This window comes from Lolium perenne, chromosome 5 (assembly GCF_019359855.2).
Source record: "Lolium perenne isolate Kyuss_39 chromosome 5, Kyuss_2.0, whole genome shotgun sequence".
NCBI lineage: Eukaryota > Viridiplantae > Streptophyta > Magnoliopsida > Poales > Poaceae > Lolium > Lolium perenne.
In genome coordinates this window covers 2,734,057-2,798,220 of record NC_067248.2, presented here as the reverse complement: position 1 = coordinate 2,798,220, position 64,164 = coordinate 2,734,057, and the positions used below count along the sequence as shown (strand labels likewise).

General features: G+C 44.8%; 1 protein-coding gene and 2 long non-coding RNA genes across 3 annotated transcripts; 1 reads left to right on the top strand and 2 right to left on the bottom strand.

The window, feature by feature from the left end:
* Nucleotides 1–23,548: 23,548 nt before the first annotated feature.
* On the bottom strand, nucleotides 23,549–40,003 carry LOC127321657 (uncharacterized). Its single transcript, XM_051350668.1, has 17 exons — nucleotides 39,986–40,003; nucleotides 39,791–39,905; nucleotides 39,593–39,651; nucleotides 39,100–39,229; nucleotides 38,536–38,800; nucleotides 38,210–38,438; nucleotides 37,964–38,114; nucleotides 37,665–37,880; nucleotides 36,813–36,968; nucleotides 36,691–36,711; nucleotides 36,545–36,609; nucleotides 27,637–27,691; nucleotides 26,660–27,028; nucleotides 26,449–26,580; nucleotides 26,209–26,366; nucleotides 25,338–25,406; nucleotides 23,549–23,996 (listed from the first exon to the last, which is right to left on the bottom strand). The coding sequence occupies exons 4-17, from the start codon at nucleotides 39,214–39,216 to the stop codon at nucleotides 23,948–23,950; spliced, it is 2,052 nt and encodes a 683-aa protein (XP_051206628.1). The 5' UTR covers nucleotides 39,217–39,229; nucleotides 39,593–39,651; nucleotides 39,791–39,905; nucleotides 39,986–40,003; the 3' UTR covers nucleotides 23,549–23,947.
* A 9,132-nt stretch (nucleotides 40,004–49,135) lies between these two features.
* On the bottom strand, nucleotides 49,136–49,951 carry LOC127321660 (uncharacterized). Its single transcript, XR_011745859.1, has 3 exons — nucleotides 49,831–49,951; nucleotides 49,614–49,682; nucleotides 49,136–49,500 (listed from the first exon to the last, which is right to left on the bottom strand). It is a non-coding gene; the product is annotated as an uncharacterized lncRNA (long non-coding RNA).
* A 2,757-nt stretch (nucleotides 49,952–52,708) lies between these two features.
* Nucleotides 52,709–54,792, top strand: LOC127321661 (uncharacterized). The gene is made up of 3 exons (XR_007864263.2): nucleotides 52,709–52,786; nucleotides 53,044–54,554; nucleotides 54,654–54,792. It is a non-coding gene; the product is annotated as an uncharacterized lncRNA (long non-coding RNA).
* Nucleotides 54,793–64,164: the final 9,372 nt, after the last annotated feature.

Sequence of the window (64,164 nt, the reverse complement as noted above, 5' to 3'; positions counted from 1 at the left end):
TATGAAATGAATTAATACAGTTTTATGACTATCACTCGTTTAGCGATATACCAAATGTGACAGATATGAGTATAATCATTAGTTGTTTGTTCAAACATCCATGTGGTTTTGTTTTGTAAGTGATATTATTATCTCAATACATAGAAATATATTTATTATGTGATGTTAGATTTTTCTGCGAGGGTAATTAATTCATACTGATACATTTTATTCATGAACTAAAAGGAAAATAATCATCCTTGTTGATAGGTAGGACAAATTAAGCCGTTAGAATTGTTACATTGTTCCATATTTGTTCATCACATTATATGAGTAGTTTCAAGAAGTGTGACATTTTAATTATTTATTAGTCTCGACAATAATTTGTGACCATTTATTATATTATCACATTCCATAAACTAATGATAAATAGAGAGATACAAAATAGTAATATTATTTTCTAGAAATACTTTTGTACTTACACGTATTTTTCTTTCCAATATTTCCATTAACGTATTTATACCACAGTAGTCAAAGATAGCGAAGTTGATATGGGGTGGCCCGATCTTCTCAGTAAGCAACAGTGGTGATGATGATCACGGGATGAACACAGCGGAGATATATGATGATGGAGTGGATGATAACTTGTATGACGCAACGAAGTCTCTCGATTGGTCCCTGTTGCCAATGCAACAGCTCTCAACCCTGCAAGATATTCGTAACTCCACACACTTGCGCACGTAGCCGCCGACCACGAAGCGGTAAATTGCAACCGTCTAATTTTCAATGGAACAGCAGATCACACAAGACTTTCAAGGGGTTCACACCAGATCAATGCAATATGGTGTAGAAATTCGATAGAGTTGCAAAGCAATCAACTATGAACTAGGGTTTATCTTAAACGTGGTCTAAACCTAATTTGGGGGCATCCTGTGCACTTATATAGGGGTTCAGGACGACCAGGGGTCGAAAAGATACATAGAAAACCGACCCAGATCGGATCTGGTCGAGACAGACTCGGAGTCGGCCGGTCAGGGGGCCGGTCGACCGGGCCTGGGACCGGGCGGTCCGGTCGAAACCGGGTCTGGCACCGGGTGGTGACCGGAATAAGGGTCCTGAAACTTTGGAAGTGGCCCGGTGTGCACCGGCTGAGGTTCCGGTCGGCGCCGGGCTGACCCGGCGTGGCGCCCGGTTGGACCGGGCCTGGGACCAGGTGCGCCGGCGTGGCGGCCGGTCAGACCGGGACTGGCGCCGGCCTGGACTTCGTCTTCTTCCCTCGCGCATGCCTCCCGCTCCTCTCTCGCGCGTCCATGGGATGTCTTCATGTCCAGCTCCATGTCCAGCTTCACGTCCAGCTGCTCCTCTCCTCCTCGTGCGATGCTTGTTCCTTCTTCATACCTGATCATACATAAGTAATAGGACTTAGGCAGTATAAAGTTCTCATCGATCAAAGTATCACTTAGGAACAAATTCACCTGTTGCTTGAGTAGCTTCGCACGAGCCCTTGTAATAGGTCCAATCCTGACTTCATTGGACTTGAGCTTCACAGCAGCATCGTCTTCATCTTGCAATGACGGAGGTAGTAGTGTAGTAGTAGGGATGTCCTCATCATCTCCCCCCCTTCAATAGGCGTCGACATCGACGCTCCAAGGTCTTCTCCGTCATATGGTGTCAAATCAGTCACATTGAAAGAATTGCTGACACCAAACTCATCAATTGGAAGATCTATAGAGTATGCATTATCATTGATCTTGGCAAGAACTTTGTAAGGACCAGCACCACGAGGAAGCAACTTGGACTTCCGTAGCTTCGGGAACCTATCCTTGCGAAAATGTACCCAGACCATATCACCAGGCTTGAACAACATCTCCTTGCGCTTCTTGTTCACCCTTGCAGCATTGCTCTTGCCTTTCTTCTCTATCAACTCTTTAGTCTTCACATGAATCTTTCGCACAAAATCTGCCCTCTTCGATGTCTCCATATTGACTCTCTCATGTATAGGTAGAGGCAACAAGTCAAGTGGAGTAATGGGTTTGAAACCATACACGACCTCAAAGGGACATAGCTCTGTGGTAGAATGTACCGCCCTGTTGTAAGCAAACTCCACATGCGGCAAACAATCTTCCCACTCCTTCAAGTTCTTCTTGATCATGGATCTCAACAGTTGTGACAATGTTCTATTCACCACCTCAGTTTGACCATCAGTTTGGGGATGACAAGTAGTGCTGAAAAGTAGCTTCGTCCCCAGCTTTCTCCAAAGCGTCTTCCAGAAGTAGCTCATGAACTTCACGTCACGATCAGAAACAATAGTCTTCGGGACTCCATGTAGTCGTACAATCTCCTTGAAAAACAGGTTAGCAATATGCGACGCATCGTCGCTCTAGTGGCAGGCAATAAAGTGTGACATCTTAGAGAATCTATCCACTACCACAAATATAGAATCATGGCCTCTCTTAGTACGCGGTAAACCCAACACAAAATCCATACTAATATCCTCCCAAGGTGTAGTAGGTGCCGGTAAAGGAGTATACAAACCGTGAGGCTTCAGCTTGGACTTGGACTTGTTGCAAGTAATGCATCTCTTCACATACCTGTCCACATCCCGCCTCATCTTTGGACAATAAAAGTGGTCAGCTAGCATGAGTAGCGTCTTCTCATGCCCAAAGTGACCCATCAAACCTCCAGCATGTGATTCCTGCAATAAGAGCAAACGCACAGACGATTCTGGAACACATAGTTTGTTAGCTCTAAACAAGAACCCATCATGTATGTGATATTTCTCCCAAGCTTTACCAATAGCACACAAGCGATATGGTTCAGCAAAATCATGATCAGTAGCATACAAATCACATAGTATCTCTAATACAGGAATTTTAGCATCAAGTTGAGTTAATAACATGTTCTTCCTAGATAGATCATCAGCAACAATATTATCTTTTCCCTTCTTATGCTTAACAATGTATGGAAAAGACTCAATGAACTCAACCCACTTAGCAAGACGCCTATGCAAGTTAGATTGAGCTTTCAGATATTTCAAAGCTTCATGATCAGAACGTATGATAAATTCTTTTGGCCACAAATAATATTGCCAAACCTCAAGAACTCTAATTAAAGCATACAATTCTTTATCATAGATAGGATAGTTCAACTTAGCACCAGAAAGTTTCTCAGAAAAATATGCAATTGGGCGACCCTCTTGCATCAACACACCACCAATTCCAATACCACTAGCATCACATTCAATCTCAAATTGCTTATTAATATCAAGAAGTGCAAGCAACGGTGCAGAAGTTAACAATCGTTTCAGTTCATCAAAAGCATGATCTTGAGCTGCGCCCCACTCAAAAGCAACACCCTTTTTAGTCAATTCATTCAAAGGTGCAGCGATAGTACTAAAATTGGGCACAAATCTTCTATAAAACCTAGCTAGACCATGGAAACTTCTTACTTGACCCACATTCATGGGAGTAGGCCAATTTTGAATTGCTTCAATTTTAGATGAATCTACCTCTACTCCATGCTTAGAGACAACATATCCTAGAAATATGACCTTATCTTTGCAAAATGTGCACTTCTCAAGATTACCATAAAGTTGATTATCACGCAACACTTGCAAAACATGTCGAATATGCATAGTATGATCAGATTCATTGCGGCTGTAAATTAATATGTCATCAAAGTACACAACCACAAACTTGCCAATAAAATCACGCAAAACATGGTTCATCAGTCTCATGAAAGTGCTAGGTGCATTAGTTAAACCAAAAGGCATTACTAACCACTCATATAAACCAAATTTTATTTTAAAGGTTGTTTTCCATTCATCCCCCTCTTTCATCCTAATTTGATGATAACCACTACGCAAATCAATCTCAGAGAAAACAGCAGCACCACTCAATTCATCTAGCATATCTTCTAAACGGGGAATAGGATGACGATATCGAATAGTAATGTTGTTTATCGCTCTACAATCTACACACATGCGCCATGTACCATCTTTTTTAGGAACTAGAATAACAGGAACAGCACAAGGACTAAGGCTTATGCGAATATAACCTTTGTCAAGTAGCGCTTGTACTTGCTTCTGTATCTCCTTCGTCTCTTCGGGGTTCGTCCTGTATGGTGCCCTATTGGGCAGCGAAGCTCCGGGGATCAAGTCAATTTGATGCTCAATACCACGCAAAGGTGGCAATCCCGCTGGCACCTCCTCCGGAAACACATCGCTGAATTCCTGCAAAACACTAGAAACACCAAGAGAAATAGGGGTCATGTCGTTAGAAACCAAAACCTCACCCTTGTACATGAGCACAAGAGGCATGGCTGTAGGATCCTCACTAAATTCTCTCATGTCCTCTTTGGTGGCTAATAAGACTAAGGAATTCACTCTCTCACTTTTCGTTATATCACTCACGGCATTACAATTCTCTCGCCTATCTACTGGAGCATCCTCCAAATTTACTTCAACTTTCTGACGAGATTCATTGACAATTTGCTGTGGTGACATAGGCTGCAAGTTGATTTTCTTGCCCTTGAACTCCAAGTGATATGTATTGGCACGGCCATTGTGTTGCACAGAACGGTCATAGAGCCATGGCCGACCCAATAGTAGGTGGCACACCGTCATAGGAACCACATCAAAATCAATGGAATCCTTATACGGTCCAATCTCAAAATCAACACGCACCATGTGGTTTACCTTCATCTCACCATTGTCGCTCAACCACTGAATATAGTATGGATGCGGGTGCGGTAGATACTTCAACTTCAGCTTGGTACACAACTCTTTGCTTGCTAAATTGCGGCAACTCCTGCCATCAATAATGACCTTGCAAGCCTTGTCAGGACCAACTAAAGCCTTTGTTTGGAACAAATTGCAGCGCTGAGTAGATGCACTTGGCAACACATTAAGAGCACGCTGAGACACAACAATAGTGCGAGCTTCAGACGGATAAGCATCGACACCATCACTGTCATAATCATCATCTTCTGGAGCATATGGATCAGCATCATCTCCAGTCTCATATTCATTGTCCTCATTGATAAACATGACCTTGCGGTTAGGACAATCTCTCTTGAAGTGACCCTTGCCACCACATGTATGACAAGCCATATCACGATTGCGCGCAGTAGACATGCTAGAACCACTTGTACTTGCAGTGGGTTCGGACTTCTTTGTGTTGGACACATTGGAGACCGTCTTGCTAGATGAAGTAGGAAACGGTGCGGAGCGCGAAGATGGCGCCGGCGCCGTAGATGGGGGCGCCCTAGGCGTGTAACGCCCAGCTCCCGTAGCACGACCTTTGATTTGCGCTTCTTCAGCCAACTGTGCTTCAACTTCTCTTGCATGATGTAACAACTCATTCATAGTGGTGTAATTGTGATGTCGAACAATGCCTTTGATATCATATTTCAAACCATGTAGAAAACGCTGCATTGTCATCTGAAGTGACTCACGGACACGGCCACGCTGCATAAGCATCTCCATCTCCATGAAATAAGTATGAACATCCTTCACACCTTGTCTCAAGAGGGTCAACTTATCAAATATAGACCGCAAATAATTAGTGGGAACAAAACGAGCTTGCATAATAGCCTTCATCTCGCGCCATGAAAGAACTGGCAACTCGTTATCTTCCTGACGAGCACGTGTAACTCCATCCCACCAACGCAATGCATAGCCATCAAATTATGATGAAGCAAGCTTAACCTTCCTGTCTTCAGTATAGTCATGTAGACGCCATAATTTCTCAATTTTCAGCTCCCAAGTGAGGTATTCTTCAACATCAGCACCTCCTTCAAACTTGGGTATTGAGAACTTTGGCTTACCCAAACCATCGTCTTGCTATTGTGAAGGGACACGGCGAGCTCCGAGTTCAACAAAGCCACGACCACGGTTACCACGTCCAATACCACGACCAGCACCACGCGTTTCATCTTGAAGCTCAGTATCTTCATCTTCAGGTTGTTGTTGTTGTTGGGTCAAATTCTCAACAGCTAGAGTCAATGCCTGAATATTGCGCTGAATATTTGTCATTTGATCTTGCATTGCATTGACGGTCTCATTAGTAGTATCCAACTTCTTGGCGACCTCCTGAACGGTCTCCTTAAGTTCTTCGTCCTGATCGCGGAATTCACGTCGCATCTCATTACGAAGAGCTTCATACTCCCTCCATGTCATCACATTAGCTGCATCCTTGTTTTTCTGATTAACAATTGTAGCATCACTAGAAGACATGGTTAGTAGGTTAGTGCACTAAAACAAAAATATTTGGTGGTACTCTCACAACTCACTCAAAACTGATAAGAAAAGGAAATCTTACCACTCCAAAGTCAATTAGTGTTGCTTACCAACTTGGATTGACAAACTAGTGCACTGATGTAGCGAAGCGAATATCAAGGGTATAAGAACAAATCACACGACAAAGCAGGATATATGTGGGGCTGTAGGTGGGCTACCTATTTACACCAATAACAAGCTCTAGCGCTGACCGTAGACAACCAATGATACTCACACAAGGCGATAAATGTGGCAATGCAACTATATGGAAGAAAAAGTTGCAATGCACTCGAGAGACACTAGCAAAGCTCAACGAAACAGGCACAAGATTGCTCAACTACGGGTGCAGAAAAGTAAACTAGGCCTTCACTTGATCTTACTAGCACTGCACTTTTTTTTTTTGATTCACTTTTTTCTTTTTCTCTATTTTCCACGGTTACAGTAAATTTTTTTTTTGACTTTTGGACTCTACTCCTTGTAACACGGCCAACAGAAATTGCACAGCACCAAAATCCTAACGAGCAGCCTGTCGAGCGGTAAAACTAGTCTCTTCTGGGAAAGTTCCTAGTCACTTATATCGAAAGGCTGTGTCTATGGTTGGGAACAAGCACACTGTATGCTATGTGGACTCAGAGTAACAAAAACTGAAACAAGATGATAGTGGAAACACAAACCCTAACAATACTAGATGAAAGAAAAAGATACGCAAAAACAACTACGAAAAGCAACTAAAACTCGAAATTAGTGCAAGCTAAGGCTATGGAAAACCCTAACCCAACTTTTTTTGGCTTTTTCTGGATGGGAAACACTCACAACTCAACTATGGGGTGGATTGTGGATGGCTTACCGAGGAAAACTGAAATCTGATACCAAGATGATATGGGTGACCCGATCTTCTCAGTAAGCAACGGTGGTGATGATGATCACGGGATGAACACAGCGGAGATATATGATGATGGAGTGGATGATAACTTGTATGACGCAACGAAGTCTCTCGATTGGTCCCTGTCGCCAATGCAACAGCTCTCAACCCTACAAGATATTCGCAACTCCACACACTTGCGCACGTAGCCGCCGACCACGAAGCAGTAAGTTGCAACCGTCTAATTCCCAATGGAACAGCAGATCACACAAAACTTTCAAGGGGTTCACACCAGATCAATGCAATATGGTGTAGAAATTGGATAGAGTTGCAAAGCAATCAACTATGAAATAGGGTTTATCTTAAACGTGGTCTAAACCTAATTTGGGAGCGTCCTGGGCACTTATATAGGGGTTCAGGACGACCAGGGGTCGAAAAGATACATAGAAAACCGACCCAGATCGGATCTGGTCGAGACAGACTCGGAGTCGGCCGGTCAGGGGGCTGGTCGACCGGGCCTGGGACCAGGCGGTCCGGTCGAAACCGGGCCTGGCACCGGGTGGTGACCAGAATAAGGGTCCTGGAACTCTGGAAGTGGCCCGGTGTGCACCGGCTGAGGTTCCGGTCGGCGCCGGGCTGACCCGGCGTGGCGCCCGGTTGGACCGGGCCTGGGACCGGGTGCGCCGGCGTGGCGGCCGGTCAGACCGGGACTGGGACCGGGTGCGCCGGCGTGGCGGCCGGTCAGACCGGGCCTGGCGCCGGCCTGGACTTCGTCTTCTTCCCTCGCGCATGCCTCCCGCTCCTCCCTCGCGCGCCCATGGGATGTCTTCATGTCCAGCTTCATGTCCAGCTTCATGTCCAGCTTAACGTCCAGCTGCTCCTTTCCTCCTCGTGCGATGCTTGCTCCTTCTTCATACCTGATCATACATAAGTAATAGGACTTAGGCAGTATAAAGTTCTCATCGATCAAAATATCACTTAGGAACAAGTTCACCTGTTGCTTGAGTAGCTTCGCACGAGCCCTTGTAATAGGTCAAATCCTGACTTCATTGGACTTGAGCTTTACATCAGCATCGTCTTCATCTTGCAATGACGGAGGTAGTAGTGTAGTAGTAGGGATATCCTCATCAGAAGTACTACTTCAAGTTTCTTGAACGTCATTTATTTTGGTACATCATTTTTTGATCTGTTTTATTTAAATCTATACATGTTACATCGATCTTTGATGTAGTTGTTCTACAAACTCAATTGCATGCATTTGATATTAACATGACGTGGCTTGTATTGGATAGTCTTAAGCTTTTAATCAATCGTTGATTTAATTATGCGATTGGAACGATGTGTGCTCTTAAGTTGACTGAATCCTAGACATGGATTGTATTTTTGATTCGTTTTCTCGTCATATAGTTTGTCAAGTTGACGATAGAGTGTTTGCACAGTCTATCTTGCCAGGATCATGCCTCTAGAATCACATGCATCCGACTGACTTAGGTCCTACTCTCGGAAGTCATCAATCGTATTTTTAAAAACATCAAGGTTAATAGTATAAAACTCTTACAAATTACGCTTACTCAAGTTTTTTATGTATTCACTGATGTAGATATATACATACTTCATCCGTTCACTATTATAAGATGTTTTAGTTTTTTTCTTAAATTAATGTACCTAGAAGCGCTTCAGTGTGTAGGTTCATTCATTTTGGTATGTATCTATTCTTGAATAAAATGTCTATACGGTCTTATAATAGTGAACGATAGAGTGTTTGGACCATATGTCTTTCCAGGATTGTGCATGTGGAATCATCGTGCATCTGACGACTTAGGTCTACTCTCGGAAGTCCATCGCATTTTCAAAACCAGCAAGATTAATAAAACTCTTACAAATTACGTCTTTTCAATTTTTATATGTATTCGGTGATGCAGATATATACTTACTTCCTCCGTTCACTATTATAAGATGTTTTAGTTTTTTTCTTTCAAAAATGAATGTATCTATAGGCGCTTTAGTGTGTAGGTACATTCATTTTTGGTATGTCTCTTAGTCTAGAATGAAATGTCTACACGATCTTATAATAGTGAACGAAGAGAGCACGTATAAATTCGTCTAATTTTTAAGATTCCCTTATAAAACTTTGTCTCGCCCGTCTGTCAATAAAACTCGTGCTATGTTGTAACACGCATGCATGCATATGCTAATTGTGCCCCTTTGCCGCGGTTGTTTGGGCTGCTGCGTTTCAACACCTCGATTGGCAGCCCACCATGCCAACCCCAGCATCGTCACTCCGTGATTGGTGGCCTAACGCTGAGGGTGCTGCTCCGCATGGCAGCCGCAAGGTCTTCAACTCATTAGTGTTGCTGGTCATTCGTTCGCTCTGGTTGGAGAGGATTTCTCCGTTTATACACTATTATAAGATTTTTTAGTTTTTTTTAAATGAATGTATCTATAGGCGCTTTAGTGTGCAGGTACATTTATTTTTGGTATCTCTCTTAGTCTAGAATGAAATGTCTACACGATCTTATAATAGTGAACGAAGAGAGCATGTATAAATTCATCTAATTTTTAAGATTCCCTTATAAAACTTTGTCTCGCCCGTCTGTCAATAAAACTCGTGCTATGTTGTAACACGAATGCATGTATATGCTAATTGTGCCCCTTTGCCGCGGTTGTTTGGGCTGCTGCGTTTCCGCACCTCGATTGGCAGCCCACCATGCCAACCCCGGCATCGTCACTCCGTGATTGGTGGCCTAACGCTGAGCGAGCTGCTCCGCACGGCAGCCGCAAGGTCTTCAACTCATTAGTGTTGCTAGTCATTCGTTCGCTCTGGTTGGAGAGGAATCGCCGAGTGTTCGACACCCGCGCCAGACCGGTCTTCGAGGTTTCCCGCGGCATTCTGGAGGAATGGACAACTTGGGGAGCTTGTAGGCGTGGGTTAGTGCGAGGATAGTCCTGCTCTTTCTGCTGGTGTTTGTGGGGTGTAGCGGGCACTCTCGCTTCGTCGTGTTCGGCGTAGAGCCCTTACGTTCTTGTTACATAAGAATGATACGTAGAGCTCCTGCAGGTTCTTACAAAAAATACTTTCATCTTGGATCAGTTTTGAGTTAGCTTTTCATATGTATGATTTTATTTTCATTAACCGATATGCTTTTAAGTTAGCTGGCTAATCCACGTACGAAGCTAGCTGATCAATTTTGAGATAGCTAGCTAGCTAGTATGGACTGATCAATCTATACGGTATTTTAGGTGGGAGCTTTTTTAACTTTCTTTATATATCGTGGATGGAGATAGACCAATGCCTCCGCGTGAGACTTTTTGTTAGAATGTTTCCGTGAGTTCCGCAACTTGACCGGTCCTGTCACGTCTAATGTGTGTTACGTAATCTATAATTTTAATTAAATCATAGCCACACGTTATACATCTAACAGTCTAAATAATTTAAATGATGTGGATTAACGTGGTGCCTCTATTTTAGACCTATGTATTGTGCTTTTAGTATATAATAGATTTATCATTTTTAGTTCAAGTTTTAGAGTTAAAATCTACACTAGAAAAAACAAAATACACTAGAAATGAGACTTAGATGAGATCCCACTTTAACACCCAACTGATGTGGCGACCATCCAGAAGAGGGCGACGCAACACCAACCAGAATCGCCATCAGCTCGTTCCAGTCAAACTTGATGCAAGTCGGGTAGTTAGTGGGGCTGTCGTCAACACCATTATCACCGCGCGAGCCACGCTACTTCAGTCTCCGAGATGGGTCTCTTCATAAAGTCCACTCTATATTTTACTTCACCAAATTTACTACTCCCCAAAAGGGTCATTTTACGGTAGTCAAATTAATTTGGGTCGTTAATCTTAGTTGATCCAACGGCCCAAATCCACATTACTACCCAAAAATTAATGTAGTATATTTACCCACCTGGATTGTTTTGGGTAGTTCACTTGTTATAAATCCCCTGTGGAGACTGACGTGTGTATACGGCGAAGCACAGACAAGGGAAAGATACAAGACTTGGGATATGTTGAAATTCATCAAGTCGTCAACTGATTTACCTTGGGTTTGTTTGGGTGATTTCAATGAAGTGTTACATCGATCGGAACGTATAGGTGTGCAAGAGCGGAGTCATGCTCAAATGGCAGGTTTCCGTGAGATGGTGGATGTGTGTGGCCTCAAAGACCTTGGTTTTGAGGGCCGGAGCTGGACTTTTGAGAAGAAAGTGGCAGGGGGTACTTTCTGTCGCGTGCGTCTTGACAGGGCATTAGCGACACCGGAGTGGAGCGACCGTTTTGCGGGGGCTTTTGTTCGCAACCTGACAGCGGTATCATCAGATCATGGTCCGATCCTACTCAATTGGCGTTATGAGGATATTCGTCGAAAGAAGCCATTGGGCTTTAAATATGAGTTGATGTGGGAGGAACACAAAGAATTCTCGCCGATGGTCTCTGATGCATCGAAGGGAGCTGGTGAGGCAAGCGATCTACAAGCCTTGCAGAGTAAACTCGCATCCTTTGCGAGCGATCTCAAAAGCTGGGGGAAATCCACGTTTGGTAATGTGAGGCTTGAGTTGTGTAAGCTCAAGGAGGAGTTGGAGCGGCTGCAGGCTCTGCCCGGTAGGCTAGGTCCAACACATGCTGAAATCAAAGTGTCAGATCGCCTTGTGGAACTGAACCATAGGGAGGAGATTATGTGGCAGCAGAGATCAAGGGTACAGTGGCTAGCAGCGGGAGACAAAAACACTCGCTTCTTCCACATGCGAGCGAGCCAGAGAAAGAAAAAGAACCGCATAACCCAGCTAAAGAAGCCTTGCGGTCAGGTGACGAATGACGAGGTGGAGATGAAGAATATGACTACGACATTCTATAAAAATCTGTACACTTTGGAGGGCACGACAGGCATGGAGGGGGTACTCGATACAGTGCCAGTCAAAGTCACATCGAGGATGAACGATTCATTGTTAGCTCCGTTCACGGAGAGCGAGGTGAAGGAAGCGCTCTTTCAGATGTTCCCAACTAAGGCGCCGGGGCCAGATGGTTTCCCTGCTCATTTCTTCCAGCGCTATTGGGAGTTATGCGGCGCAGAGGTGACCGCAGTAGTGTTGAGGGTGCTGAAGGGTGAGGATGACCCGGCATCCATTAATAAGACTTTGGTAGTGTTGATACCAAAAGTGGCGAGCCCGGAAGAATTGGGCCAGTTTCGACCAATTAGCTTGTGCAATGTCATCTATAAGATTGCGTCGAAAGGTGGCGGCAAATAGACTGAAGGTGATTTTACCGGAGATCATTTCAGAGGAGCAGTGTGCGTTTGTACCTGGCAGACTAATTACGGACATCATCATCACAGCATATGAATGCTTACACTTCATGAAGAAAAAGAGAGCGAAGAGACTCCGATGCTGTGCCTTGAAGTTGGATATGAAGAAAGCCTATGACCGAGTAGAATGGAACTACTTACGTGCTATCATGCTTAAACTGGGTTTTCACAGGCTATGGGTGGATATGATCATGCGTTTGGTCACTTCTGTTTCCTTCTCTGTTCTTTTTAATGGAGGAGCGACAAAGAGTTTTACCCCCTCGAGGGGGATTCGGCAGGGAGATCCGATCTCCCCATGTCTTTTCCTGTTGGCAGCAGAGGGCCTCTCGTGCCTCTTAAAATCAAGAAGTGAGTCATCGATCTTAAGTGGATTTAAAGTGGCCACATCCGCCCCGGTGGTAGGACACTTACTCTTCGCTGATGACAGCCTGCTGTTCTTCAGAGCGGATAGGGAAAATGCGGAGGAAATTAAAGACGCATTGGATGTCTACTATCGCGCTTCAGGCCAACAGGTGAATATGGATAAATCCTCTATTCATTTTGCAAAGGGATGTAGTCAAGGTATCAGAGCTGAGATTATGGATTTATTGGATGTACATAATGAAGCTTTGAGTGAGAAATACCTAGGGATGCCTACAGATGTTGGTACTTCAACTAATGGAGCCTTTAAATACTTAAAGGACAGAGTCTGGAAGAAAATTCAGGGTTGGTTGGGGATGTTACTATCCTTGGGAGGTAAGGAGGTTTTGATAAAATCAGTAGCCCAAGCACTAACAACATACTGCATGTCGTGCTTCAAGCTGCCAAGGGGTTTATGCGAGCATATCAACGGTTTGCTTCGGAACTTCTGGTGGGGTAGCAAAGAAGGAAAGAGGAAGACTTGTTGGGTGTCGTGGGAAGATATGACTAAACCAAAAGGGCTGGGAGGGCTTGGGTTTAGAGATATAGAGCTTTTCAACTTGGCTCTACTCGCAAGGCAAGCATGGCGTGTTTTGCAGGATCCTCAGAGTTTAAGCACTAGGATCCTCAAGGCGGTCTACTTCCCATCGTGTGATCTCTTGGAGGCGGAAGTGGGTTCATCTCCGTCTCGGGTATGGAGGGCAATCAGAGAAGGGAAGGAAATTCTCAAGCAAGGGCTGATTCGCCGCATAGGTAATGGAGTGGGTACTAATATTTGGAACACGAACTGGCTGCCACGTGATTGTATGTTGAGGCCGGTTTGCTGTCCACTTGAGGAACCACCACAGATGGTGAGTGAGCTTGTTGATGGTCACACAAGGACGTGGAATGTAGACAGAGTTCATGAGGTCCTTGTACCCATGGACGCTGAACTAGTGCTGAATATACCGCTTCCGACGCGCCAACAAGATGACTGGTGGGCGTGGCATTATGAGAAGAAGGGAATTTTCACTGTGCGATCGGCGTATAGGATGCTGGTAAATGCAAAGGAGCGGTGGACTGCATGGTTGGAAGACAATGCAGGCAATTCTGATACAAAGAGAGAGGAGAAGGACTAGACATCACTGCGGAACGTCAAAGTACCTTCAAAACTGCGAGTATTCCTTTGGAGACTTGCTAAACAAACTCTCCCCTCGATGGATCTCCTCCACCACAGACACATGGCGCCTAATGATTCATGTCGATTGTGTGGAGTACAAGATTCATGGCGGCATGCACTTCTGGAGTGTAATATGTCAAGAAGCGTTTGGGCCTTGCTACCAGAAGTTATGGTTGAGGTGGTTGTCAACATACAGGAGCTTGATGCTCGAGGGTGGTTGGCAGCGGCTATTGAGGCGTTATCGCATGAGGAGTTTACTCTGACGGCGGTGAGCTTATGGGCGATCTGGTATGCGAGACGGAAGGCGGTGTATGAGGAGGTGTTTCAAAGCCCCTTGTCCATGCTCAGTTTTATCAATCGGTTTTGTGCGGACCTGGAGACGCAGAAGACGGTTGACAAGCCAGAGAAGGGAGCAGTGTCGGCTGCTCCGAGGTGGCTTCCCCCACCATCGGGTATCACAAAAGTGAATGTCGACCCAGCTCTGTCGAAGAACAGCAAGCGAGCGGCCCTGGCTGCTATTGCGAGGGACGAGGCGGGAGCTTTCCTGGGAGCATCAACCATGGTGATGGAAGGTGTTGATGACCTAGAGGTTTTGGAGGCTATGGCATGTAGGGAAGGTATGTCATTGGCTGCCGATTTGTACCGGCGGCATGTCAAACTAGCAAGTGACTGCGCCAATGTGATCAAGAGCATCAACGGCAACAATGTTCTCTCATCGTATGGCCAGGTGGTCAGAGAGATCAGAACAACTCGGGAGGAGTTTGAGTTTTTTGAATTTGCTCATGAGGGTAGAAGATCTAATGGAGATGCACATGATCTAGCGAGAGGATCTCTGTACTCCCATGTCGGGAGGCACATTTGGCTTCACGCCCCACCTGATGGTGTTTGTAATAACATTTTGATTGAATAAAGCAATAAAGGGGTGGTGTTCTCAAAAAAAAAACTTGTTATAAATCCCCTATCTAGTTTTTTGTGAAAAAGCAATACCGAAGCGGTACCGTCGAAAATTTCAGTCCTCTCGTACCTCATGCACCCAGCCTAGATAGAACCCCAAAGCATTTCTAGCGGGGGACCCAAATCGACGATCCAAACGGTCTGTATCGATCCGTTTGGATCGACCCGCGAACAGATTCGTGGTGCATTTCCGGCCTGCCAGGATAGCCCACATAGCGGTGCGAGCCATTCGGTCTGCACTGGTTTTGGCCAGGCCTGGCCAGTTGGCCAAAGCATTTCAAATTCCAACATAAAGGCATAGCAATTTGCAACTAAATTATGTGACAAACATGTGCAACTGCTCTCCAGGCAGCGCCAACTAGTGGCAAGGTTCTCTGAGATGTGCAAAATGAGACAATATCTTACAATTTGTCCAAAAAGTGGCAAGTTTCACTAAAAAGTAGCTACTTTCACCCAAATGACATTCATCTATGCCAATGCCCTTCAAACATCGCGAGCTAGGATAATCTTTTGCTTCTTCTCAATCCAAGCCCTTCACACGTGGTCGGAGATGGTGGACAAGTCGGTGAGCATGATCCGGTTCTCCTCGGCCATGATCTTGGCTTCTCACATGGGTATACCATATTGGGTACTCGACGTTACCATCTCTGGTGCGAATCCGGGAAGGAATAGAAGAAGCCCATGAATAGTACCTCATGGATCCGAAACCCAATAGCTATGTAAAATAGATAGACTAGGCCAATATCAGATAAACCGACCTAGGCAATGTTACCGACCCGAAGGTGGACTCTGAGACCCAGGCCACTATATAAGGGCTAGGAGGAGCCACCAAGGGGGATCCAGATTCACAACCCGTAACACCCCTATAACCCTAGTTTCATAACACAATCTCGACGATTTTTACCCTTGATCATACTTTTCGCTGGCTACCTAGTTTGGCTGATCGGTCTTTGAATTCACCAGTCCTCTCCTTTCCTAAAAACTCAAGTCCATCATCAATGGGCATTGATAAGGTTACACCTTGTCAATTGACGCCGTCTGTGGGAAGCTTGAGTGCTGGAGGCATGAGTTCGACGACCTCTTCATCAAGCAACAACTCGACGAGATCAGATGATCAGGTGCGTTTTGGCTCGATAAATTTTTGTCCGCACCCGCCCACCCTTCTCCCGGCATTTGATAACTTTGCCCGGGGGGGGGGGTGGATCTAGCAATTGGAAGCTTCGCCTTCCACGCCGGGACACAAGGAACGCTTCGCCCTGCTTGGATTCGACGACAGAAGCATCGACACCAACAACCACAACGTCGACATCATCCGTCGGCTCCATGAGCGAGGAGCGCTCGGCTCCGATGACAAGAAGCAACATCAGCTCCGCCGCAAGCCTGGGAGATCTTGCCGAACTATTCGACTGCATCTCTTTTGGCTCCAGCAACGACGCATCATCTACTCGGGTGCTCCAACACTCTAACTCGAGGAACATCATCGACAACGAGCGCGGCGACGACAACGCAGACTCTGGAATCGGGAAAGTCGACTCATACCCTGATTTTTGTACAAACGAGATCTACCTAGCACATCATGAGGTGTGTATGGTCGATATAATGCGCGGAGAGGACGACTACATTGAAGAATCCGATGATGAAGAGGTTGGTAGCAATGGAAATCCAAGAATAGATCCCACTCGCTATGGTAGGGATGGCTAGAATCAGCCACCCGAGCGTCGTGAACAACACGTGGGTACCGGTGCCGACAACGCCGACGGCGGAAACAATGGCAACACTGGTAACGAGAAACCCGGCAACGGTGGCATCAAAGGGGGTGGCAACAACGGTACCCCACATGCTGGTGGTTCACACATGCATTAGCGGCCCCTATTGCAGCTTCCGCAAGCTACCTGGGACAAAGTAAAAGATGCCTTTGCAGGAAGAAGTTTCCTTGGGGTTGACGCCACCCGAGAAGAGCTCATGACATATCAATATTTGCTGCATATGCGGAAGAAAGAACTAAGGAAGATGAGGCGGGAACTCGACGCTTGCAAGGAACGAGCCGACTCCTCAAGTCTTCGGCGAGCGTAGTTAAGTTCCACAGGAGCCACAAGCGTAGGAGCAGGGAATAACAACCGAAGGACCGCGTCACTACTGAATGGGATACCAGAAGGCGAACATCGATACATGACTAGAGACCTCAACTTGCCATTTATGTTCGTGGAATCGAGAGGAAATATAGAGCCAAAAACACCACAAGCAACAATTGTGGTGTGCCAGACCTATTTGATGACAACTCAACAGGCACCCCGATGATCCATGCGCAGCTATGCACCAAACCGCCCTCGCTGGTTTGGGCATCGTGGGTCAACATCTCGATAATACTCCACACCGTCACAATAGTCCTCGGCAGGAAGTGGCACCCAGACGATCCATGTCTCCACGCCGTCACAACAGTCCTTGGCAGGAAGTAGTGCCCGGACGTTCTAGATCTCCATGTCATCCGCGAGTAAGCACCCGAAATCGGGGTGACACAAGAAACGACATTACTCAGCAAAGAGTCGATAGGGCTCGCGCCGAGCAAGGAAGCCAAAGGAGCGTTGAAGATGATGATTTTGAAGACGAGGAAGACCACAATAATGAGCTCAGTGGGGCAACTTGCTTTTCCCGTCGGATTCGTGAAACACCCGTCCCAAAGGGATTCAAGATCCATACGGATAAAACAAAGTACGAAGGCCTCCAAAAACGTGAAGCTTGGCTAGATGACTATCTACAAACCATAAAGGTTCACAGTGGTACCAAGGCCACTGCAATGCAGAGCTTGCATCTTTTTCTGAGCGGACCCGCAAGGTCTTAACTTCAAACGTTACTAGAAGGTGTTAGGAAACGTGATCGTATGTGACACGTTTAGATATATTGACCTAGTCCTAGTCTAATACGATGTATGCCTAGCACCGCCTGTACCTCCTATATATATGAATCAATAGGGAGCTCGTGTGTATCCGAGTAGTCCCAAGAATCTACCTGATCAGATTATCAATTTTACATAGTATCAGGCCGCCTCTTCCGCCTGTAACTCTAGATCGCGACTCCATCCATTGTCGCCGCCGAAGGTTCGTCACCTGCCATGGCGTCATCTTCTACGACGCCGTCGCTGAGCCTTGGCCTCCCTCCGCGTGAGCTACTCACGCGTGAGAACTATCCTACCTGGCGCTCTCAAGTTCTGCCCGCCATACGGGGCGCGATGCAGATGGGTCTTCTCGACGGAACCGACTCTGCGCCGCCTTCTGAGATCGTTGATGTTCCTGCTGATCCAGCGACAGGAACCCCTGCCCAGATGAAGGTGAATCCTGCTTATGCATCTTGGATCTCCCGCGACCAGCTTGTTCTCTCCTATCTGCTTCAAGCCCTCCACCCCAAAGAGGTTCTCCCTCATGTCCATCGGATTGAGACATCCGCCGGGGTTTGGCGTGCACTCCAACAGATGTTTTCCGCCCAAAGCGAGGCTCGGGTTGATAATCTGTTGGTTGCCCTCGCTAACACAAAAAAATTGCAGTCCACGACGTCTGAGTACCTTGCCAAGATGCAGGGTTTTGCTGATGAACTCGTCGCCGCCGGACATCCGCTTCAAGACCGTCAGCTTGTCTCCTATATCTTGGCCGGCCTTGGCAAAGACTACAATTCCCTTGTTGCAGCACTCGGCGTGGCGACCACACCCATCACCTTGAGCACGCTCTATTCTCAGCTGCACGCCTACGATCAACGACAACTCCTTCTGGATGGCCCTGCTCCGCCCGATTTTGAGTCTTCAGCTAACGCCGCTTCCAAACAGGGGCGCCCTCGCTCCGACTACTACAACACCACCTACGGCAACAATTACAATGGACGGCCCCGTGATCGTGGTGATCGTCGAGATGAGAGACGTGATGATCGTGGCAATCGTCGTGACAATCGCCCTTACAATCAAGGACGGGGCGGTGGCCGTGGACCTCCCGGAGGGGGACGTGGTCGTGGCCGAGGACGTCGCCGCACAACCCCATGGGTGGATGTTACTTGTCAGATATGCAGCAAAGAAGGTCATTATGCAAAAGATTGCTGGTCAAGGTACTCACATGAAGAGGACTATGGTGACAAGGAAATACATGCCGCATACGGCGTGGATACAAACTGGTACCAGGACTCAGGTGCCACACACCACATTACCAGCGAGCTCAACAACTTGACTCTCCGGGACAACTATAGAGGATATGACAAGGTCACCTCCGCCAATGGACAAGGTATGAGTATTTCACATGTTGGTCATTCAATAATTCATAACCCTACTCAAAATTTTCGTCTCCGCAATATTCTTCATGTTCCACATGCCTCCAAAAATCTTCTCTCTGTCCATAGATTCACTCTTGATAATGGTGTTTTTATCGAGTTTCACCCCTTCTTCTTTTTAATTAAGGATCAGGTCACCCGGAGAATCATTCATAGAGGACGGTGTGTTGGAGGCCTTTACCCGTTGATTTCGTCCTTGGTGTCTCCCGGCTCTTCCAAGCATGCCTTTGCCGTCTCCAAGCCGTCCCAGTCCCAGTGGCACAGTCGTTTAGGGCACCCTTCATTAGCTATTGTTATGCAAATTCTAGGCAAACATAATCTTCCTTGTGTTCGTGATACTACTAGTATGTCAGTTTGTGATTCATGTCAGAAAGCTAAGAGCCATCAGCTCCCTTATCCTATATCATCTAGTGTTTCTACTGTTCCTCTACAGCTAGTCTTTTCTGATGTATGGGGACCTGCACCCACTTCTGTTGGCCGCCATAACTATTATATTAGTTTCATTGATGATTATAGCAAATTCACTTGGATCTACTTACTCAAACACAAGTCTGATGCCTTAGCTGCTTTTATAACCTTTCAAAAGCTTGTTGAGCGCAAATTCAACAGGAAAATTTTAACTGTTCAATCTGATGGGGGGGTGAATACATCAAAATAACCTCCTTCCTTCAAACACAAGGGATTGCTCATCTTATGTCCTGTCCCCATGCTCACCAACAAAACAGTGCTGCTGAGAGAAAACATCGCCACATTGTTGAAGTTGGTCTATCCCTTTTAGCACATGCCGCTATGCCACTAAAATTTTGGGATGAAGCTTTTCTCACTGCCACATATCTTATAAATATGCTTCCTAGCAAAGTTCTCAATAATGACACTCCTATGCATCGTCTTCTTGGAACACATCCCAACTATTCATCTCTTCGTGTCTTTGGCTGTGCATGTTGGCCCAACCTTCGTCCCTATAACAAGCGTAAACTTGCTTTCCGCTCCACACAATGTGTCTTCCTTGGCTACAGTCCTCGTCACAAAGGGGTGAAATGTCTTGAGGTCTCCACTGGGCGAGTCTATATATCCCGTGATGTCGTTTTTGATGAGGCAGTTTTCCCGTTTAAATCCCTACATCCTAATGCTGGTGCCCTTCTACGCAAACAAATTCTACTTCTTGACCCTTCACTTCATAATTTTGAGGAGGGGGATGCTATTATTGATGATTATTGTGTGCCAAATACTTATGCTTCTAATCCTTCCTCTAGTCGTGTTTCTCCAGTGCAGGGTGATGCAGCAATTCCAGCTCGAGCAGCGGGTGAAAATTCTGCTCCAAATGATGCTCATAGCAGATCATATGACTCCTTTGAAGATTCAGGAGAAACGGACGAAAATTCACTTTCTGGAGAAGATTCCCTGCCAAGATCTTCATTGGGATCGCCGCTGATCGCCTCGGATCAGGCGCTGTCGGAGCCGTCTCGTGCGTCAGACGGCCGTGCGCGGGCGCGTGCGCTGTCGCCGGCCCTGCGGTCCCCCTCCAGATCCTCTGCGCGTGAAGATCCGTCTCCACCATCTCGCTCCACGCAATCGGCCACACCGTCGGCCGCACATCGCAGCGGATCACCTGCAGCGTCACCAGCGACACCGTCCGTATCTGGCAGTCCTGCCGATGACCCCAGCTCGGCAGCAGGATCTTCTGCGCCTCGCGCGCCTGCCCCTGCTCCTCGTGTGTCTACTCGTCCCGCCACACGGGCTTCTCGAGGGATTGTTCAACCTAAAGAGTACACTGACGGCACGGTACGCTGGTTGCTCTCATGTACTACAGATGAACCAGCCAATCTTTCAAATGCATTGGAGGATCCAAATTGGCGTGGCGCTATGGATGAAGAGTTCAATGCACTTCAGCAAAACAAAACCTGGAGGTTAGTTCCTCCCCGTCAAAGCAAGAATATCATTGACTGTCGGTGGGTCTATAAGGTCAAAAGAAAGGTTGATGGTACCATTGATCGATATAAGGCACGTTTGGTTGCCAAAGGTTTCAAACAGAGATACGGGATTGACTATGAAGATACTTTTAGTCCAGTTGTCAAAATTGCCACTGTTCGTTTAGTCTTGGCATTAGCCGTGTCCAGAGGATGGAGTCTGCGACAGTTGGATGTTAAGAACGCGTTTCTTCATGGCGTTCTGGAAGAGGAAGTCTATATGCGACAGCCGCCTGGGTATGAAGACAGGTTGAGACCAGATTATATCTGCAAACTGGACAAAGCTTTGTATGGTCTCAAACAAGCACCACGAGCATGGTATGCTCGGTTAAGTACCAAGTTGGTTGCTCTTGGTTTTGTTGCCTCCAAATCTGACATGTCCCTGTTTGTTTATCGCAAGCGTCATGTCACTATTTATATGCTGATTTATGTTGACGATATAATTGTTGCAAGTTCGTCACAAGCTGCGACAGATGCTCTCTTGAAGGATCTCAATCATGAGTTTGCTCTTAAGGATCTTGGTGATCTGAATTTCTTTTTGGGCATTGAGGTGAAGAAGGTTGATAATGGCATTGTACTCAGCCAAGCAAAATATGCTCAAGATATCCTTACACGTGTTGGCATGGTTGGCTGTTCTGGTGTTGCTACACCATTGTCCTCCTCAGAGAAAATTACTGCTAGGCAGGGTACGTTACTTGGTCCAGAAGATAGTACCAAATACCGTAGTATAGTTGGTGCATTACAGTATCTCACTCTCACTCGTCCGGATATATCATATGCAGTTAATAAAGTCTGCCAATACCTACATGCTCCCACTACAGTACACTTGACTGCCGCTAAACGTATTCTCAGATACGTCAAGCATACTTTCACGGTCGGCCTTACCTTTCAGCAGTCCTCCTCCATGTTAGTCAGTGCTTTCTCCGATGCAGATTGGGCAGGAGATGTTGATGATCGTCGGTCCACGGGGGGATTTGCAGTCTTTTTTGGACCGAATCTGATTTCCTGGAGTGCTAAAAAGCAGTCTACAGTCTCCAGGTCTAGCACTGAAGCAGAATATAAATCTGTAGCAAATGCAACAGCTGAGATGATCTGGGTGCAGTCATTACTTAATGAACTAGGCGTTAAGTTGACACAGAAGCCGTGTTTATGGTGTGACAATTTGGGAGCTACTTACTTGTCAGCCAATCCAGTTTTTCATGCTAGAGCAAAGCACATTGAGATCGATTTTCACTTTGTTCGAGAACGAGTGTTAAAGAGACAGCTAGAGGTGAGATTTATTTCTTCTAGAGATCAAGTAGCAGATGGGTTCACAAAGCCATTGTCAGTAAGAGCATTTGAAGACTTCAAGCATAATCTCAACTTGTCTAAGTTGTGATTAAGGGAGGGTGTTAGGAAACGTGATCGTATGTGACACGTTTAGATATATTGACCTAGTCCTAGTCTAATACGATGTATGCCTAGCACCGCCTGTACCTCCTATATATATGAATCAATAGGGAGCTCGTGTGTATCCGAGTAGTCCCAAGAATCTACCTGATCAGATTATCAATTTTACAGAAGGGTCTGTCGGTTATTGGGAAGATCTGCGCGACATCCCTTGCAGAACGTGGCGCAGCCGAAGGGGGTTGCCACATCCTTCACGCGGACAAGGATCTCACCGTCCACATGGCAGAAGACCGCCATAATGGTCGGCGTCATATCTTCCTTTGATCTGCGTGTGCGTTTATAGTTCGAACGTGCATGTGATCAATCAGGTGACGTTTGGGTCAAGGTGGGTGGATTTTCATTAGTGGGACATGAACGAACTGGTTGGAGGTATCCAGTCAAAAAGAAAGAAAAAAATTGATTGGCCGATCCAATTCTAGCAAGGGAACTAAGGACTAGACACATTCTAAAGTTGGTTCAAACTTGGTCAGCTTTAGATCACCCTTCAATTTTTTTTATCTCTTTTGAAGCTGCCCTGGTGCTCCATCATTGCTCCACTAACTTGTTAATATTTTTCGACCAAAAGCAAAAATTATCAAGAAAAAATTAAGAAACAAGTTATCCGATGGTCGGCTCCTATATGCACAGCAAAAGATATACAAAGCATTGATGATACAAGAATCATAAAAAGCTTCCATATAAAGCCGCAAAGAAACTGATGCCTTTGTTCATGGGTCGGCAGGGTTCTTCCGTATTCGAAACTGTTCCTTATTTGGCTTGCGCTACAGATCCTGATCTAGACTACATATAGACGGTTTTGACATGGACTGCAAAACAACAGGTTTGGTTCACCCGTTTTCAGAAGCTTAGATTGCCCTACAGGAGGACACCATCTACAATACAACCGTTTTGTCAGGCAATGGTGATCAAAGCTAGTAGCTCATATGGTTCCCAATAGTAAGGTATCACCATAGTATATCTTAGCACTACTTTCCCTATGAAAAATTACAATGCAGACATCACAAGGTAAAGTAGTAGAATACAACTAGACATCGCAATTGGGACAAAAAACAACATAGATCGAGCAACTGCTGTTAAATCTCAGTACCAAACGGCAGATGCAGGAGGATAGCATCATACTGCACTATAGTACAATGTACTAAGTTAACACAAAAGTACATAAAAGTTCACCGCACAGGAAATTCTCCATCAGGCATCCTTCAAACTGCCAATTTCTCCGCGTACAATTCATGATCTGTATTCCTCCAATTTGTTCCTCTCCGCAAGGTGGATTGTGGAGGTAAAGTTAATTGATTTCCATAAGTGCAATTCCATGTTGACCTGCGACGACGAGGCTGCATACATACGATGCTACGGTAAGAAGTTTTTAACTGTCGAAAATAGCTTTCAAATATATATATATATAGAAGGGCGACTACGAAACAAAACTTTTCAGCTCTTAGTTGTCTTCCCTTAGTTCCAGAATAAGATGTATATATAATGCATGTGCAAATATATATATTCTGCCACTTCACTTTACACTTTAGGAATATACACTATAGTAACTGCCAAATATATCTTATCTTGGCTATAATTGGAATGTTGGTTTTCTCTCAGTTAACCAAATCTAGACCACCGCACACATACGGATTCTTGGCCAATTATCCTGGAGATCTGGATTCTCAGCCTATTTTGTTGGAGAGTTCTGGATTTTCAGCCAATTCAAATCCACAAAATCGAGAACTCTCTAGGACCGTGACCTTCGGTTTCCTCCCCATATTTAGCATCTAACTTTGACTAGGTGGTCGTCGAATAAGGTTGTAGTACTACGTCTTCCATCAGCATGCTATTTTAAGTTGGTACATAGTACCCCATGGTTGAGCATAGGGACGAGCATGTGGTGCCGGATCCTGACTCACACTAAATAATCATGAATATCAAACTTGTGGAAAAACTACACATTTTCGTGCAAAAACATGCATTCTTACGTGTTCTTTCAAGTGTAAAGAGAGAATTCCATTAATCAGGAAAATAGGGATTGCATTCCTAGTTTATGATTTCAAGAACATCCGGAGGGCCATGAAGAATCCACTCCGCCGATGCTCTCGATCTCATTCCCAGGCTCCCAGCTAGGCTAACCGATGAGCTACCCTATTTGCTCCTCTCTTTATCTTGTGCCATTCCACCTTAACCATCTGAGAACATACACTCACAGTTTCGTCGATCACTTGCATCCATGGAGATCGGAAGTCCCTTGGAGATGCCATATTTTTATTAGTTCCGCACAGTCTGATTTGATAATCACAGGCATGTGAATTTTCTCTGTCCCTACTTTAGCTGCAGCTAAACAACCAAGGGGATATCCTGAATACCCTAAACCCTAAACAACCAAGGGGATATCAGGCCTTGGCAGTTGGCAGTCCCTTCTTACTTGTAAATTTAATGCACATGAAGCTACTTTTTTGCATATCTTTCTCGAGAATATTTGTAGGTACATGGCATATTAGCCGAAGGTAGATGTATGATTTGCTCAATATTTATGAAAACTGTTAAACAGGCAGCTTGATTTTTTCATGCTGATGAGCTTCAGAGCACAAAATTCAGTCCAGGCAGTCCTCACATGTTGAGAAGAAAAGCTAGAAAAGAAACAGATACAGGGTAAACTACAACTGTGCGAGTATTTTTATTTTTGTTACCTTCTTGTGTCCTTGATGTACGCAAAATCCATAATAAGTCCCAGTTCAAAGTCAACCATGTTCTGGTATCTGCAAAGTTAACCATGTTCATGTGAGTACAGTTGCGGTGCTATTTGCAGGACAAAATGCTGGCTGGTACAAAGGAAGAGATGGCAAATGACAGACTTTCTCAAATATACCTCACGAAGGCATAAGGTGGGATGGTGGAAGGCGAAACTTAAGGTGGGATGGTGTCAAAGAGCAGTGCTCAGTGCGGTATCATGGCGGTGGCATAGCAATGACGTGAAAGCAGCCATTCAAACATGCTTGGTACTGGCGATCTACGAAATGTCATATTGAAATGATGCTAACAGTGTGGCATTATAAGGATAACAAGATACTTTACCACATCAGAAAACGTGGCCTGAGTGGTTATGGACAGGTCTGCTTACATGAGGTGCAATATTACCAGATATCCAGCAAGAATTCATCCAAAACCAGGAAAGCGTGCATTTCATTTCAATATGAAATTTTACGACACAGTTGATCGATATTGTGTTAACGTTGTAAAAACAACTTACAATTTTCTTGATCATTTGTACACCATTTTTGACAATGACATTGTGGCATCGTCTAACTGTCATTATTCTTGGGTACACTGCAGTTGATCTTGATGTATGCTTAATCTAATGTAGGGAGGGAAGCGGCAACAGAAATAAAATTAGTTAACCTTCGAGGACATTCCGTCATGAAGTCAATAGAAACTAGATATACGGGTTCAGGGGTTCAGTGAAGCCGCAAGTTAGGAGAAATTGATGGGATGTGACCAAGGACAGAGGAGGGGGGAGCTAAGTGCCTTAGCCGCAGTGACATCAGACAAGAGGTAGATTACCTGTGGGTAGTGGAGTTGCAGAAAGAAACAATACGGTCTTCCGAAACTGTAACCAAAATCGGATGTCCTGGAAGGCAATCAACAACAGCAACAGCGGACCATTTTTCCTGGAGTCCTTTGATGTTTTGAATACATGTCTTCCTCTCCAAATCCCAGATCTGGTGATTAAAAAAGGATTAAGGGGATCGATGCATTTTTTAGATCGGTGTGTCATGCTGTTGAATAATGAAGATGGCTTACGCTTGCTGTCCCACAGCTAGAACCTGTAACAATATGCCTGTGAGAACCAGGAACGAATAAATAATGGACTGATGTCAGTTCAGCCCCGCATTCCAACGTAGTGATAGGAGTGTCCAAAGATATGCTCCAGATCTGTGAGTTTCAAGCATTAGTTACGAAATGTGGAACTGAAAAACCTTTAGATACAAAATTGATAGCTCCACTAATCAACCTTTATTGTGCCGTCCCTGGAAGCACTAGCAAAAGTGTTGCTCGTAGTCAGCGGGTCAAACTTCACTGACTCAACCTCTTTGGAGTGTGCTTGGAATGTCCTAATGCACTCCTCGTTCTCCCAGTTCCAAAGTTTGATCAGGTGGTCGTCCGATGATGACAGGACAAAAGGGTCAATTGGGTGAACTGCCAATGAATTGATGTAGCTCGCATGAGCTTGGAATTTCTTAACATTGTACGTTGTCGTAATATAGACGTGGATGTACCCATTAGAATCACCAGCAACAAACCACTGCTTTTGCGTGATGAATCTAACTGCAGATATTGTACGCTTCTCCATGTTCAGGATGCCAAATGCCATCAATCTTTCCTGCTCGTAAATGAAAAATAATGATGACAGCCTTGCAGTAAAATTTGTGGTGTATCAGTGTGTTGTGGTATTTTATTGATTTGGCTAGGCTTTGTATCTACTTTTGCACTACTTAAGACATTGGGTTAGAACTCCATCATATTTTTTTTTTAATATGCAACTATCTATGAATAATTGGAAGGATCATGGCCCAATGGGAGCAGAATTTTTTTAAGAAAAATCAGAAATACATTTCAGCGTTTAAAAATTCTACCTACTTTAAAAAAGTGCTTATACGTCGTAGCTACTTACATATAAACATTCATGAAGAAATATGGAAATCTGCCGGTGCTATTACGAGTACTATAGATCCACACATTTATTAGCACACAAAAATAATAATTTATAAATAAAATTTTATAGTTAGGAAATTAAAAATATTTTCCCCTTTTAAATATACCGAGCTCCAAGGCACTCGAAGCAAAACCACCGCTCTCGTAAAAACAATCCCTTAAAAGAATGCATACATCATTCTACTTTATATTGCATATTTTTCTTGTTACACACTGCGTCGTGCGGGCTCCATGCTCTATGCTCTGGAACCACGCCGGAGGGATGAGACTACATACCTGTGTCTGATGGTTCCAAACAGATACATGCCCACTGTAGTGACCAACCAAAATCCTGTATGACACAAAAGGATGGTGAGATGTGAAAAATATAAATACTACCCTATTTTTCAAAATCTCATTTAATATTGTAAATATTAGTTACCATTACAACTAAGTTTGAGTTGTACTTTATGGCCATAAGAATACCACAGACCATTCAAAGACATCACATCTTTACGATACTGTATAAAATTAATCATCGTGCGCTACCTACTCATCAAGTTGAAAGAGGATACATGAAAAAATTCACCCAAGACACTTAATAAAAGACGGAAGGTTAAATGATCGTCCGTGTAGGATATGGCTGATTTTAGACTATTCATGAGGAAATAGGCATCTTAGGAACTCTCGATCAAGGTAGTGGAAATCCCCCTCCCCCGCAGGCTCCCGCTCCCGCGTGGGCGACCCAAACCCTAACTTAGCCCCTCCTCACCACGCTCTCTCTGCCCCACTGTCGCCGCGGGTGGCCGCCGGCCAGCCAGCGGCGGTGGGGCTCCATGAACCCTCCCTCTCCAACCCTGCCTCTCGTCTCACCTCCTTTGAACCCATGCCGCTGCATCTCTCCCCGACGGCGACGACTCCGAGGCGTTCTCCAGAAGCTGGTGTGGCCGGTAGGTAGATCCTGCTATGGGAAAGCTCTAGCATGGCTAGGGTGTCTGTGTGTGGTGCTCTCTGGCGGTACCCCCTGCGCCTAGATCCAGATCAAGTGTCCCGTCCCTGAGACGGCAGACACTGAGGGTTTGCACCCTTTTTTGTTCGGCTAGAGGGCACTAAGCGCTGCAAACAAGATCAAACACAACACAAAGACACATGTTTTTTACCTAGGTTCAGGGCGCAAGATGTGAAACCCCTTGATCTTGTTTTTTTACATAGGGAGCTGAGACTCCCTCTTCCAACGCCTCTGATACAACTTTTTTCTCCTCCTTCCTCCAAGCCTAACCTTCTCTCCAGCTCGCGGCCCTCCTTTTATATCACAAGGGGTAGTACAGGGATTGAGAGCATGGCGAACACGTGTTGTCATCGAGCTGCACTATGGACGAGGGCCCCGCGGTGGGACGCCATCACTCCGTCTTGTCCTCCCGCGAGTAGACTGCGCCTGGCCGCCCTGGTAGCCTGGTTGGGCTGCCAAAGATCTTGCAGAGTTGCGCCGACAGGTGGCCATCATGCAATCCGTGGACGCGCCGAGCCACCCCCGCCGGGGTCACCTGCCCCAGCAGGGGCCCCCGGGGCGCTCTCCTGGTGAGACGGGCGGCGCACCGCGCGCAGGCCACCTCGGTGACTCCCTGAAGATGTAGATCTTGTATGTCTCGACACTCCTCTTGGCCTTCTTCTTCCGGTGGTCCTGCTTGAGTACCTTCAAGATGTATATCTTGAAGGTCTCCAAGCCTTTCCGGGTCTTCGTCGCAAAAAAGTGTTCCTCGTCGGTAATTCGTCCTTGCCCCCGTCGCACGACCCGACGGGGACCCTGGTTCCCGCGACGTCGACACTAGCCCCGGGGCGTGCCCCGGTGGCCACTGGGAAGTCTTCTAGCAGGCGGCAGTGGGCCTAAGGCTACGATTGGGCTGCCGGGCTACGCCCTTACTCCCGACAACGGGGGCGAGGTGAACCACGTGCCCCGCTGCCAAGAGAGGCGAACGGACACGCGTCATTCTCCAGCGGTTGACACTGGATCCAAAGGGCCAGGAGCGCAGGGTCATGACTCCCTTGACTTCTGCGACCCCATCGAATTCCGCACCAGCCACTGAGGGAGGAACCGTCGCGTAGTCCCAGAGCGGCGGCAAGTGGGAAACGAAGCGGAACCGCCTCGCCTCCCACCATGCCTCGCCTACAAGAACCGCCTCCCCCCGAGGGGTGGCAGTTTCCCCCACTGCACACCGCTCAAGTCCTCCCAGCCAGATCTGCGTTCTCTCCCCGCAGATCCAAGCACTCCTCGCTTTCCCTCTCCTCCAGTGTCTCCTCCCAAGGGCTCCTCCGGCTGGAGCAAGCCCAATGGTGGCTCATAGGCGGCGCGCGAAAAGGACTAGGCCAAGTGGCGCACGTCGCAAGCTTTCTTCGCGCCGGGCAAGGACAAGACGTCCTACCATCACCTGGCGGATGTGGTGGCCTCCGCGTCCAACAAGCACGGGGCAACCAAGACCCTGCAACCGGACACCCCCGACTCGACTGAGGGGTACGTGCGGGTGTACTCTTCCTCACTACGGGCTGATACGTTGCAAACGTATCTATAATTTTTGATGATCCATGCTTGTTTTACACCAATCGCTATATGTTTTGCTTACACTTCGTGGCAATTTTATGCATTTTCTGGACTAACCTATTAACAAGATTCCATAGTGCCAGTTCCTGTTTTCTGCTGTTTTTGTATTTCAGAAAAGTTGTACAGGAAATATTCTCGGACTTGGACGAAACAAAAGCCAAACCTCCTATTTTTCCCGACACGAAGACGGAGTCCAAAGCAGAGACAGAGGGGGCACCGAGGCGGCCACACCATGCCTAGGCGCGCCCCCCCGGCCGTGCCTAGGGGTGGTGTGGGCCCCACGGGCGCCCACCGACCTCGCCCTTCCGCCTATAAATTCCCTCCCGACGCGAAAATCCTAAATCAATCATCCTCAATCCACGAAAAGTTCCATAGCTCCGCCGCCATCGAAGACAAGTTTCGGGGGACAGAAGTCTCTGTTCCGGTACCCTGCCGGGACGGGGAATTGCCCCCGGAGCCATCTCGATCGACTCCACCGCCATCTTCATCGCTATTGCTGACTCCTATGATGAGGAGGGAGTAGTTCTCCCCCGAGGCTGAGGGCTTTACCGGTAGCTATGTGGTTCTCTCTCCCATGGTGTGATCTTTATGTGATCATGAGCTTTGTAATCTAGTTGAATAAGTAGATGTTACTCTTCATCTATTATGCTACTCAAGTGGTTTTATTATGTAATCTCCGGAGACACCTTGTCCATGGTGTGAAGGTGATAGTGTGCGCACCGTGTGTGTCTCTTAGGCTAAATTTTATAGAAATACTTATCATGAGTTATAATTTGAGTTGGATGTCTCTATGAAATTGTGGTGTTTGTTAGTACTATCTTTGGATGCTCAAAGTGACGGAGTGGGGTGTCCCTTGTGTGGAATGCGAACTTTAAGGAGTGCTTTTGTAGCCCTACGCAGTGAATTGATGTTCGTTATCCAACCGGAGAGTAATTCAGAGTAGCATAGTGAAGAGATGATATTTATGTATTCAATTATGATATCATTGCTGAGAGTGTTCACTAGTGAAAGTAAGATCCCTAAGCCTTGTTTTTAAGCATTGAAATACCGTTTACAACCAGTTCCGCTACATGTTTGCTTGCTACCATTTTTATTTCAGATTGCAATTACCACTTATAATCATCCATATACTTGTATTTCACTATCTCTTCGCCGAACTAGTGCACCTATACACCTGACAAGTGTATTAGGTGTGTTGGGGACACAAGAGACTTCTTGTATCTTAATTGCATGGTTGCTTGAGAGGGATATCTTTGACCTCTACCTCCCTGAGTTCGATAAACCTTGGGTGATTCACTTAAGGGAAACTTGGTGTTGTTCTACAAACCTCTGCAATTGGAGGCCCAACACTGTCTACAAGAATAGAAGCGTGCGTAGACATCACGGGCTTAGTCCCGCCACTCTCGGCCTTCATGGTGGCGGTCCTGGTGGAGTATGGCCTCCTCCTGGAACACCTCCACCCCAAAGGTCTTCTTACGCTGCCGGTCTTCTAGCACCTCTATGAAGCCTTCGTGGGGATCTTTCCCAGCGTGGCCCTTTTCGCCACGTTTATTACCCACGCCTGATGAATCGCGACATCGTTGGCGGGGTTACGTTCGTCCTCCGCAACTCCGATTAATGCATCAGGATGGAGAGGATGAACGCAACGGCCGAGTAGCGCCACAAGTGGAGTTGGGTGTTCTTCGATGAGCCCAATGAGTCGCTGGCAGAGCCAACATGTCCTCCTTAGTAGGAGAACTCGATGGCGCTGGGGGAGCGCGACGTGGAGTTCACTTGTGCCTTCGAGCGCATCATGGAGCTAAGAGCGCTTGGGCTGACGGGGCGTCAAGTGACGGCCCACTTCCTGAAGCACCGTCTAGCACCCCTGCAACGCCGTACTGCTCTAGCTTGGTTGCTGAAGCATGTGCACGACCGCGTCCGCCTCTTCACCGGCCAGTATTCCAAGCCAGACCGATCCGAATTGGACTGGCAGGTAAATAATCTCTACGGGGGTGTCGAGGGTGCAGAGCTGCCCTCGACAGATATCCCGGCCCTCTTTAAGGATCGAGACAACTTGGACTCCATCGTTGCCCGGATGCCACAATGAAACAAGCTAGGCATTGTCCACAGATGGGCTCCCTGATACGTTGCAACGTATCTATAATTTTTGATGCTCCATGCTTGTTTTCACCAATTCTTATATGTTTTGTTTACACTTCGTGGCACTTTTATACATTTTCTGGAACTAACCTATTAACAAGATGCCAGAGTGTCAGTTCCCTGTTTTCTGCTGTTTTTGTATTTCAGAAAAGTTGTACATGAAATATTCTCGGAATTGGACGAAACGAAAGCCGAAGTTCCTATTTTACTGAAACGAAGATGGATTCCAGAGGGTAGACGAAGAAGTGCCAGGAGGCGGCCACGCGATGCCTAGGCGCATGCCACCCCTTGGCCGCGCCTAGGGGTGGTGTGGGCCCCTCGGGCGCCCATCGACCTCGCCCTTCCGCGTATATATTCATCTGATCGGGAAAAACCTAAATACCCGAGCCTCCATCCACGAAAAGTTCCATCGCGGCCGCCATCCATCGACCCTAGCTCGGGAGGGTTCCGAAGCTCTTCCCAGCACCCTGCCGGAGAGGGAGATCATCACCGGAGGCCTCTACATCGTCATGCCCGCCTCCGAAGTGATGCGTGAGTAGTTCATCCCTGGACTACGGGTCCATAGCAGTAGCTAGATGGTTGTCTTCTCCAATTTATGCTTGATGTTTAGATCTTGTGAGCTGCCTATCATGATCAAGATCATCTTTATGTAATGCTACATGTTGTGTTTGCTGGGATCCGATGAATATTGAATACTATGGTTGAGATTGATTATATACTTGTCATATGTTATTTGTGATCTTGCATGCTCTCCGTTGCTAGTAGATGCTCTGGGAGTATTTATGCTCGATAGTGGGTTCATGCCTCTAGTAATCTGGGAGAGTGACAATAACTTCTAAGGTTGTAGATGTACTGTTGCTACCAGGGAGAAAACAACAATGATTTATCCAAGGATAATTCTAATGTTTACTTTACACATTTTGCTTAATGCAATAATCTGTTGCTTGCAACTTAATACTGAAAGGGGTGCGGACGCTAACCGAAAGGTGGAGTCATAGACGCAGTTGGATTACGGTCTATGTATCATGTTGTAATGCCCAAATGAATCTCATAGTAATCATCTTGTCATGTATGGTCTTTATTATGTCAATTGCCCAGCTGTAATTTGTTCACCCAGTATGTTATTTATCTTTATGGAGAGACATCTCTAGTGAACTGTGGACCCCGGTCCTTTCTTTTACACTGCAAATACTTGTTCTGTTTTATTGCCAACTCACACGGCAACTGCGAGCTCTTTTTCTAGCATTCACACACTGTTCTTTATTTCACTGCAAACAAACATCTCTTTCCACACTATACGTTTAATCCTTTGTTTTCAGCAAAACCGGTGAGATTGACAACCTCACCTTAAGTTGGGGCAAAGTATTTTGGTTGTGTTATGTGCAGGTTCCACGTTGTTGCTGACGCCGGTAGTGCGCCCTGCCAAAAGTAAGCTAGCAACACCTTCAGAAGTGATTTATTTCTCCTACTGGTCGATTAAACCTTGGTTTCTTACTGAGGAAAAACTTGCTACTGTGCTCATCATACCTTCCTCTTGGGGTTCCCCAACGATGTGCTCTGCACTCATCACTCCCCCAGAGGCAATCGAGCGACACCTTCGCAGGCGGTGCCCTACTGACTCCTCAGAGAAAGGCAAAGGACCCGCGGAGGCAGAGAGGGGTCCTTCCCAGGGTCACCCAAAGCCCCTGCCAAAAGGAAGCGGCCGTAGCCACACGCCCGCTGCACCGAAGCGAGAGCGCCACTCCAAGCACGCTGCTTTAGCCCCGACGAAGGAACCTTTACCAGGGTTGCAGTACAACTTGGCTTCTTACGATGAAAATGTTCCACTGAGTCGTAGACGGGGCTTTTCCGCTCCCAAGCAGGGAGGAGGAGGCCCCGCCCCGCGAGCCCCAGCTGGGACGCCCCCGGGAGCATTCCCGGGGCCCACCATCCCTGGGGGTCATCACCACGGAGGCAGGAGCCTGGACAGAGCCCAGCGGTGGGTACCGCTCCAGCGCCGAGTTTGTTACCGACATTGACTTCCCATGGGACTTCAACCTTGAGTCCGAGTGAGTGATTCTTGACACTTCTTAGTCTTTGTACTTCCTGTTGCATCAACTAACTTTGCATCAACTAACTGTCCTTACTTCAGTGACGACGCATCCTTGCTAGCCAAGCGTCCCCGCGGGGACGGTGATACCCTGGCCATCCTGGGCTGCCCTCTCGGGGATACCCCCGGCAGCACTTTTGTACTGTGCGGGAGTTTCTCGCCGGGATGGCCGATAAGCTTAATCTTGTCCCCACTCGCCTGACCCAGCAGATTCAGCACGAGAGTCGTGGGATTGCTACCACCATGGCCAACACCTTTCTCCCTCGGGTCGCCTTCCTTGCTCCCAACTTCCCATGGGAGCTCTTCTTCGTCAAGTTCACCGAGGAGCACGAAGCCGCTGCTAAGGCCGCAACTCCCCATGTGAGTAAGATGCTATCTCTCCTCACCAGAAAGGAATAGCCTAAGGGTCCTTTGTATCTTCTTCATTTCATTTTCACCTTGTAATTGGGCTATTAGCACCGTTCCTTTCTTGCAAAACATTCATGTAATAAAGGAACCCGTTTCCTGAAGAGGGTCGCTTGGTCGCCTGTTTACACGATCAGTTTTTATTTGTTGAGCCTCATGTTACTGGAGGGGATTTATAGCAAATGCCCTCGCCTACCGCCCGGGGCACGTTGGCCGCGATCCAACGTGTTCCGACTCCCAAGGTGACGAGTTCTTTGGTAATCTCTCCGTTCATGGGATAGTTAGCTTGAGTTGTTGTTACTTACCTTGTGCCTATCTTATTTAGTTTGAGTTGTTGTTGCACTTAACTGAGCCTAGCATATTTAGGTTTTGTGCTTGTAAAATAAACGTTAGTTTAATTCCGCATTCTTACAAGCCAAATCCGTAATAGTTTTTAAAACACCTATTCACCCCTCTCTAGGCGACATCTCGTCCTTTCAAGTGAGTAGTTTCTTATGTCAGATCTTGGTCCGCTTCGCTACTTTCTTGGGATAGAGGTTTCGTCCACCTCTAGTGGTTTCTTTATATCCCAAGAACGGTATATTCAGGATCTTCTTGATCGTGCTGCTCTTACCGATTTACGTACTGTTGAGACTCCCATGAAGATCAATATATCTCTTCGTGCTTCTGATGGTGATCCTCTCGCTGTTCCGACTCGCCATCGACATCTTGTCGGGAGCCTCGTCTATCTCGCTTTTACTCGCCCAAATATTTCTTTTCCTATCCATATTCTGACGGTTTGTTTCTGCTCCCACTTTGGTCCACTATATCACCTTCTTCGTGTTCTAAGCTATCTACGTGGAACGATTTCTCTTTGTCTCTTCTTTCATCTTACAGCTCCGGTCCTACTCTGATGCTATGTGGGCTAGTGATCCTTTGGATCATCGTTCACTTTCTGCTTACTTCGTTTTTCTTCACGGCCAATGGATGGGTCGTCAATCAGAGAGGGCCACGTTAACGATTTCTGTGTCAAAACATTTTGATTTTCTGCGACCTTGAGGAGGTTGGATCCAAGCCAAGATTCTAAATATAAGCCGATATATCCATCAAACCAGGGTCTAAGGGTCTACCGATACATGTATAACACATCATTTCATAAATATTAGTTTCATATGTATTTAGACGATATAGATAAATATATCGACTGATATGACCGATATATAAATATATATGTCCAGAAATATAGACCTATATGTAAACGCTAATGTTTCTTTGTAAAAGAACTCAATAAAAATAGGCTTTTACAACTTCTAAGAGCCTTATATTTTTTAATTAACAAGAAAGTAAACTTGGAATCACCTAATTTAAGCTAACAAGTAACATCATCCACTGTTTCATACTAAAGGGCATGCTATGAGCAAGAGTAAAGAAAATGCAGATATATTTTCCCCAACATAATTAAATATCATCCAATATATCAACCGATCTCTGACATCCGGTATGCCGAAGGCAAACTGACATAAACCCAAAAAAATTAGTGCAAGCCAACTACTTTCGGACCTCCTTTTCAGCTGTAAATGATGTCGTATAGGAACGAAGGGGCCGAAATTTGGATGGCCAAGAAATTTGAAGCCGTACAGCCAAAGGCGTATGTTCTTTGTTCAAGTGTTCATTGCTTGCGCTTGCGAACTGTTGTTGTGTTCCTCTTGAAATTAGTAGGGCGGCAGTTCGGAAATGAAGTTCTACAAATTTGTCTCATTAAAACAAATGATTAGCTATTTTGGATAACCTGGAACCTTTATAGGTTGCGCTGAACTAGGTTTTGGTTTTAAGACTGCAATAAAACACCACATAAACCTACCCCAAATATTTTACTTCAACCCGAGATCTAATCATCTAAACTAAGTGTACATAGTGTACACCCGTATCCCAAATCTCTGTTGGGTGAACGTCTATGGACCCAGAGTAATTAATACCACTAGAAGTAACAGACATACCAAGGCTCTGTTGGGTGAACGTCTATTGTACACACATATCCCAAATCTTCTGTGCAGTCTATGAGCTGTAATGATATGAACGGTAAATTAGTTCATGACAAATAAGCTAGGTAGAAATCAGATAAATTGAAAAGAATTTATGTTACCATAATTTTTGGTCGGATTGGCTCCGAGATAGTAAGCATGCAAGAAAGAACGAAATATCAAAAAATAAGCTCGCATGTAATTGATACCGAGTCAAGTTAAAGTGGCTAAAAGACCAACTGACCTCAAAGATCGCCGTGTCATTTTCTGGTTGGCAAATGGTCGAAACTGTTGTCTTGTGCAACCTACCTCTGTTGTGAGTTACATGTAGCGGGTAGGAGATTAATTTGTTTAGAGGGATATCCATCAACCCACTCTCGGTGGAAATGCAATGGCAAATCTATAAGAAAAACCCAACCGTACAATTAAATTACGCAGACGTACATAAAAATATGTAGGTTTAAGAAAAATGATTCACTTGCAAAGTTTTCAACTAGTTTGTATTCAAGCAGCTTAGAAAATGATACTCTAGATAACTATACCCGATATACCCTATAGTCGTAATTAATTGTTATATACTCCCAGGAGTATGTTTTCCCACTACTCATATACCATATGGATGAATTGATTACACTTCTTTATTATTTAATATATACCCAGGAGTATGTTTTCCCACTACTGATATACCATATGGATGAATTGATTACACTCCTTTATTATTTAATATATATCATTAGTAACTCCTAGATACTTTAAAGTGAGTTCCATGCATATTTTTATATTCTTCTTTTCTGGACTTACTATGATATATTCAAATCTGGAAAGTGAATATGAGTATATTCAAAAAACATAGAAACTGAATATGAGTACATTCAAAATTGGAATATGAGACATAGTGTAATTACCACTACTGGAATGTATTTTCAGGACAACAGTTGTACAACACTCGATGTAGAACTATTACTCTCCAGATGGCTAATGATAAAATAAAGACTGGTTACAACAAACATGTGTGTATGTTCAACATTATTTATTTAGTAGAAATAAAATAAAATAAATATAGATCATAAATGAATTCTGCAGTTAGTGATCAGACCTTGTACGTCGATGACCCTATGTCCTTCTCAGGAGACTGTGCCATAGTCTCTGTCTCGTTCAGCTTACTGATGATTATACCTATACTCGGCCTTTTATACCGATTAGCTTCCACGCATGTTAAAGCTATTTCGATGCATGTCTTCACTTGTTCAGAATATGAATCCAGCAAATACACTGATGTCGCATGTAGCCTTTTCATCCATTTCGCATGTACCTACAATATTTTGACACAAAACAAGATCACATTTCTACGGGTGAAATCTACATTATTGGTCTCAATAAAGGCATTTCTCTTACAAGCTCAATGAATTCTTGGGAAGACATATCTTCATTTCTGAAGCGGCTGCCTGGTCCGGTCATTATCTCTATGATTACAACACCTAAGCTGAATACGTCAAACTTATTTGAGATAACAGCCGCATCTATGTATTCCGGCGGGGTGTACCCACTGCATGATACATTATTTGAATTATAAATAGCATGCATCTAGTGTAAGAAAATTTTGCGGTACACTAAATTCAGTTTCCATGAAATAAAGCTTACAGTGTTCCTATAGCACTTTTTGTCACATGTGTTTTTTCTCCTCCGCACAGCCTTGACAAGCCAAAATCCGCAAGTTTTGGATCCATATTCTCATCCATCAATACATTGTCTGGCTTTATATCCAAATGGTACATAGGAGATTGCAATTCCTCGTGAAGGTATTTCAATCCCTGGCAAATGCCTTTAATTATTGCATAGCGTGTGCACCAATCATGCCCAGTAGATTCATCTGCATCAACAAACAAAGAACATCCACAAAACATTTGTGTTAAGAATTATGCATAACTTGCTACCTCCTAATGCAGATAGTGCAGCAAGTATCATACCAGAAAGATACTTCTTAAGGCTTCCATTCTGCATATACTCGAAGCAAAGCGCTCTCTGTGTATTCTCAGCAAATACCATTTTTCCATCAAAAGGATGGCATTCTCGTCGAGTTTCATGGCAATAGCCAACTAACCGCACAATATTTTTGTGTTGGAGACTTGCAATGTTGAGGTACTCCTTCTCAAACTGCTCATCATAAAGTCCCGGATTGTTATGTAGATGTAGCACCTTCACAGCAATCGTCTCCCCATTCTTGTGCTCTCCCTGATCAATATCAGACATCCACGGTTTAATATTTCTCCTTCATAACACCAACATCCTCTGTTGTAAGATGTATAAACAAGAAAATGGTACAAAGTCATGTTTGAATATAAGGTGGCCCATATCCTCAACTGTTGTATATTGCTATTTGTTTGTAATGGGAAAGAAAATAGCACAACAGGCTAGGTAGTATCAAGTATGGAAGGCACTAACTAACAAGGTCAATAGAGAACAAAATGTGACCATGCAACATTATATATGCTACCATTGGCTAGAAACCATACATACATTTTAAATCATACCCTGTAAACAGTTCCATATGAACCGGCACCAATTTTCCGATTGTTGGAGAAACCATCTGTGATTTTTTCTAACAAATGCAGCGACATAAGCCTTGGCGTGACATTTTTGCTGTCCATTGTATTCCTTTCTCTGGTCGGAAAATGCATAGGAAACAGTTACCCAAGAGAAATTACATGATACAGGTAGAGTAGAGTTTCTTGCACATTTAACTGATTTTCTCCTAGCTGACCTTGCACAAAATTCGATCCTTTCATGAAAACTCAACACCAAATACAATACAAGGACCTGTATGCTAGATTAGTCACATGGATTTTTTGGTGATACAAGAAGGAATTTAAAAAACCATATTTGCAAACGGGTTATACAAGAAGGAATTTGTATCAAGTATTGTAGTATGAAACAGTTTACAAAACCTTTAATACTTTCGAGTTTCGAACACTTGCCTACTTGCTCACAGCTTCTTGTAGTTCAGTAAATGTCGAGCTGTTGTACCTGATATGGATAGAGATCTGAATCAGGACTCCTCCCTGTTGCCTTAGCTTTTTAGAGATCTGAAGCAGACAAAGCCTAAGTGCCTTTCTAAAAAGACAGAAGTGCGGAATGCCTGTAAACTTGGATTGGTATAGATGATATATATCTTTCCAGAAGTGGTGTACTGAGAGGAACCAGCAGAATCACAAGAGCACGAACCTGGACGAGATATGAAGCGAGGAGAATCGTAGTTGCTGAAGCTGAATGAGTGACTAGCAAGCTTGGCCTGTGGATATCTATAAGTCTATCCTTGTGGCTGGCAGCTGCTGTTGACCTGGAGGTCAACTCACACACGTTATGAAATGAAAGCAGGAAATCAAAATAGTACTGTACACACTGCAAATACGTACATACTTGCTGACCGTGCCATCAAAGTATTGATGGCGACCCCTGGACTGGACTGGGCAGCAATGAGAAAGTGATTAGCAGCTTAACGTTATCGGCCTGGACTGGGCAGCAATGAGAAAGTGATTAGCAGCTTAACGTTATCGGCCTGGAATGCAATAGCGACCCCAGATCAGTGCTGCTGCACCACTAGGTAGCTATATTGTACATGGGCTTTTCTCCCATCTAATCTGTCTATCTATTGTCTATCATCCCAAAATAGTAATGAAATAAAGAACGTAATAAAACTGATCAGGCAGGGAAAGACAATCTGCGCCATTTCAAGCAACCAAGAGCTGCAACAGAAGTACAAAACGCATTATTTGCCTGCTATCTCTCGACACAAGAATGAGCCTTGCAGGCGCTGCTCACCAATTTTCCCCATTTTAGCGCTTGGGTTGAGCACGTAGGCAATACCACAAACACCTTGTGTGCAACCAATCAATCTCAGCAAAATTCAATTTGATCTGGGACACTAAGAAGTGCCGCACAGGGTCCCAGTGTCATCACGTATGCACATCCAAATCTAACCGGAGGCCAGCGCGAAGGCAAGAAAATTAGAGTGTCGGAGGGTGGGAGCAGAGGAAGGAGCTTTGAGGAGAGGTGGCCACGCGTCCTGCCGCGGCCTCGGCGACGACAAGTGCTCGCGTGTGGGCTAGGCGGCGAGAGGCATCCAACAGCGGTTGGGACATTGGGACACTAGTAGAAAAAGGGCCTTTAGTCCCGGTTCACAACGGGCTTTAGTCCCGATTGTACAACCGGAACTAAAGGATCGCGACTAAAGGCCCCCTTTAGTCCCGGTTGCTTACGAACCGGGACTAAAGGTCCGTCCATGCGGGTTCTGTGCGTCGGGGCGAAAATGTCTCCCCAGGTGAATTTTTCTAATTTTATTTTTTCTAATTTTTTTCACTCCATTTTTTTCTATTTTTTCAGAATTTCTATTATTTCAGTTATTTGCATAGTTTAGTCTCTATCTCTAACTACACTTATCTCTAGTCAAGTTACTTACTCGTGGTCAAACTTCCCGCTCGGTCACCCATCCTCCCACTACTCTAGCACTAGCACGCTTAACTTCCGAGTTCCATTCCATCCCGCATCCAAGTACTTCGCGCGCATGTATGTGAAACTAGTATCATATCAATCATATTAACATGTTGGTTGATCCGGGTGAATTCGGATGTAACTTTTTCCCACGATCATTTTGACATATTATATGCTTTTTTCGACGTCGTATGCAAAAGTTAATGCGGTTTTACCATTTTTCAAACTTTTTTTGCAACCGGGATTAAAGAGGCCTGCCCTGGCCGCAGCCCAGCGTAGCCCTTTAGTCCCGGTTGTCCGAGCATTAGTCTCGGTTCACCAGCAGAACCGGGACTAAAAACCCCATTAGTCCCGGGTTAAAATATTTGGGAACTAATAGGTTGGGATGGAAGGACTTTTTTCTACCAGTGAGTGGCAACGGACAAATCCCGAAGTTTTCATAACCGAAGGGCGGGCACGGGGAGGCGTTTTTTTTTGGCGGGGAGAACCGCCGCGGGGAGCGGCACCCCCTCATCTCTCTGGCATTCCGCCGTTCCTCGTCCACGGCGCCGCCGACGTCTCCGACCCCGCGCTTGAGGACAGCGACGGCGCTCGTCCCCTGCTCGTGTCCAGGCCCTACCGGCCAGAGCCGGCGTTCGAGCGGCGCCTCCCGTGACGGCCTCGTCGTCTTCCGCCGTCAGAATGTCAGAGGAGCCGGTCACCGGAGGCATGCTTTTGTGTGAACCTCGCCAGTCGCCCTGTGCTCATGTCCATTGTTGTCTGAAGCTGGTGTAACTGAGATAGATGTTGCTTGTGCTGAACTTAACTTAACCAGGGCCGGTTCTATCTTTCGTGTGGCCCTTGGGCGAGGCGACGAAAGAGGCCTCTAAGACTAATATATATGTACGCATACGATATGTAAATATTAAAAATTTACATCCAACGATACACATATAGTCTGAGATGTCTATAAATAATGCCATATATAAGGGTAGGAAGACAAAAGGAGTAACAAAATATAACAAGCACTATGTACGAAAACTCATCGATGTGCTCTTGAGGACCAGTGTGCTAATTTTTTGATTTTATTTTAAAATCGCACATTTTATTCACCAAAAATTCTGCAAATAAATACGTAGCAAGATATGTACATCTATATTCTACGCCTGAAATTTCGTTGAAAATACATTGTATAGAAAAGGATAAATTTCTGACAAAAAATACTCGTATATAACAACTATATATTGTCAGAAATTTGTTTCTTCTACAGCCCAAAATATTAGGAGTGTTCTAGCGAAACTTTACATGGATAAATAGACCATGTATACGTATTTCAGAAATAAGTTCTATATTTTTTCCAAACTTAAAAATACAGTTTTCAAAATTTTCAAACAAAGGGTTCACTAGTGCCCAGGTGCACCAATTCCGTGACCGTAGTATTCCCTGCTAATTTTATTACTACCTCACAATGATGACAAAAGATGAGAGGAAGTAGGAACATACAAATAAGGGAGAGGAGCATAATTAGGGCATGTGCAATGGTTGATAAGACTGTTTTATCTTAATCCTGCCACGTAATCTAGATATAGCAATAAAATATGATGTACAATGGGTTGTTTTTCAGTCTTATCTTTAGTAACGAGACATCCTAAATTTGTGGTGAGAGAGATTGTGCTAAGAGATCATCTCTTAGCTAAAAGAAGACAAAGTCTTTTTTTATCTTTCTCTTTCCTCCACCTCAGCATTTATCCTACGTGACACTGCTAAGATATCACCATTGTACATGACGCGATCTCGATCTGCACGTTGGGGTCCAGGCGGGCGACACGGAGGCGATCGAGTAGGGAATCGATTGATTGAATAGCAGGAGATGGAGCACGGAGTCGAGTCGATCGCTGGCCTGTTACTTTCCTTCCAGTTCCCTACTGCGCCCGTTCCGCTTCGTGGACTCACTTCTTTCCATCCCGCTACTTCTTTCCATCCCGCTGGGCTACTCCCGTTTCCTGATTTTTTTTCCAGAAGCCTAGAATCGTATAGAGGACAGACGCACTGATGGGCCCCCCTGAGGTGGTGGCCCCTGGGCATTGCCCATGGTCGCCTATGGCCTAAGCCGGCCCTGAACTTAATTAACTCTTAACTTAAAAGAAAATTTCAAATTTTCAAGCTTTTGAAACTGAAGCTGCAGATGATTCTCAAATTATGCATAAAGTTGCGTATGAGGTATGAGCTTGCTACACGGACAGTTGGTGGAGGCAGCGGGAGTTGTTGGCTTTTAGTACGTCAGGCGGGTTTGTTGAAGTTTGTTCATGACAAAATTGCTGAAAACGCATCATTTTGGTATCATCTGCATCTCCATGAACAAGATCGAGCTTAGTTCAGGTTATGGAGTAAGTGCTAGTATGGTTCAACTTCCTGAATAAGATTGAACATATGTTGATGAACGGCATTTGAGTTTAGGATATGAACTCGATCAGTGCTTGTATTATAGTTCAAATGACTGAATATATTCAGGTGCACTACTTCATTATGTTGAGTATAAATTGCTTTATACGGAGTATAACATACAATATCTATGAAGGAATGGGAGTCCAGATGCTGCTATAGCAGGAGAAAGCATATGTAAGTACAGTACTGTTGAAGGAATAGCTGGACAGAACGTGCACAGGCAAAATTATTGAATGCGAGTGCTGCAGAATAACGGAGAACCGAGCATATGTGAAATGTACAGAATTATTTGTTGGGTTAAATAGGGCAAAGGGGAAATCAGACACACCTCAAATTAAAAAGTGGATAGATAACAGCGTGTAATCTATTGGTTCTTCTGTTATGTACAAGTACTTTCCTTGCTATAATCTAAACCGCAATAATCTCCTATAAATATCAGTGGAAGCTGCCGCCCTATCCTACCGAGAATTGATGAACTTGTTTTCAGTGGTTTTCCTAGTAAAGTTTCATCAAATTTTGAAAATCATGCCACTTACCTCAAGTTTGTTTGGCACTACAAGATTCATTGAATTTTAAAAATATACAACTCTCTAATCTGTCGTCAGATCATGGCGTGTGAGGCATTATTCAACGATAAAAAAAAGATTGCATCTTCTAGAACTAACCACGTGCACAAAATTGATCTGATTCCATCTTAATTTGTGTTATGAATTCAATCCCTAAATATTCAGAATTGTTTACTGGAACAAAAATCACTATCATATATGTCTTCCTAGTCCAAGTATTTGCTCATTCGTTGTTCTCATCAAGTATCACAAACTTCATGATTGATAGATCGGTTTTACTTTTGAGAATCACATGTTTTAATGATGCTATGATGGAATTATTTATACAGTTGACACAACTAAAGTTCTAACTTTCCCTAAAAAAAAACTAAAGTTCTCCCTATTCTTCATGCGATTGGCATTCATCTACTCCTTTCATGAAGCTTTACCATTCAACTACAATGATGGCGCGTGATTTTGCAGTGCATACTTGCATGATAAAAGAAACAATACAACATGTTCTGAATGACTTGCTTACCACTTATCACATAAACTATATATATAGTCCCACATATATTCACATGCCTTAGGATTTACGATGTCAAAGGTCCAGTTTTACATGAGTTCAGAACTTCAGATATGTTTTGTTCCGCATTAGTTTGAATCTTTATAATAGTATGAAATATTGGAGGAAAACAAAAGACCATGGTAATCATCCACGTCGTTATCTTTCGTTTTTGAAGGCATACTCTAAAACACTAGCAAAAGATCATCTACAGGTTAATGGATGATATCTTTTAATTGCAGGTAACACATGGCAGTGTCCCATGTGAATGGTGTACGCATCCACGCTCAGCAGCGTCCCACACAGGATTTTGTGGCCACTGATCATACAGCCTGCAGAAGACTGGTGTGGCAGCGGTAGTGGGGCTGCAGGGTAACGATGGAGGGCTGCAGAAGACTGGTGCGGCAGCGGTAGTGAGGTAGGCGAGTCGGGAGTGCCCAACAAATTCTTCGATCTCGGCATGCGCCTTTTTGATGGCTGCTGGGTGGTTCAGCAGGAGTGACATAGCCCACTCTGTCAGGCCAACACTTAATAAATTCTGCACCAAAAAAGAGAGAAAGGAGTGTCAGCTAGATTGTGTTGTTTGCGCTGCAGGCAGCTAGGAACTATACGCTTTTTTCACCTTTCTGTGATCCGAAACATCAACAAACCAGAAATACATCCAGCCCATATACTATGCAGTTAAAACGACGTTCATAGAACATATAAATTGTGCATACGTTGTCCTCACCATCAGCTAGTGTACTAGTACCAATCTGCACATCACGCATCAAGAGTAAGCTTCGAGCATTCTTTTGCTTGGTTTGTATGTACGTAGAAATGCACAATTTCTTCTTCTTTTTTTTCCTTCTCTTCTATAGTTAAGCAACTGAAGTGTCGCCGGAGGAACTACCTGATATTCAAGAAACACAGAAGATTGTACTACGTGTAATCTTACTAGGGTAAATGTTCCCACCTCCCAGGAAGCGAAAGCGCACATCACATGCATATGCACTTCCCAGGAAGATTGTATTCTGTGTTGGACTTGGGGGCATGGGCACCCCCAAGATGATGATGCCCATGTATCTCACTTTTTCATGAAGGAGACGGCCCTTTTGGATACTCTCCGGCAGCTCTTCGTCGCCTTCTCCAGCCCAGCTCTGCATAATGGTCAGCACTACACCCCCAAGGGCATCAAAAAGATTTCTAGTGCACAGGAGAGAGGGTGGGAACTTGACGCCGAGGCTGAGCTCTCCACACCAAGCCACGACCGTACGTATCGGGAACCCTCGTTTCGTACGTGGGAGAACACAATGCGTATGATACGTCACAAACTCACAATCTCCGTCGGGCAGTGTTTCATTGCAGAGAAGCATGGCCACTTTCTTGCACACACGTCGTTTGAAGAACCGTTTCTTGCACGCACGTATGTTTAGCCACCGTTTCTGTTCAAACGTGACTCATATGACACGTCACATATTACGGTTGGGCAGTGTTTCCGTTTGCCTTTTGCGACCGTCGCGTCGGGGTAGGAACAATATTGAAGATGTCATACCTGTGCACTCCCCTCATACTTAGTGTGTGTAACCAAATACGGCAAAGCCCCGCCCGGGCAGAAATAATCAAGACCATAAGCATATCCTGGATGGCACTTGAATGAGGCGACAGGAGTAGGAGAATCCATGTTCCACATCTGTCAATCTCAAGCATCAACGTAAAATTATTAGTGATATTGATATTAAAATTGCTCTTATACTAAAAAATATCTACACCAACTAATTACTGAACCTTTATCGTGGAGTCATCTGAACAACTAGCAAAAGTGTTTCCCGCAGTCTGCGGGTTGAACTTGACTTGAAGCACATGGCCCGAGTGTCCTTCGAATATCCGTATGCACAGCCAGCTAGCCTCCCAGTTCCAAAGTTTGATCAGCTTGTCCCAAGATGCCGAGAGCACTAATGGCTCACTGGGGTGAACCGACAGTGAGGTGACGCCTTTCGCGTGACCTCTAAAATATTATTTATTTATTATTATTGATATTATTGGCCTAACCAAAACCTTCCTAAACCTTTCGCGTGAACCGAGAGCACTAATTGATATTATTTATTTTCAGTTTCATTTGCAAGAGGCGAGCAACAAAAACGTCAAAATATTATTGGCCTAACCAAAACCTTCCTAAACTGATATTATTTATTTTCGTCTTCGTTTGCAAGGGGCAAGTTACTAATTTTTTTTTAAAAAAAATATGTACTATTTCAGGCAGCTACGTGCAGCTACGTGCGAGTTTGAAGTCTGGTACACAAAAGAGGAAAAGTGAAGCCTATATTGATTGGAGAGAGAAACACTTGCATTGAAAGGAGGGAGAAGATTGGGTGGTCCTTGGGAGGGGAAAGTGAAAGGGGGGCAACCGGAAGTACCCGGTGGCCAACCAGACCACATGGGTGCAGAAGAGAGTCAAATTAGGTCAGGAGGGCCAGTCAAACCGAGTTTTACAGGGCTATAGCTAGGTTTTTCAGGGTCTAGAAAAGCCCACCCCAAACCCATGCATGTGTAATGCTAGGAATGGGACACGTCGCTAGTAAAGTGAAAAATGCGATATCTACAGTGCCCTGAGCTCTCTCAGCGCATTAAACTGTCCAGCCTTTATATAGGGTGGTATGTATCTTGATTTCAGCATTTTGGTCCCTGTCGCCTTGGAAGAAAATTTGAGCCCCTTCGTCCAATGATAAAAAGTTCTCAAATATCATTTGTATCGAAGTGAAATCAGTGGGGGTTCAAATGTACAAAAACTGAGATATATAGCGTAAATATCCAAGATCACGTATATGCCACAGCAGCAATGACATCAGATTACACGTCGCTGGCAGTCCTTTTCAGTCACCTGAAAAAGGGGTTCCACACTCGGGGAAGTTCCCAATGAGATGGAGTGAATTCCACTAACCTAACACATTACATCGACAAGTCCAAAAAACCACCAATATTTTTCAAAATTGCCGGTATTGCGTTGGTTCGTTGCGACATGCACCGATTGTCGATTTTAGCCGTGCTAACGATGTTTCAGACAATGGGACCCACTATCGTGGCAAGATGGAGACGAACAACTAGGACATATCCAATTTGGTTTTTTTTTGTAAATTTTCATGGGACCCACTTATCAGTCCTCTCCCACCTCCAGTCCTCTCCCTCCTCCCGTCCCACCTTGCAGGGACAACGCCACCGCAGGCCGCGCGCCAAGGCCCTGCACTGGAGATGCCCGACAAACTCGCGGCTGGCCTCGCCACCCCCAACTCCATCCCTGACGATGTTCTGCTGGCAGCAGGTCGCTGCACATGCCCTGCACATCGACAACGTTGGAGATGCCCTACAAGCTCGAACGGCTTCACCACACCCACCTCCGTCCCCCGATCCTGTGCCGCCGGCCGCAAGTCACCACCCATGCCCTACACATCAATGACGTTGGAGATGCATTTTCGCTAGTCAATCTCCCAACAGGGAGGAGGCACGCGGCGGCGGGAATCCTCTCATAGGAGGTCTGGGGCCGGCAACGGTCATATTATTCTTGGCTTCAGACGGCTGCGGAGGTGTAAATGGGCGACGCCGCCTACCGGGACGCAGGTGGGGGCAAGAAAGGACGCCATCGGTGGCCACAGACGACACCGATGGTGGTAGGTTGCGCGTTGCATGTAGTGCGTGATTAGGAAAGATTGAAAAAGAAAGGATATAGGAGTTGACTTGTGTGTCCCTCAACAATCTAGCGAAAACCCCTAGAAGTTAGTTGTTTAACATTGATCGTCCTCGGTCGTCACATTTCCGGCCACGTCAACCGAGTGGGATCCGTTGTCATATTCTAAACTGGCGAATCTGTGCACTTTGCAATGAATCCTATCAATACCGGTTGATTTTTGCAATTTCGACGAATAGTGGTGGTTTTTCGATTTTGTCGTTGTAATGTGGCGGTTCTTTGAAATTTTCCCCCGCGAGATGCAATGAACTTGTTTTTAGTGGTTTTGGAAGTTAATGGCATGTTGCTTTCATGAAATTGGCATTGTGAGACGGCACCATCTTAAGACGACCAGCCGGAAATATTTTGATATGGACGGTAGTGTATTGATTTTCACTAGATACTTGACCGGAGTGATTCAAATTTAAAAGTAAACTCACGAGACAAGCTGGAAATATAAGGTGAAAAGAGAAACTTTCGACCTCGAGATCTAGCGAAGGGCGTTCCATGTTCCATGTTCAACCCTTGAGCACCTGCGTTGTTCATTATAACATACCCAAATACTGAACACTGAACCCCCTGTACCGGACTGAACGCTTAAGAATACCACTTCCTACGATTGGAAGGCGGAAGCGCACGCACCACGCACTCACCGCACATACATCGGCCGAGACATGCGAAAGGAACATTGAAAAAGTAAATCATCCAGACAGCAGATTTCGAGTGCATGGGCCGGGGATACACTCGCCGTCGGACTCTTTCTTGCACGTACGTAGCAGGCAATAGCTCGGAAGGGAGGGCTCCAATCCAAACCCAATGGCAGGAGAACGCAAACACAGTGCCTATGAAACGTCACAGATGGTTGGTCAGTGTTTCCGTTCGCCTTTTGCGACGGTCGCGAGATACATGTTAACACGAACGACGCGAGATACATGTTGACGCCTCGCACCAATTTGTTGTAAACATTTCTCGGCTCCTTTATTTCGAAGATGATGGTATCTGCTAAAAGTACAATGGGCGCTTCAAAAATGTACGTGGTGACAGATACAAAACGATCCATCAAGATCAACCAGGATTGTCATCATACAGAGCGTACTGTACCGAGTAAACGTCAAAAGCCACAGCCGTCACCTTCGCTAGAAACTGGATCTTTGTGGAAGATCAATCGATTTCCATGATTGCAATTCCCTTGTCACATAGGACGGCAATGCTACACACATATGAGCTCCGTTAGAGATAGAGAAAGAGAGATACTACTACTAGAGTCTACAAAATTAAATTTTGTGAGTAATAACTACAAGATCTCGTGGAAGATTTGTTTACCTTTTTGTCATGGTAATGTATGCAAAGTCCATGACAAGTCCCAAATTAAAGTTAACCCTGTTCTCATACCTGCAAAATTGTAAAGCAAGGTATTCATCCACCGCTGCCACTTATTTTACCTTTGATGCGTGGCGTCATTATGAAGGAATGAGAAATGCAGTTGCAATGTTTGCCCGAGTGAAAGATGTTGGCTAGCGTAGGGTAATAAAAATGTTACCTGTGAGTTGTTGAGTTACAAAAAGCAACAGTGTGGTCCGCTGACACTGTAAGTAGAATCGGACGATCTGAGGGACCTTCAACCACAGCAATATTACAGCCATATTCTTGTAATCCGTTGACAAGTTCAATACATGTATTTGATTGCAAATCCCAGATCTGGTAAAAACATGGAGCTTGAGGCGGTACAACAAAATAATTTACACATGCATCATTAGTCCTAAGTACTATATTTTGCTTCTTTTTTCGTGAGCTCTGCATGTGTTGCTATAAAACAATATTGAAGATGTCATACCTCTGCACTCCCGTCACACGCACTGCATGTAACCAAATACTGCAAAGCCCCACCCGGGCAGAAATAATCAAGACCAAAAGCAAATTCTTGACTGCACTCGAATGAGGCGACGGGAGTAGGAGAATCCATGTTCCAGATCTGTCAATCTCAAGCATCAGTATGACATTATTAGGGAAATTGATATGGAAACTGCTCTTATACTAAAAAAAATCTACACCAACTAATTAATAAACCTTTATCGTGGAGTCTTCTGAGCAACTAGCAAAAGTGTTTCCCGCAGTCCGCGGGTTGAACTTGACTTGCCACACAATGTCCGAGTGTCCTTGGAATGTCCGTATGCACTGCCAGCCAGCCTCCCAGTTCCAAAGTTTGATCAGTTTGTCCCGAGATGCCGAGAGCACTAATGGCTCACTGGGGTGAACCGCCAGTGACGTGACGTTATTCGCGTGAGCTCTAAACTTCTGCAGCTTCTCCACTTTTTCGTAAGAATAAACATGGATAAATCCTACTATATCACCGGCCACAAATACTTGCAGCGGCTCGATGAATTTGGCTGCCCCAACATAGAACAGTCCCGCAAACTCCCCATCACTGTTGAGGTGGATTGCCATCACTCTTGTCTACATAAAAATGAAAAATGCTTAATCAGTTCGGTACATGTCCTCTTCCACTGTTCTAAAAGCAACTTTGGAACCTCAAATTAAAATTTCTCAAGATGGGAAGACACTAAGATTTCTATGAACAATGCTAAATAGGTAATGTCTTGTTTTCTTGCCTGGAACTGTATTGAGCTGTCTATGTTGGTCTAACAACTTCAATGGAGCTTAATTCAATTTTTGAATCTTGAGTTTATGTAGAAAACCGATTTGGCAAAATTAAAATCATGTTAACTAGGCCTTGCAGTTTTCTTTGGTGTACTCATAAAGCATTATTTGATTTGAAGTGCCCGATGGCAATTACATGCTGTCAATTATAGTTCCAGTTGTTTGGAACATACACTCATTACTGAATTCCTTTAATTGTTGGGTTTTAGCTGTGTTTTAGGAAACATAAATAATTTAGCAAGTGTACAACATTGGCAGCCCTTGAAGCTGATAGGAGGAAACATGAGCAAACAGGGAGCGACTGCAAAATATGGAGCTTAATGGAGAGATAGTTGAAGCAAGAGGATAGTAATGCTGAAGTGACAATGTGACTATTTTTTTCCAATCTTCCAGAATCCATATGCTCTGTTTCTGCACAAATGAACCTATACATAATTTTATGAATTAATGAGGTTATTATATAACAAATTTATTTTTTCTGTTGAATTACGAATGACTCAGTAACACAACATCTGAGTTCTATGAAGTATTGCTTCCCAGGTGATGATTAGTTATAAGAACTGAGTATTTTTGTTGCATCCTTTTTTGTTAAGAGCACACACTTGCTTTTTTTACGAAGAAATACCAATCACTAGATTTTGGATCATTGGTACCTTGAGCGTGCACATGAGAAAGGTATTACAACCACAACTTTATCGCGTGATGGATAACAGATATTCAGATCCCTCTTTTGATACAGTTTCAATGTTCCTTACAATCATATATACCACCAATTTGAATTTACAATGGAGTTACAATGATAGGTGACAAAACAGCAGCTGCATCCCCTTTGACTTTGCCAACTTTTATGACAGTTGATAGACTATCATGGAATTAGATAAAAACTCCTTTATCAAGCGGATTCATTCAGTTTAGTTATCTCTTACGCTACACGTCTTTCATCTAATTACATAGGTTGTTCTGTGTCCGTGTTAGCTAGGATGGAATCTTAGAGGTTTATCCTTTTTTACATTGCGCTTGTGTGGTCCATCGATATTTCAAATGTATAGTTCACTGCTTCCAAATGAAACGTACTTTCCTTAGATTGATTTTTATTTTATGGTTATTGGATTACAAAGTTAAAGGTATGCTATTAACCTGGAATTAATCACCTTGCAAGAAGGTATGTGATTTTATTAGTGTCGGATTGTTCTAATCTATATTTTATTCACCAGTTTTTTGTTGATCGGGTATTTGGGACGAAGAGAAGAACTGGACATGATGTTGGTCAAGAGTTGGCTCCTATCATTTTAGTTCCAAATCAAACTGCCATGATAATTTGTTTTGGCAATATATTCTTGCCAAGAGCAATTGTGGTGTCGCTGCCAATAGGTGCCACAAGTATCAGGTACGCACTTCTAAAATTTGCCATTTTCTCCATCTGCATAGATGATTTCCCCTGATTGTACTGATGTTTAAGCAAGTATTGACAGGAATTGTAGTCGTTTTCTACCAGATTGTACCTAACAAGCTCTTTATAAGCATAAAGATAGTCTTTCTGCCGTAAAGATATTGGTTGAATCGCCATGACACCACAGTATCTTGGCAACATAGCTTGTGGAACTTTGTTTGATTACTTTTATTTTTCTCATCTTATTGATTGCAGCATTATCTGGGAAGAGGAAGCCATGACAAGGTGCAGCAGTTCATGGCCATAACCGGTGCAAGGTATAATTATCTTTAATATTTGGACTGGGATTCAGTGTTGACTTGTTAGTTTTGTTTATTATAGATCTTTGCTTCTCTACATTAATTATAGCAACTTCTTAAGTGGTGATGCTGATGTCGGTAGTTAGTTGGTACTCCTTCTGTCCCAAATTAGGATGCATATTTGTTTTTGTGAAAGTCAAACTCTATAAACTTTGATTAAATATATAGAAAATTATAGCAACATCTACAACATTATCTCAATCTTATTAGAATCATCATGAAATATATTTAATATTATACGCATTTGGAATTATAAAAATTGATATATTTTCATATATAGTTGCACCAACTTTATAAAGTTTGACTTTGACACCAAACCTAATATGCATCCTAAATTGGGAAGGAGGGAGTAACTAGCAAAGAAATTTGCAATACAATACAGTAATATCAATGTTGAACTTATTGAATCTATCGTTTGGGCTCATTAAGAAACACTAAAATTTACCTAGCTAGCACCCTTCATGTTGATTTGTCGTCCGCAGCCATCCGATCGTATTTGTGAGCATCCTAGATCATCTAGTCACATCAGACTGGACTATTATGGCGCAACCCATCTACCTCAGCCAGACCACCCATCAGTGGGCTGCTTCTCTGAAGATTGACCTGAGAGTTTTCTTATGAGCCGGGCCGATTGCCGATGGGTTGTTGGTCAGCCAGCAGGTTTTCCTGCCAATCAGCCCTCTTGGATGACTGAATGGCGCAGGCCCAGCTTAATTCTGTTCGCCCCCTTCTCTGCCCTTCACTGCGAAGTAACCAGGAGTAATTAGGCGGAAGCCAGGCCGCCTTCCTTCCATTATTGTTGCTCGAACATAGGCACGTTACTCTGCATGTAGCCGCCTTATTTGCTACTCCTCAATATTTTTTTTGCTATATTCCTCTTTATATGGTGTGTGCTCCATCCCTCCCGGTTGCCCATATGTGATCTCGCCTCAATATGTCTTCCAGTCTTATCAATTGCTATCCTTCCTGATTTCTTTTTTGTTTGCTATGGCGGGCGCGGACACCTCACACCTGCGCATTCGTGGCGCTCCATATATGCCTTCGTGGAAATCGAAACCGCCCATCCGGCCATGATGAGAGGTAAAAAACCGATCACAACTGATATATTTCAGGTGTTGTAGAGGCGCACATGGGAGATGTTCGAGTCGCTCGGAGGGGAAGTCTACGATTGCAGGGTTGGGTGAGACTTTGAGAGAGATGCTGTGCATGTGCAAGAGGAAAACCTGCCGGCCGCGATGATGCTTGTGCTCTCAAGCTCAACGCAATAGCGCAGAGAGAGGATCATTTTGTAGCATATGGAATTGCCGTTAGAGTTTCCTGGACAAGTATCACTGCTACTCTCTCTCTGTACCAGTTCAATGAATTGCTATTTATTACTACTGGGTTGATCTTCTATCTCCATTTCTACACGAGTTCATATACATAGTTAAGCTTTGAAATTTGGGGAAAATACTTCATATGTAAGAGATTAATAGTCATACACGCAAATTAGCAAGATAGGTTATTTTCTTTGTCGGGCATACCAAACTCTCAGGGCCCGTTTATCTTGGGGATCTGGTTATGCATTTGGAGTATGATATAATTCCTTGCTCCAAGCCTCCAACATGGCACTAAAATAGTCTCACACGTGTTTTTAAATATTGCTTTCGGATGTACTGCCAAATTTTGAGCTGCATAATTTGATGATATTTGCAATATTCATGGTCACTCTGAGATGATACTCACTTCATCTGTATGATTGATCGGTGGTGCTACTTTTCTATTTGCTGGGAGATGTTTGGTGCTTCTTTTTTATTTGTAGGTGTTACATAAGCCACAAGTTTCTTTGATGGAAACTGATTATTTGAATCATCCCAGGTAATTTAATCAAGTTACTTCCTGGTACATGGGTCTAAGGACCACTCTTGCATTCCTTTTGTCTTTGATATTTACTCACTTTAAAATAGCACAATGCAGAAATCAAAAGATGGTTGACAATCGATCAATTGATGGTCCGAGGAGAATTTACTACGATTCAGTTGGCAATGAGTGATCTGTAGTGAAACTTCTGAAAAGTTCCATAACTTGGGAAAGAGAAATATATTTTCAAAGAATGAGACTATCAACTAATATGGTAATGATACAATCAAATCGATTTCTCTCGTAATCTTTTGCACAGATTTTTTTCCAATATTTGCTCTTCTTGTGTCAACACAGCTGGAAAAACTGTTGATAATTTGTTGGAATGGTTGTACTTAGGTTTGTATTGTACTCATTTTGCGCCACCCCCTTTTGTAACTGCTCGTCCCAGCTCTGTAGGAGTCGACATCGACCCTGTTGCCGGAAGTTTGGAATGTGTTCACCGCTCCGTTCTCTCGTCCATCGCGCGCTGGCTCTTCCATCTCTGCTCACCTTGCCAGTCATCTCTGACGATATTACCCCTCCACTGCCCAGCCCGGTCACGATTTTGGGTGCGTTTGGTAGCCTGTGAAGGCCTTTTTTTTTGCATGGGTGGAGACACAAAACGGTCAGTTTGGTTGCCTGGGCTTACTCGTGTTGTTGTATCGCACGATTCTTAAAGCAGTGTTTTGCATGCATCCAGAGGAATGCCCGAATCGGCAGTTCCTCTAGGGCCTGGCCCGTTCTTTTGCCTCATGTGCTCGATCGATGCAACTTGTGCACATGGACTCGGTTACGCTCACTCTCCCTTACACTACTACACATACCCTCTCTTCAAATCGACACAACCATACTCAGAATCAAAATAAGTTGTACATGAAAAAGATGCGTGTCGATGATACGAATCAATTCCCACAATCGGTTTCGAGATTCGTCAGTCCTAAATCGTCAATTTCGTGTATGACGTTTTAAGCAAATTTTGCCAAATTCGTCGCACACGCTCAACCGTTTGAAATTTCCTTTGAGGAGTAGGTTCACCTCACCATTCCGCATGACTTTCATGTTGACAGGTTTTTGTTTCGGTGTACATACACTGATAGATAAATGACTCACAAGTATACTGTAATGTGTAAGTATGTGTGAGTAAAGTTTGGAGTACTCTTGCTCAACTTCTCGCTTGCTATCTTCATGGACGGCGACGTGGTGATGATAGGTGACAAGTGAGAGGTGATAATCCATGGTGGTGGCGGCATGGTGATGTTCATCTTCGTGGTCGGCGACGTGGTGATGCTTATGACCGGCGTGACCGGCGGTGTTATGGTGGTATTCAGCTTCGTGGTCGGCGACATGGTGATGCTTGTGACGGGCGTGAACGGCGGTGTCATCGTGGCGTTCGTCTTCATGTTCGGTGAAGTGGTGATGCCTATGACCGGCGTGACCGGCGGTGTCATGGTGGTGTTCGGCGACATCGTCGGTGACATGGTAATGCGTCTGACGGGCGTGAACGACGATGTCATGGTGGTGTTCGTCTTTGTGTTCGGTGACGTGGTGATGCCTGTGACGGGCGTGCCCGGCGGTGTCATGGTGGTGATGGTTATGGTATGTGATAGGTAGTAATCCATGGCGGTAACTGTGTAGGTGTAGCCAGTGGCGGCGACGTTCTTATTGTGCTACATCGAAAGCTTCGGCCTATCATATTCATCCCAGTCTTGCGCGTAGGTAGCGTAAACCCACCTTGGCCGCCGTCGGCGAGAGTGACATGGTGGTCTTTCCGCGCACCGGCATCGTGCCAGGCTTCGTGACAGCAACGTCAGGCTTTGTGATAGGTGAGGAGGTGAGAGGTAAGGTCACCATGTGGACAAGTGGTGAGGTTAAAGCTGGGCTCGTATGAAACCAAACAAACTGAGCCTTAGGTTTCTGCTGGGCCAAAAAAATCTGCACAGGCTGCCAAACGACACGCGTTTCATGGCCCATGGCCCGTTCGCAACGTGCAGACACTCCCGTCTGACTGGCGCAGTCATGCAAGAAATCGACCCAGCCTACCAAACGGGCCCTTTGTTGTTGATCCCCGATGAGTCTTCCCATATCTAAGTTCGCATGCAGATGGATGCTTTGTCCCACCACGCTCTGCGATGATAAGTGCCGAGCTGGATGGCCCAGTGATTGTGTCAGCGTTGATGACATGGTGGTCATGTGCTTGTGTCAGCGTTGATGACATGGTGGTCGTGGAGACAGCATGGCCTCCTCCTGCCCATCGCTACGGGAGAGTTCCTAGACCAGTTCAATGCTCAGGTGTTGCCACGACTGCTTGTGAAGCATGCAGGTGTGGAAAGTGAGAAAAAGAAGGCAAAGTTTAACGTTCTTCATGACCACTCGCCTGGGTGAGAGCCTGCCTATACGACGCCAACCTGGCGGCGGTACATTAGGATGTAGGGTTTGTGGCCTCATAGACCTCCTCTAACGATGCTTTCTCGTTGTTTTATAAATAAAGCCACACACGGCCGTACTAGTACAAGGTGATGAGAAGACCTTCCTACACAACATATATCAAATATAAAATAAAAAGTATGAGAAGTAGAAAGACTTGCCATCGAAGACACCAAAACGATATTGAGGAAAATCAGACCTCTAATTGATGCCCAAAGAGGGTAATGACGATGGTCAAGGGTTCTCACCCGGAGCCCTAGACCGACGAACGTACCCACAATGATGCACCCAAGAAGGTTACGACACCGTAGGCATTGCCGCCATTGGCATCAAAATGTTGAGCTTTCGCCCAGAAAAACCTTCGCAAGCCGGTATTTTGGACCACCTACTGTCCCCGAGCCCAGGCTCCAGATTCCTATGTGAGGGTAACTATTGCCGACACGCCATCCACCGCAGGATCCCTCGAAGCCTGCTCCTCGCCATCTAAATAACCAAAGAAAATGGCCACCACGATGGCCATGTTGCTCGCCATAGAGATGCCCAACAATCCACCTTCCAAGGTCACCGCCCCGACATCCAGCGCCCATCGCGGGAATGATAGTACACCATAAGGGCGATAGATCAGAAACGGTAGGGTGGCTATGGATCCAAGCCCTCCAAGCTCGGGTCCAGCTAGAAAGTAATTAGAAAAGGTGTAATGCATCCCGCAGCCATCGCCAGATCAGCAAGTGGGAGAGGATCAACCGCCCTCTACCGCCAAAGCCAATCCCCGATCAGATGCAGCATGCAGAGCCAAGATCATGCCTAGGTTAGGCCCCTGTCAGGTTTAGATCAGGACAAGTAGCACCGCCGCCGCACTGTAGTGCTATAGACACCGCAGTTCACCTGCAAACCGTCATGATCCATAGCAACAACCAACACCATACAATTCTCCCGGCAACCTAGCTTCAGTCTCTCCGGTTGCATGATGTCACCACGGTCCTCCACTGCAGCAACACGCACATGTCGGCGCCTACGACCACCCGGGTAGGGCCGAAGGACCACCATATATTCCCAGCCACTCTAGCAAGCCCGCATGAAAGAACATTTCCCGCCCTTTTGGGTTTTGTGTGTTTGATGTCAACAACAGGTATCTATTTATGTGTGTTGATGTAGACAGGTACATGGTCTCATTATATGTACATGGCTGGTGGAATGGAATGTCAGTTCTGAAGTCTCTGCTGGTTTTTCACTTCAGCTGGAAGTTCCGGCCCCAGCTGGCGGAACTTCCGCCCAAATGCTCCAGGCAGAGGAATGTCGTTCTGAAGTCTCTGCTGGTTTTTCCACTTCAGCCGGAAGTTCCGGCCCCAGCTGGCGGAACTTCCGTCCAGATGCTCCAGGCAGAAGAATCTCAGCGCCGCTCACGATGAAGTTCGGCGGAAGTAGGCCGGAAGTTCCGGTCAGCGGAACTTCCGCCCTACTTCCGGGCAAGTTCCAAAAATCGGCATTTTGTGCCTCTGTTTGTCCAGTATGGTTTTCACGCAGTTTCGGAAGTAGGCCGGAACTTGGCCGGAACTTCCGGTCACCGGAAGTTCCGCCCTAGTTCCGCCCTCGCTCTGTCCTTCAGCTGGTCTGGTGCGAAAGCATCCAGCCGGAACTTCCGGCCCTCCTGGCCGAAACTTCCGGTGTTACAGAAAAACGCCCACAACGGTCAGATCTGAAGGCCCACTCATAGAAATACCTTTCTTCTCCATTGGGAAAGGTTGCTCAATCATTGCACAAGTTCATCCACCATTAGAGCCACTTCAAGAAACACAAGATTCACAAGATCTTCTCCTCCAACCATCCAAAGCTCTTGATCTTTGGAGATCCGAAGGAGAAGACCCCGATCTACATCCTCACCGAAGCGATTCTCATTTCTCCCTCATATGCTTGAGGGCCCCTTTGCTAGCGTTCCTCTTTTGAGAAACCCTAGTTGTTTGTAGTTGATAATTGTTCTTTGTGTTGTTGTTGTTACAGATTTGGGAGCCTCCAATTTGGTTGTGGATGTGTGCCCCAAGAACCTTGTAAAGGCCCGGTTTCCGCCTCGAGGAAATCCCTTAGTGGAAGTGGGCTAGGCCTTCGTGGCGTTGCTCACAGGAGACCTGAGTGAAGCCTTCGTGGCGTTGGTTTGGCTTTCGTAGCAACCACACTCCTCCAAACGTAGACGTACCTTCTTGCAAAGGAAGGGAACTACGGGAATCAACTCCGTGTCTCCGCGTGCTCCACTCTCGGTTACCTCTATCCAATCACCTCTCCTATATTGCGTAGCTATATCTTGCTTAGTTGTTAACCTTGTCATATAGGTAAATTCACATAGTTGCATATCTAGAGAATTTACCTTTGTGTCAAGCCTAAATTGAAAAAGAACTAAAAATTGGTTAGCATCTATTCACCCCCCCCCCCCCCTCTAGGTGCGGCATACGATCCTTTCACCGTAGATCCAAGCATACCATCGGGACACCGCACCACCAGTGGCCCGATAGATCAGCAACCAAGGCGTCGCCCTGTGGCCGTATCTCACCGCCGACGCGCCGTTTTGCTACCACATGATCCCCATGTCCACCAAGAGAGATGAATGTCCTAGCCCTATGGGATGGAGGGCTACAAAGCCCGTGGCAGAAGGGGCGACACGTCGCTGCCGGTTGCCGCAATAGGCAATAGGTCATCCTCTACGCAAGGGGGAGTTTAGGGTTGGGGCATGGTCTCCCCTTGGTCGCTCTAGGTCTCTCGCTTGGAACAATGCGAGCGGAAAGGGGTAATCTCACGGAGGGGCACAATTCTTGGCCTCATGGATTTGGGTGCAAAATTCAATGACTCTAACCTCGCCACGTACCTCGACATGTTCTGCGGATCTCTTGCACTACATGTGATCCCCCGACTTATTCTTACAATATTCCCATGGTTCAGCTAGTATTTGGGTGTCAGTTTCCTATAACCCTGTCACCTAGATCGGGGGTGTTGCACACTACTTTTGTGTCTAGTGTGGGTAATATTGGGAGTAATTTGCATGTGGCACCTGGGTTGTTGTGTTATTGCCGCAATGAACATTTTTTCCTTCTATCTTAATGAAAATCAGGGCCCCAGCCACGCTGCTATTTTAAATATCTTGCATTAATAGGATTCCGCTTATTTTTATTTATTTTCAGTATTCCAAGTAGAATATTTTATGTGAGTTCACACAGTTTTTTCCTCTAGAAAGACAAATTCCCCGCCCACTGATGTACCCCAAGCATATTCATTATTCAAAAATTCAGGTGACGATGCCGAACAAGTGGGCAAAAAAACATGCGGTTGTCCGCATCATGATGGTAAATTCACCAACCTATCTCAAACCATATGACCAGTGACGGAAGCAAACGAAATATACACAACTCTTAGGTAAATCCTTCAAGAAAGGTTCATCACACGTGCGGTGGCGATGACGAGTCCAACTGCTGGCCAATCTCATCATTTTTATTATGAAAGATGAGCTTTGAGCTACCGTGTTGAACAAGAGTATGACACAAACACACGGCAATATTTCCTATTCAAAGATGTTGTATTTTCACTAGAGTGTGTTCATTCTTCTCATCGAATATCTCACTTCCATTAATCCTTCTACCGGTTTACAATATCTTGGTAGCCCAATATTTCTGGAAGTCATTCTGGAAGCAGGAAGCATCCCATACTGCTCTACTTTCATCCAGTGTCGCACCATATTCATCCCACCTCATGTGGCAATAAATGGTCATCTTCTCATTCATGCCAACAACATGCATGGCATGACGAGTCCACATGATATGCCTCGCATAACAGTTAACGACCCAAATCGACCCAATCTAGAGGTGGAGGGGGCGTCCCATAGCGTAACCGACCTCGGAAACTCTAGCTAGGTAATAATAAATGTTTAACTTAGGTCATTACACTAGTAGAAAACATGGCTTATGTTTGGAGCTGCCCGGAGCTTTAGCACCGGTTGGGCTACAAACCCAGACTAAAGGGTGCTTTAGCACCGGTTCGAGCGGCCAGCACGTCGCAGGGAACCCGCATGGCTTTAGCACCGGTTTGAGCCACGTGGCAGGCGCGAACCCTTTAGCACCGGTTCGTGGCTCAAACCGGTGCTAAAGGTCCCCCTTTGCACTGGTTCGTGGTTCAAACCGGGACTAAAAGCTAGTGACCTTTAGTCCCGGTTGGTGCCACGAACCGGTGCAAAAGGGGGACCTTTTGCACTGGTTTGAGCCACGAACCCGGACTAAAAGGTTGACACCCATTTTTTCCTCTCATGCCTAACCCCCCCCCCCCACCCAGAAAATACGTCTAAAAAACCAAAAATGATAAAAACTTCAAATTTCAAAATCCTTTGACAAGCATGTACCTCACGCAACCAACTTTTAGGAAAAAATTGAAATTTTGAATTTTGATGAGTACGGACTCGAAAAAAATGTGTAATATATAAAAAACTATCTACACAAAAAGTTACATCTGATTTTAACCGCCGTAGGCCGTTTGCACAAAATCTTGCTTCTCAAAATTCCAAAGGGAAATATGAAAGCACCAAGATTTTAGATTTTGTCCAAAAAAAAGAAAATTTGATTTTTTTTGAAAATTTAGAATGTCTTTTGTTGATTATTTCAGTTTTTTATTATTTTGAATGTTTCACATTATTTTGAATTTTTTAAGTTTTTTTATATATTTTTATTTTTTTGAAATATTTCGAGTTTTTAATTAATAATTGAATTATGCATAAAGATTATTTGAAATTCATTGTTGCTTATTATTACTTAATCATTTTCGCTTATTTTTAAAATTATTTGGAATTCAAAAAATAAAATCATGTGTTATCAAAGTCTAAGGGTTAATACAATTCATAGCATACTATTATCAAGGAGTTGCGAGCGCAGTCTTAGGGGTATGTACTTTGATATGAGAATAGGGGTGATTGGAGATTAGAGTGGAAACTGTCAAACCATTCAAATATCCGAAAATAGAGAAATTAAAAAAATTCCGAAAAGTAAATTCAGAAAAATTTCAATTTTTTTTCAACATTTCTAGCGGAGATTCTACCGGACCTTTAGCACTGGTTCGTGGCTCAAACCGGTGCTAAAGGGTCCTCCAGGCGCAGCACATGACCCGGGCCACGTGGAACCCCTTTAGCACTAGTTCGCAGCACAACCGTTGCTAAAGGGGGGAGGCTTTAGTCCCGATTCCTTTGCACCGGTTGGGCAACCGGTGCAAATGGGACTTACAAACCGGTGCTAATGCTTCGGTTTCTACTAGTGTTAGTACCATTCTTTGTTTCTTTGAGTAATTCAATTTAGAATGAATGATATACGTTATATAATACTTTTGACATGCATTGCACATTGAGCTGGGAACGACAGAAGGATGATATTACATACCTGGTTCTGGTGGTTCCAAATAGAGACTCGGCCACCATAATGACCTAGCAATATCCTGTGCGACACATATGGATACTCAAATGTAGAAGTATATATGGCACAAGAGTGTTTACATAATCATTCCACAACTAACCCGTTTAGTTATTCCATAACTATATAACAACTTATCAACATTTGTGGCGCCTCAGCAACTAGTATAACACATAAATGTAAGAAAACATAATCATTCCATGTATGTTAAATATAGAAAAAAATTCAAACCTCATAACAGAAATCTAAAAGTTTGTTTTTTCAGTGTACAAAAATAGTTTGTGTTGCCTATCCCATGGTAAAAAGGACTCTCTTGAGTTTTGTAAAAGTCTTTGTTTTGGACATAGAAAATTTTATCCTTTCAGAAGATTGTTGCCTTTCAAAATTTGGAATAAATATCCGTTGCATATATATGGGTTTGTTGGACTTATAAATATACAACGGGAGAAACTAGTGGTGAAAGTTGAGTTTTAGAGGCTCCATCGATGTACAAATCATCCACACATAGGAATATGAAGGGAGTATATCCCATGAGTTATTGTTGACTATAAGGTTTAAGGGTATGTATGTTTTCATGATTCTATGTAGTTGTAGTTCCATTTTCAACTGATCTTTGCTGACTTTACTTGCTGATGTTTTTTGTGAAGTGCATATTACAGTTGTTATACCAATTTTTGGTTGAGTAGATAATTATACCAATGAATTTTGTTGTAATTAGTTAGAGATGTGATGTATTAGCCATTAGATTCATATATAATTAATTGGCATGTGTCATCGATTTTGAGTAAGCATTTCTGCTCTGCATATGAAGGCTTCAAAGATCCAACATTTGAATCAGAGTCTAGTGTGACCGGTTTGTAAGACAATGCCTTCAATGGATTAATCTTGTTGACCAGTGACTCATTTATTTTGGCCACCTATAAGCCATTGTTGAATTAAACCTAGTGTGTTCGGATTGGACTTTGACGTATTTATTCTACACTCTAACAATTCTTTTGAAGTCGTCTCATTTTCTCAAGTACCATATAAGAGAGGAACCATTTTTGAATGTGATTGAGCATTAATTGAGCATCAAGCAAGAAATAAATTAATCCTAGAGATCATGCCCCGTGTTTCCCTAGATATTAGGCATCTCATAGTTGTCTAGGGATTGATTTGGAGTTTCCTTCTTGTGGATCCTCCTTATGAAGTTTGTGAAGGTTTGAGAAACACCTCAAGATCCACCATGTGATGACAGGGCATGTTCTTCATGAACATAGCTTAAAGAGAAGAACGTAATGTCTTAGTGAGTTTGATATGATGAGTGTGTTTGGTTGGCATCCTGGATACATTGTGCCTGGCCTGGAGCCTCCCTGAGAAGTGCCTACAGAGTGTTTGGTTTCTGTACTGAACAAACACACACTAGCTTGGGATGGTAATTCTGAACCTTGCTTAGACTGAAATTTTACCCAGGAAGAACACTTAGCCTGAACCAGGCGAACGAGTCGTGTAGCCTGGGCAGCAGGCTGGCTCTAACATGTCCATATCATCGAGGCTTACATATCTTGATAGGCTCATGACAATGACAAAAAACTATTTAATAATGGATCAAGCCAGGGCAGTAACCAAACATCCGTAGCCCAGGCTTGCCACACCAGGTAGCAAACACAAAATTACCAGGCTGGGTGCCAGGCACCTTCTTTTGCTAGGCACGATCGCCAGGACACCAACCAAACAGGTCCTACATCCCTAAG

Bases quoted from the DNA above. Each gene is read 5' to 3' on its own strand.
- LOC127321657 (XM_051350668.1), bottom strand. From the start codon at position 39,216: ATGGACAGCAAAAATGTCACGCCAAGGCTTATGTCGCTGCATTTGTTA. The intron at 37,881-37,963 runs GTAAGAGAAATG...AAAATATTGTAG, and splicing joins CCCAAGAATTCATTGAGCTT to GTACATGCGAAATGGATGAA. The intron at 27,029-27,636 runs GTATGTAGTCTC...ATTTACGAGCAG, and splicing joins TTTGGAACCATCAGACACAG to GAAAGATTGATGGCATTTGG.